The sequence below is a fragment of the Haliotis asinina genome, chromosome 10, assembly GCF_037392515.1.
Source record: "Haliotis asinina isolate JCU_RB_2024 chromosome 10, JCU_Hal_asi_v2, whole genome shotgun sequence".
Classification (NCBI taxonomy): domain Eukaryota; kingdom Metazoa; phylum Mollusca; class Gastropoda; order Lepetellida; family Haliotidae; genus Haliotis; species Haliotis asinina.
This window is the reverse complement of record NC_090289.1, coordinates 59637168-59709256: the sequence shown is the minus strand read 5'-3', so window position 1 is coordinate 59709256 and position 72089 is coordinate 59637168. Positions and strand designations below refer to the sequence as shown.

Below are 72089 nucleotides of genomic sequence, written 5' to 3'. Positions count from 1 at the left end.
TGTTTCATGAGCATATTTACAAGGAGTTAACATTCTGTGTTTCAAATGTACATTTACAATGTGTTGATATGTGTAATTGCACACGTAAATGTAGAAGGAACTGCCATGCACGCACACACACATACATGCACATGCCGTCTCTGTGGTGTGGTAGTTAGAGCGTCCAACCGTACAACGGAAGGTGGCGGGTTTGATAACCTCACACCAAACAAATATGGTACTTGTTGGTACTCGGCATTCATGGGTAAAACCAGGAGTGGTCGTCTCGGAGTTATTATAGTGTGTCTGGGTAGTGTATTCATTCTAACTGCTGCTTGGTATCTCAGTGAGCTGATAAAACCAGCTGAAGTCTGGGTTAGTGCAACCGGCCACGCATACATACGCATGCACGTCCATGACAATGCAGCACGTGTCAGTAACAGTGGAGACCGTTGCCTTCACCTAAACGTCTGCAGCAATACCACGTTGGTCACAGACCTCTTCATTAGCTGAACGTTTGTCGAGTCGATATGCGGCGCCGTCAAGCAGAAGCACTCGATTTTCAATGAATCATTATCTTCAGGTTCCTCGTCACTGGGAAGTGTCGTGAGATGTCGTGAGATGTCGTGACAATGAGACCCGTGTATCATACAGGTAGTAATCTTCAATGTGAAGTTGTTGTACTCAGCCTCTAGGGGTCACTGGGAACCCTTGTTTATTTCTATCTATATCTTATCCATGATTATCATATATAGCATGGGGATCCTTTATTGCTTGGTGTGAACGCATGATGAAATGTTGACCCTGAAGTCAGTATTTTCGTTCATGAAAAATGATTTAATATGTTGTTAGATGAAGCACTTTGCAGATGCACTTAGCTTCATATAGTGTACCTTTAATGTCTTGATGCTGATTGTAGTCGACGTGATATGATACTCTTTGATATAAAATCAATACGATTGTCCTTTCAGATGATAAGGGATTTGTGTCAGCGTGATGGCTCATGCAGTAGTCAGGCTCAGAGCAGTGTGTGTCTGTGCTTGCAGGAACAGATGTGGAGTAGTCACCTATGCTGAACGACTCGACCACTGATTCATGTGAGTTGTCATGGTGATAAGAAGTTATGAATGGCAGTGAAACAGTAATCTACATTGCCCATGTAGATAATATCGCTGATAATTCTGTCATTCATTTATTATGTGATTATGTTCGTCGTGGACAATAGTCTGACTTCACGGCACGTATTTTACAGTCGGTCTGCTTCATGTTGCCGATTTACCGGACTTTTCTGAAATAGGCAAAATTCAACTGCATGTGTCTATCTTACATTAAGTTAACAAGGCGAATGGTTTTCATTGAGACGGGAATATATAAACCTTGAAAGTCCGTGTGCAAAGGTCCGGGTTGGGCGGAAAACCACAGTTCCTGAAGTGTGGCGTATCGCTGGCTGTCAAAGTGGAGAACGGGCAATAAACGCATTTCACTACACAAATTGTCAGCTTACTGGTAAAATTAGCAAATAGATTTCTTTCAGAAAGAAATCAGTACAACACAGCGAAGATACCTTCGTGTCCTCCGTGATACACCGCTCTTGCATCAGTCATGTCAACATCACGTGCATTTTCTGTTTCTCTCATATCAGCATTCTTTGTATTATCTGTACCTAACGATTTACTTGCAACCTACCTCAATCTTTGATAATTATTACCTGTACACACAATATTATCTGAATAATTTGTGACAAACGAACATCTAAATTATCTGTATCATTTGTGAAACCACCATCTTACACCAAAAGAGTTCTCGCCGTGTTACCACTATCCAATGTTCAACCAACTCTCACCATAACCCTCTATAAACTAAAACTACTTTATGGTTCAACTTCTTTATTATACAAGGTCACAACGTTTCGAGACAGTTCCTAGTCTCTTCTTCAGGTGAAGTGATGGTGAATCTAAAGGGATGTAGTATATATACACATAACAGTAGACAGATAACAATGAGTAACAAGATATACAGGTTTCTATTGATTGATGTACAGGCTTCTACTGATGTACAGGCTTAACTGATTGGCTTAACTGATTGGCATGCGGGCTCCTGTTGATTAGGTTAACGAATTACAGGTACAAATGTTTAGATAAAGGTTAATCACTGGGAATAAATAATGTGTTGTCCCAAACAACTTCTTTATTATACAAGGTCACAACGTTGTTTGGGACAACACTAGGACATTAGTTAGGAACGCTAATGGCTTCAAAAGACGAAAGCTCCTAGAAGCCACTGCAATCAAGCGCAACAAGCCCTCAATCAACAGAGACGGCGGTGTTTACCTACCCAATGCATGGAACCACCTTATCCCCCACAACCCTCTATATTTTCTGTATCATACATATTGTCTGTACCTCCAGTATTGTCTGTACCTCCAGTATTATCTGTACTTCCAATGTCATCTGTACCTCCAGCATTATCTGTACCTCCAGTATTTCCTGTACCTCCAGTATTTTCTGTGCATCTAGTATTATCTCTACCTCCAATATTATCTGTACATCAAATATTATCTGTACATCAAATATTATCTGTACCTTCAATATTATCTGTACATCCAGTATTATCTGTACCTTCAATATTATCTGTACCTCCAATATTACCTGTACATCTAGCATTATTTGTACCTTCAATATTACCTGTACATCTAGCATTATCTGTACCTCCAATATTATCTGTACATCTAGCATTATCTGTACCTCCAATATTACCTGTACATCTAGCATTATCTGTACCTCCAATATTACCTGTACATCTAGCATTATCTGTACCTCCAATATTACCTGTACATCTAGCATTATCTGTACCTCCAATATTACCTGTACATCCAATATTATCTGTACCTCCAACATTATCTGTACATCTAGCATTATCTGTACCTCCAATATTATCTGTACATCCAATATTATGTGTACCTCCAATATTATCTGTACATCTAGCATTATCTGTACCTCCATTATTATCTGTACATCTAGCATTATCTCTACCTCCAATATTATCTGTACGTCCAATATTACCTGTACATCTAGTATTATCTGTACCTTCAATATTACCTGTACATCTAGCATTATCTGTACCTCCAATATTATCTGTACCTCCAATATTATCTGTACCTCCAATATTACCTGTACATCTAGCATTATCTGTACCTCCAATATTACCTGTACATCTAGCATTATCTGTACCTCCAATATTTTCTGTACATCCAATATTATCTGTACCTCCAATATTGCCTGTACATCTAGCATTATCTGTACCTCCAATATTTTCTGTACATCCAATATTATCTGTACCTCCAATATTACCTGTACATCTAGCATTATCTGTACCTCCAATATTTTCTGTACATCCAATATTATCTGTACCTCCAATATTGCCTGTACATCTAGCATTATCTGTACCTCCAATATTATCTGTACATCCAATGTTATCTGTACCTCCAATATTACCTGTACATCTAGCATTATCTGTACCTCCAATATTACCTGTACAGCTAGCATTATCTGTACCTCCAATATTACCTGTACATCCAATATTATCTGTACCTCCAATATTGCCTGTACATCTAGCATTATCTGTACCTCCAATATTACCTGTACATCTAGCATTATCTGTACCTCCAATATTTTCTGTGCATCCAATATTATCTGTACCTCCAATATTACCTGTACATCTAGCATTATCTGTACCTCCAATATTATCTGTACATCCAGTATTATCTGTACCTTCAATATTATCTGTACATCCAGTATTATCTGTACCTCCAATATTACCTGTACATCTAGTATTATCTGTACCTTCAATATTACCTGTACATTTAGCATTATCTGTACCTCCAATATTATCTGTACATCCAATATTATCTGTACCTCCAATATTACCTGTACATCTAGCATTATCTGTACCTCCAATATTACCTGTACATCTAGCATTATCTCTACCTCCAATATTACCTGTACATCCAATATTATCTGTACCTCCAATATTACCTGTACATCTAGCATTATCTGTACCTCGAATATTATCTGTACATCCAATATTATCTGTACATCCAATATTGTCTGTACCTCCAATATTACCTGTACATCTAGCATTATCTGTACCTCCAATATTACCTGTACATCTAGCATTATCTGTACCTCCAATATTATCTGTACATCCAATATTATCTGTACCTCCAATATTACCTGTACATCTAGCATTATCTGTACCTCCAATATTATCTGTACATCCAGTATTATCTGTACCTTCAATATTATCTGTACATCCAGCATTATCTGTACCTCCAATATTACCTGTACATCTAGCATTATCTGTACCTCCAATATTACCTGTACATCTAGCATTATCTGTACCTCCAATATTATCTGTACATCCAGTATTATCTGTACCTCCAATATTATCTGTACCTCCAATATTATCTGTACCTCCAATATTACCTGCACATCTAGCATTATCTGTACCTCCAATATTATCTGTACATCCAGTATTATCTATACCTTCAATATTTTCTGTACATCCAGTATTATCTGTACCTCCAATATTACCTGTACATCTAGCATTATCTGTACCTCCATTATTACCTGTACATCTAGCATTATCTGTACCTCCAATATTACCTGTACATCTAGCATTATCTGTACCTCCAATATTACCTGTACATCTAGCATTATCTTTACCTCCAATATTACTTGTACATCTAGCATTATCTGTACCTCCAATATTATCTGTACATCCAATATTATCTGTACCTCCAATATTATCTGTACATCCAGTATTATCTGTACCTCCAATATTACCTGTACATCTAGCATTATCTGTACCTCCAATATTACCTGTACATCTAGCATTATCTGTACCTCCAATATTACCTGTACATCTAGCATTATCTGTACCTCCAATATTACCTGTTCATCTAGCATTATCTGTACCTCCAATATTACCTGTACATCTAGCATTATCTGTACCTCCAATATTTTCTGTACATCCAATATTATCTGTACCTCCAATATTACCTGTACATCTAGCATTATCTGTACCTCCAATATTACCTGTGCATCTAGCATTATCTGTACCTCCAATATTATCTGTACATCCAGTATTATCTGTACCTCCAATATTATCTGTACATCCAGTATTATCTGTACCTTCAATATTACCTGTACATCTAGCATTATCTGTACCTCCAATATTATCTGTACATCCAGTATTATCTGTACCTCCAATATTATCTATACCTCTCGTGTTATTCATACCTCCAGTATCATCTGTGCCTACAGCATTACCTGCACGTCTGGTATTATATATACCTCCAGTATTATCTAGACTTACGGTATTACCTGGACCTCTGGTGTTATATTACCTTCGGTACTATGTTTGCTTCTATTATTGTCAGTTTTTGACAGCACGTTATGTATTGTTAGTCATCTTTAAGTTGCCTTCAATCTCTAGCTGACAATAACCCTTCACATGTCAGTACTGTCAGCATCGTCCGTGTATAGTATCGTCAGTACAGTTTGTGTTGACGTATATTCTGTGTTACCAGTGCCCTAGGAATTGCACCTATCTATGTTTTCTGTACCTCTTATGAACGCCCCACCAATTCCCTCTATTGCCATCCCACTGGACAGTAGTCCAGTACAGCGTCTGGTAATCTGTATGTCAGGTGTCCTCAGACAGTAGGACTTAATCGCCACATGGGTATGGCATTACATCAGATACCTCTGAATATATGCGAACAGATCCAGCATATCGAACAAACGATGTATCCATCGGTGATGTGTTTTGTGAAAGCAGGCGATTACAGGCACAATCCACGGTGATGCTTAAACCCCTGGTATCATATGTGTTTAGCGCTAAATGTCTATCGACCACGCCCCGGGAGAAGCTTCCTAGATAGGCATACTGAAGACTGACTAATTACACATGTCGTAATAGCCACTATCACTGTGAGGGGTAATACCCAGGAAATGTATCTGCTTACTTACCAAAGGTTAGAAGCTGATTAAGGCGTTACTTGTTTAATGTATCTTCCCTGATTGTCATTGCAGTATATTCAGGGAATGGCCTGGGCGGAGCAAGACAGACGTGTATTAAGCAAATTAACAAAGGGTTTGCCAGGATAACACACATATAAAAGAGGCGCCAGTTTGGGGGAATAAGGAAGGAATGAAAGCTGTCTAAACTCCGTCAACAGAACATTTTCAGTGACCTAGACCCTAACCCTGACTTTCAAGAAACAGTTTCATTTCAGATCCTGATGAAGAAAGGAATCTACGGAACTCCTAGACACGTAAGCAGTGTCTTCCGACGTCGTTAGCCCTTGAGTATTGACGTGAAGGTGACATGGCGACTTGCCACAACATGAAAGATCACCCGTTCCATCAACAGGGCAGTACGCTAGCCTCAAGCAGGATTCAAACCAGTGGTCATGAGCCATTTGATCGTGAAACATAAATATCTGAGGGATACATGGGAAAAAGGCATACAATCGTCTGCCTAGTGACGTATACAGATCTACAGGACACATGTTTGTTCTACAGTCATATATAGAAATCTACAAGACACATGTGCTTGTTCCGTGGGGGCGTATAAAAGTCTAAAGGACACAGGTGCTTGATCCACGCTTCCCCAGAGCACAGACGCTGTAGTGAATGAATGTCTGAATGACACAGGTGTTTGTTCCACGGGCCCATACAAGATTCCTCGTGTAATTCCAGTGACATATCGCCTCGCTCAAGTGTTCGGCACTTCTCCGCCAATGGCTGCGCATTCGTCTGATGAGGACACCATCATCATCTTATCTACTCACTATGTGCGAGACACCAGGGAGAGGCTTGTGTCCACGGAATCCACCGCTCAGGTGACTGTAGGACGAACACACCGAGAGACGTTGATAGCTCGAGCAGTCGCCGTGGTGTCGTTGTCTCTGCTCACTATCAGTGTATTGCTAGTGATGGTGTCGTTAATCATGTCTCATCATATAGATCAATTAGGTAAGTACTGTAAAGTGTCATAAAACGGAAAGAACACGAAGTATGTTGTGCAGGTGAACACTCTACGTACCGGTGTACAAGTGTGGTGCATGTGTATCTATATATACCAGGTGTACTTGTGTGATGCAGGTGCATTTGCATGGCGTTGAAGGTGCAAAATGTGCATTTGATGATAAATGTCAAAGAGAGAACAATTGCACTGTAATGACTCATGGAGAGCACAACCGCACTGTGTTGATTGATGGAGAGCACAATCTCACTGTATTGACTTATGGAGAGCACGATTGTACTGTAATGACTGAAGGAGATGACAATTACATTGTGATGATTGACAAAGAGGACAATAGCACTGTGGTGATTGGCGGAGAGGACAATCACACAGTGATGACTGACGATGATAATCGCACTGTGATGAATGATGGTGATGACAATCGCACTGTGATGACTAACGGAGAGGGCAATGACACTGTGATGGATGACGGTAATGACAATTGTACTTTGATGATTGACGGAGAGGACAATTCAACTGTGATTATTGACAAGTGTAATGTGATGACTGACAGGACAATCGCACTGTGATGATTGACGGCGAGAACAAATGCAGTGTGATGATTGATGAAGAGGACAATTGCACTGTAACGATTGACAGTGGTGACTCTTGGAGAATGGATTGTGTCTGTCATCTCACCAAAGAGCGTCGTGTTTGTCATCTCACCCTTGCGGTTGTTTTTGTTAGTTTGCTATGCATTTTTGTATTTATCAGCCCGTCCTGTGGCGTCAAGCCTTCCTGGAAGGTTCAGCTGATTGCGTGTTCTCAGATTTGTCGATCACCAGATCCATAACTCAAACCAACATTCCATCAAATGCATGATAATGGGACGAAATAGGTGATACAGTCTGGGTTGACTATAACAGCTCTTGACATACGAACTTTTCTTAACACTCAAACCCATGAATGCCCACATGGGTATTCTTTCGTTTGTAGTGGAGTATGGTTACATAAGTATAATACTGATGTACCAGGCAGTGTGCGTGACTGCCTTAATGACCTTCTCAACCATCCTTCGTCTTGTGACAGTTTAAGACGCAGGTACCTTTCTGTGGTGCCTTTACCTATTGCATCCCTTACAAATTGGAGGGTCTACTGCATGGATGCTTCAGATTCACCATCAGTGCCGGTGATATTTACAGCCTTCCGTGATCTGAGGGTATCGGTTCCCCTGGAAACGCTTGTCTTTCATGTTTCATGGAGCCGTATGTTTAACACCGCTGAATACCTAACGGGATAAGTAGGTTATGATAGCACGCAGCCCCAGTGTAATTGCATTTAAAACCTGACATCAGAGAAACACCCTGACTACACCAACTGCAGAACCTGTATCACAATACCTGACAAGTAGTTTTAGCGACAATTGCATTGTTCGAAGTACGCCACTAGTCAAATCCCAACGTGGTCCGGAAATCCTGGACAATTCCATTATTAACGTCCAACACACCTGAGTGTGATGCGTCTCGACGACCGTGCCTGGGTGTGTGATGAGCCAGCTGCCCATTCCTCTCAGCCAACATGAATGGAATGGCGTCTGAGGGGGCAGGATGAGAAACCTTTAATATTTAGTCCCAAAAGGTTCACCTAAAGAAACAGACGTTTGGATTCACAAGATATCTTTGTGACCTATTACATGAGGGGCGTGCGATCCAGTAGCCTATTATTTAACCAAACTTGGTAATCGAGTCGCGCATCTCAACCATGACCATATGAGACTGGCGGCCCAGTGTTCGAGCTATTGAATTTCACTTCACTCAGGTATTGGCCGACAAAGTCTTGAACATTGAAAACAAACGTTGGGATTGATCACTTCATGTCTTATCTCGTCTAATGGACTCAGTCGCTCGGGATAGATGCTATGAAGAGGAGGTAACTATAATGATTACTTTGCCGTTTAATCGTCAATTATGTTAATTGTTACTGGAAATGAACAGGATAATTCCCCAACACATGCACAGATCAGTCTTATGGCTCTATTTCGGAATGCTGGATAGTGATCGTGAGGACGAAAGAATATGGAACGCCTCAGATATAACCGACTCCGAGGCTGATGGGGATGACGGGGGACAGTATAAACTGAAACATTATTAACATTTGAATGTACAGAAGATCGGAGAAGCTTCTGAGCATACTGAATTTATGGACGTACAAAAACGATTTCGTAGCCAAATACGGTAGCCTCATCCCAGCGTCCACAACTGGTTGTGTGCCGTATGTTGAGTCTCAAGGCTGATCATCTTGCGTCACCTGGCTGATCACACCGCTTCACTTATTTAGTCAGATACTGCATCACCTGGCTGATCATGTCGCGTCGCCTGACTGGTCATATTGCGTCACCTGACTGATCATATTGCGTCGCCTGACTGATCACATTGCTTCATTTATCTAGTCACATACTGCGTCAGTTTCCTGGTTATATTGCGTCACCTGGCTGATCACTTTTCCCCATTTATCTAGCCACATACTGCGTCAGCTGGCTGGTCATATTGCGTCACATAGCTGATCACATTGCTTCACTTGTCTACTCACAAACTGCGTCACCTGGCTGATCATACTGCATCACATGGCTGATCACATTGCTTCATATATCTAGTCACATACTGCGTCAGCTGGCTGGTCATATTGCGTCACATAGCTGATCACATTGCTTCACTTGTCTACTCACAAACTGCGTCACCTGGCTGATCATACTGCATCACATGGCTGATCACATTGCTTCATTTATCTAGTCACATACTGCGTCAGTTTCCTGGTTATACTGCATCACATGGCTGATCATATTGCGTCATTTATCTAGTCACATACTGCGTCAGCTGGCTGGTTATATTGCGTCACATGGCTGATCACATTGCTTCACTTGTCTACTCACAAACTGCGTCAGGTGGCTGGTTATATTGCGTCACATGGCTGATCACATTGCGTCATTTATCTAGTGACATACTGCGTCAGGTGGCTGGTTATATTGCGTCACATGGCTGATCACATTGCTTCACTTGTCTACTCACAAACTGCGTCAGCTGGCTGGTCATATTGCGTCACATAGCTGATCACATTGCTTCACTTGTCTACTCACAAACTGCGTCACCTGACTGATCATACTGCATCACATGGCTGATCACATTGCTTCATTTATCTAGTCACATACTGCGTCAGTTTCCTGGTTATACTGCATCACATGGCTGATCACATTGCGTCATTTATCTAGTGACATACTGCGTCAGCTGGCTGGTTATATTGCGTCACATGGCTGATCACATTGCTTCACTTGTCTACTCACAAACTGCGTCAGGTGGCTGGTTATATTGCGTCACCTGGCTGATCACATCGCTTCACTTATTTAGTCAGATACTGCATCACCTGGCTGATCATATTGCGTCACCTGGCTGGTCATATTGCATCGCTTGGCTTATCATATTCCGTCAGCTTGCTGGTCATATTGCATCGCTTGGCTGATCATATTCCGTCAGCTGCCTGGTCATATTGCGCCACGGTACAACGAAGAAATCCACAAAGATTTCAGGTAGACTTAAACGATTCCTGCTCCAAAAGTGTTTGATTAATCAAATAGCACCTTCAGCCCGATAAAAGACTTGTAGAGTACTGTAGTGTCCCTCCAAATGATCGACCTCTAGGGTACATTTTAGCCTAAGTCAAGACGTGTAGAATACTGTAGTGTCTCTCCCAATAGGAGAGATTTTAGACTAAGTAAAAAGTTGTAGAACAGTGTAATGTCCCTCCAAATGATCGACCTGTAGGGGACATTTTGAACTACGTAAAGACTTGTAGATTACTGTAATGTCCCTAAATGATAGATGTTTAGAGGACATTTCCACATTTAATATAGAAGTGACAAAATATACTGGATAAACATAGTTAGGGATATATGTAAATTTGGAAATTATGAATAATGATCTATTTATTCACTGACACACTGATAAAGTATCGGTTTATAAAATACCAGAATCTGTAACATAATTTGTTGAGGATATGTCCGGGACAGCCTTTTAGTTTAATGATTTCCAAATCTATTCATGCATAATCATGAAATATATGACACACGGTGAGCTTGTGAAGTAGTTTGTTTCTGACGGATGTCACTGTTGGGGAGGGATTTATAATTGTTGTCACAGTCACGTGCTATCACTAATGTTTGATTAAAATACGCACGCACCTGATGAATTCGGGATCACCCAAGGACTGTGCATGACGCAATATGGCGTTTCTAAAGGTTATTGTCGCTTACATGCTAGTAGTCAAACTAAAATGTCCACAAGCATATATTAAACAAAATATGCCAAGAATGGAATAGGTTCGAGGGCTAGCACCAGGTCGCGGTAAACTGAAGCATTAAGATTCCCATTGAAAATCAGAAGATGGGAACGGGCAATCCCACTGAAAGCACCACAAACAATGACACTTTAGCCCCCAGACCTGTCAACTTCCTGGACACTAAACTGAGCTAAACGGCGTTCCCTCAACATTCTCATCCTGCCAACTGCCAGTCTGACGGTAAATCTTGATTCAGCACTGAAGACAACCCTATTCCAGTCTCTCTGAGTCCATGAGGTATCGCCGGGCACACAGCAAACGCTGACATTGATGTAATGGGGTCAAAATGGTTCCGCGATATGGTCGTCGAATACCATATGGTAAACGACTGGCAGCTAGTTTCACAAGGTCCGTGCCGACAGGCAACCCCTAAGAAAAAAAATAACAAACAAACAAACAAAACCAGACGTGGCAGACTTCACCCATGGTGTACCAGGTCTAGGGCGATCAACAGTGGTGCCAGTTTGTTGAGCTTGTAAATCATAAACAGTCCGACGCCTGCACCCTGCTGTTCTGACGTTCCCACATCCCGCTTCCACGTTCATGCTGCCCATTTCAGAGACGGGCATAAGAAATGGCTGTTCTTGTTAGTGCTTTAAAGTTTCTTTTTCACTTCGTATAGTTGATTGGAACATGTGCGATCGAATGCACGGGCAACGATGACTGTTTGACCAATGGCACTTGAAAAACATGTTTTAGCACGATTGTGAGGTGCACGAAGGTTGGTTTGACTATAACATGCTATAAGTATATATATATATATATATATATACTATAACAATTCATATTACGTTTTTATTTTCAGTCAGTATATTTCAACGGCTTGTTTGTTTCACTCGTCGCTGACTCTCGTTGTATATTTCAATATTTCTGAGCGGAGCATTAGCCATGATGGATCGCCCTACATCCAACTGGTAATACTGTCTGCTATATTTATTACTTTTTTTGCAGTACGAGATGCCAACAAGGATAGGTGGTATCTTCCTAAACACTACATCTCTGCCACACCCTTCGTCAACAACTCCGTCAACTTGACCATGCCAGGCAGCTGACACTGTCATTCGCGGCAGTCAGCAAGTAACTTCATGTGTGACTGAAGACACTATTACCGACCGACAACTGACACCAGAGGACAGTCCAAGACAGATCCATTTAGATCAGGCATCATACCATCCACGCATCAGAAATCCGAAAATGCTGAGACAGCTTGGATACTCTATCAAAATACGACGAGAACCGGTCGGGGTACTTCCAATTCAATGTTGCTTGTTCAAGCTGACGACATTAAAAAACTGTGCTGTTTGTCATAACTAAGTGTAATCCAAAGCCATGGGAGCGGTAAGTGACACAAAGTACAGTATCGAACAGAACAAATGAGACTTTTCACGGTGCTGTCTGTTTTTTTTATTATTTTATATTAAAATTTCATAAAATTTGTCTCAGATGTGTCTGATGCCTCGTCCTTGAAGGAAATATATCATAGTAGTCGGTCAGTCCTCCGTTTCTCTGTATGCACTGCTGAATTCGGGGCGGCATGGAGTCTATTAAATTGTCTAGGTAAGTTTGGGGTAGGTCCATCCATGTCTGGTCAATAATATGACGCCACTCGTGGATGCTTTTGTGTTCCAACTTCTCAGCTTTGTCCTTTATGATCTGCCACACATTTTCTATTGGACTTAAAGGTCACATGCAACGTAAAATACAACTTTGCAGATTCTGGTACCTTTCGGTGTGCACTTACCGAAACAAATCATAAAAAATGCCAATTCAACCTATAAAGTTGAAAAAAACGCGATGAAAAAAAAGCCCGCGAAATCGGAGTTCAAACGTTTCACTAAATTCCCCCCAGCGCTGGGGGGAAAACTGGTTTCAACAACTGTGCTGCGCTGCGTCCATAACGCATGCGCGGTGAATAGGTTCGCGGAGCTTGAAACAGTATTCATGCCCAGAGTCTGAGGTCGTGAGCAGTAGTCTAGTCTTGGTTGTGTACACAAACAAGTAAATAATCTACTCGTTACGTCACAAAAAAACTTGTTGATTGTGGTAAGCAGTCTTTGTCTCAGAAAAAGCTCAGTGTCTGGTTTATTCACACCTATGTGTCTGTCTGCCTGTCTGCTAAAGACAACATGCAATACACAGCTTCAATCATTGCCCACGTGCAATTTGAACTTAACACCTATTTTGATTTATGACTCGTGCACCGGAGTCCCGTGTCTGCCACATTATGTAATTAGGCAAGTGTGATACACATGACATGTTTTTATGTCTGTGGGTTGCAAACAAACTACATACATTTTTTTCGGATGACTGGATCTGACGGAAACTTGTGCAAACTCTTGTCAGATTCAAGTCCTGCTTTGTACTTGGACGAATGACAGATTCCAGCCACGCAGTAGTTTACCATCTCTACTGACATGATTTTTATTGGATCGAGCGCAAATTCAGAGAACATGTATTTTCTAAACCCAAAATCTCTATATACATTCTTCATGGATAACGACTTCTTTTCGTGTATATGATTTTGCTTGACAACAGTATATGAATCCATACTGAAACGACTGAAACGACGCATCAAGTACACAAAAAGAAGTTATTATCCATAAAGAATCTTACTTTCTTGTGACTGGCTATACTTCGAAAATGCCCATCAAACAGATCATCTTTCTGTACACACAATGAACCCTCAGCATGTCAGCAAATGGAACAGCCAATCGGAAGCCGTCGTTACACTTGAGTGCATATCCACCCGCTATGACTGGGTTCGGTCTCCCGAGGGCTTCGTTTCGAGGGACGTAAGCCCAAGTACAAAATATTGCACTTTTGAATCGCGATTGTACGCTTATAATTTTGTTTATTTGTTTTTTTAAAAGCAGCAATGTATATTATGTGTCATGAATAAGTGATAAATGTGTTTTAATTATGTTTGATGTTTTGGTTGCATGTGACCTTTAAGTCTGGCGACGCAGCGGGAAAATTTAATAAGGTCACGTGATTGGCTTCAAGCCAGCTCAAGGTGTGAATTGATTTGTGGATCGTTGCATTATCTTCATGAAGTCGGAATGGGAATCCACTTTAACCTATGAGGGAATCTAATACGCCTTGCTGTAAAATATCACAGTATTTGCGAGAATCAAATCTGCCCTCCATCTTCAGCAGAGGCGTCACACAGAGTTTACTGATGCCACCTCCTACCATGACACTTAGAGGAAACTTCGGTACCATTTTCAAGCACTTTCCTCCCTTGGACCACCTCTTCCTAGTTATTCTGTAAAACTGAATTTACTCTCGTCTGTAAAAATCACATTGGAAAAATCCTGGCAGCCATACTTTCTACACCATTCAAGTCGTTTAGCCTTATCTGTCATCAAGGGAACTTTCTTCGGTACCTTTTTAGCATATCCAGAGTGTTTTAATGAGCGTCGAATTGTCCATTCTGATACGTGAGGGCCACCTTGACTTGATGCTTTGACAGCAATCTGTTTGGCAGACGAGTTCGGATGCAGCACTGCGAGGCGCGCGACCCTCCTGTCATTAGGCCCCAGGTTCGAGCGACGTCCTACGCCAACTCCTGCTTCGATTCTTTTCAACATTCTGTAAACTGATGCCCTACTAAGGCCTGAAACTTCACAAGTTTCTTAACTGATCGCACGCCGGATTCATACAATGTCTGAAGTCTACTTCTTTGAGAGATATTTACCATTTCGTTCACACTGCCGTCTGCTAACAAGGTCACGTGACCAAGCCGAACGTGCATGTAAGGGAGATAAGTGGTTGACAACATGGGAAGACAACTCCAGTAGCCTATATTAGTGTCCGGCGATCTATTCGTGTATATTATCAATTTTCATATATGTAACATGTGTCTCATTTTTCTGCTCGATGCTGTAGCTGATCTTAACTGCTAGTTGTCCGACTTCCATTTTGTTTGGAGGCAGCGATAGATGACGTGATTCGAGTGCCTCAGATATTGTCACAATGGGGTACAGTCAACAACATGGGGACAGTGAGATGTCCCCAAACATGTGAAGCAGTTACAAAAACAAGTCAGTGGTGTTCATAGACCTTCACTGCCTCAAACCCAGTTCAGATATGTTCTGTGTAACACATACTCACAGGCCTGACTGACGTCTACAGTCATAGGTCATGGATCATTTGGGAAGAGTCTATTTGCTATGCATCACATAATGACCATATCCCATATGTACATTAAGCTGCCACGAAAGGAACATGATTTGTTCATATTCAAAATACATTACAGTAGAAGGTATAAACAGTGACCGTTGAGTCCCAATAACTGAACAGTAAGTATTGTATGCAGTGAGCTCTCGCAACTTTACTATTGACAATACACTGGTTTCAAAACCGGGTTCCTGACAAGGTCCAGAACGGGTACTCAGAACTATGTATTATGTAATATGACATTCGTTAATTAGTATGAGTTGTCAGTGAACAGTAGTGTCAGGAGACACCCACGGTGTGTTATGGTCGAGACTATATCAGTCTTTTCACTCCTTGTGACGGCAAACATGGAGATACTTGAGCCTATTCTTCCCCAGTGGGTGGGATGGAACATTTCTTCTGGCAAGACGTTAATGTTGGAAACGAAGTCTGACGTTTCCCCCTAGTCAAGTTGAGAATGGTTGAAAAATTGCTAAAATGTGCGCGGAACGCGAGTACACTTTGTAGTTACTGGGCATTATGTCAATCAGTGTGTGTGCGTCTTTCACCATAGATTTAGACAGTCTTTGAAGTTTCTGTCAGTCACATCACGCGTCAAGAGTTTGTGTTAAAATGTTTGTCCTAAAAAGCTCTGCTGCCTTCCGCGAAACGCTTGTTGAAATACTTCCCTTTGAAGAGATTGAACTGTCACATTAGTGTATTCTTAGTTCCAAAGTGTGATTGAAACATAATGCCTGTGTTGCAAGTGTGCAGGTAGAAGGTCCACTAACATAGGTCTACTGATGTTACACCAACGTGTGATTGAAACATAGTGTCTCTATTGCAAGGGTGCAGGTAGAAGGTCCATTAACATAGGTCTATAGGTGATATTGTTGTTACACCAACGTGTGATTGAAACATAGTGTCTCTATTGCAAGGGTGCAGGTAGAAGGTCCATTAACATAGGTCTACAGGTGATACTGTTGTTACACCAACGTGTGATTGAAACATAGTGTCTCTATTGCAAGGTTGCAGGTAGAAGGTCCATTAACATAGGTCTATAGGTGATACTGTTGTTACACCAACGTGTGATTGAAACATTATGTCTATATTGCAAGGGTGCAGGTAGAAGGCCAATTAACATAGGTCTACAGGTGATACTGTTGTTACACCAACGTGTGATTGAAACATAGTGTCTCTATTGCAAGGGTGCAGGTAGAAGGTCCATTAACATAGGTCTATAGGTGATATTGTTGTTACACCAACGTGTGATTGAAACATAGTGTCTCTATTGCAAGGGTGCAGGTAGAAGGTCCATTAACATAGGTCTATAGGTGATATTGTTGTTACACCACCGTGTGATTGAAACATAGTGTCTCTATTGCAAGGGTGCAGGTAGAAGGTCCATTAACATAGGTCTATAGGTGATATTGTTGTTACACCAACGTGTGATTGAAACATTATGTCTATATTGCAAGGGTGCAGGTAGAAGGCCAAATAACATAGGTCTACAGGTGATACTGTTGTTACACCAACGTGTGATTGAAACATAGTGTCTCTATTGCAAGGGTGCAGGTAGAAGGTCCATTAACATAGGTCTATAGGTGATATTGTTGTTACACCAACGTGTGATTGAAACATAGTGTCTCTATTGCAAGGGTGCAGGTAGAAGGTCCATTAACATAGGTCTATAGGTGATATTGTTGTTACACCAACGTGTGATTGAAACATTATGTCTATACTGCAACAGTGCAGGTAGAAGGCCAATTAACATAGGTCTACAGGTGATACTGTTGTTACACCAATGATCGGCATCAAAACGCCCTGTGTAGAGGAAGGGGGGGCGTTATATAGTTGATAAACACGCTGGGCATGTGATGATGAAATAATGTCTTTGCTTGTACCGTAGTGTGATGTGCATCATATCCACAGTATGACCACCCTCTCTCTGTTCTCTCTTAATCATGGTGAGTTAGATATACCACCCATGTTTGATAAGTGTTCAATTGAAGTGGAAAGTGGTGTGATAGAACACCTCTCCAGTGTTCAACTGAAGTGAAGAGTAGTGAGATAAAAGACATCTCCCGTGTTCAACTGAAGTGGAGAGTAGTGAGATAGAACACCTCTCCATTGTTTAACTAAAGTGCAGAGTGGTGAGATGGAACAACTCTCCAGTGTTTAACTAAAATGGAGAGTGGTGAGATCGAACACCTGTCCAGTGTTCAACTGAAGTGGAGAGTGGTGAGATGGAAGAACTCTCCAGTGTTCTACTGAAGTGGAAAAAGGTGAAGTGGAACAACTCCCCAGTGTTCAACTGAAGTGGAGAGCGGTGAGATGGAACAACTCTCCAGTGTTTAACTGAAGTGGAGAGTGGTGAGATGGAACAACTCTCCAGTGTTCAACTGAAGTGGAGAGTGGTGAGATGGAACAACTGTCCAGTGTTTAACTAAAGTGGGGAGTAGTGAGATAGAACAACTGTCCAGTGTTCAACTGAATTGGAAAGTGGTGAGATAGAACAACTCTCCAGTGTTCTACTGAAGTGGAGGGTGGTGAGATGGAACAACTGTCCAGTGTTCAACTGAAGCGGAGAGTGGTGAGATGGAACAACTGTCCAGTGTTCAACTGAAGCGGAGAGGGGTGAGATGGAACATGTAGACCTGAAAAGTATGTTTCTGAACACTGGACATGTACACCTGAAGCAGCAGTACACCACAACTGTATGCCTCTATTTACCTTCTTACTGTAATTCCCAACGTTGTTTTTCCTCACTACTGAAGACAATCTTCTACCTACAAGGTGATGCCATGTGCTTGACAACAGTGTTAGCATCTGCACTGAAACCTCGCATATATTGCAATAATAAAATTGTACATCCATAGAACTATCTTCCTTTTATATAACACTAACTTCTGGATGCCAAATAAGAAGTTCACAATCTACCTATCTCTACACAAAGAAATCAGTAATTAATATTTAATGGTTGTATGGACAGTTGGAATGTGTTCCCAGCAGTCATGCTTGTATTGCTACCCACTGTACCATGAGCTACCTGAAATATTGTCAAATTAAGCTGCCCGGCTCAGTTAATTTGGTATCAGAAACATCGACAAGAGTCTATGCAGTGGTTGCAATATTATGTGTACATTGACTTGTTACTGTTGTGTTTTCATGCAATAAACCGTTTGTATTTCCATGTAATGTACTTTGTGTTATTCATTGCACCTACAAGATCTGAATATATATCTGCAGTGCTCTGCTTTTGGACATATGTTGCTATTTTCATGCACTGTGTGGCACATACAGAAATCAGTTTTTCCAGACAAGCAGTGTCAGAGGCATCTACACATCCAGCAAATACCACAATGACCTAGGCATGATTCTGAAATCCTGAAAACAGATTACATCCATGATCAGTATGGAAATCTGCAGGCTGGAGTTTGTGCAAGTTGTTTAACTTTGATATCAGACTGATATCCATTATAAATTCAATATTCAGTGCCTTGAATACTGATTTCATTATTTCAAAGGTCTTCTTGGTCAAGTGGATCTCCAGTTCCACAGAGGTGGAATGACATCTACTTATTCCACTATCACACAGGTATACAGACACTAACTCCAGTACCACACAAGTAGATAGACACTGACTTCAGAACCACAGAGGTGGAAAGACACTAACTCCAGTACCACAGAGGTGGACAAACACCAACACCAGTACCACACAAGTGGGCAGACACTGACTCAGGTACCACAGAGGCTGACAGACACTAACTCCAGTAGCACAGACATGGACAGACACTCACACCAGTACCACAGAGGTGGAAAGACACTTACCACACAAGTGGACAGACACTGACTCCAGTACCACAGAGGTGGAAAGATACTTACCACACAAGTTTACAGACACTGACTCCAGTACTACAGAGTAGGAAAAACACAGACTGCAGTACCACAGAGGTGGACAGACACAGACTCCAGTACCACGGAGGTGGAATCACACCTACTACGCAAGTGGACAGACACTGACTCCAGTACCACAGAGTAGGAAAGACACAGACTCCAGTACCACACAGGAGGACAGACACTGACTCCAGTACAACAGAGGTGGACAGACACTGACTCCAGTACCAGAGCGGTGGACAGATACAGACTCCAGTACCACAGAGGTGGAAAGACACTTACCACACAAGTGGACAGACACTGACTCCAGTACCACATTGGTAGACACACACCTACTCCAGTACCACAGAGGTGGAAAGGCACTTACTGACACCAGTATCATAGAGGTGGACTGACACTGACGTCAGTGCCGAAGAGGTGGAGAGACACTGAGTCCAGTACCACAGACATGCACAGACCCTTACCAACTCCAGTACCACTGTGGTGGACTGTATCCAGTATCACTAAAGTGGAAAGACATCTACCGACTCTCGTATGATTGACGTGGACAGACACTTACTAAACTGAAATGTATGATGGTTGATGAGATCTGTAGTATGGTACCTCCGTTTTCGCATATACATTAAACATGAAGAGAAAGGAAAGAAATCTAATATGTTATCATGTGTTATTGAGTCAAAAATGAGTGCAACTATTTGCCCTAATAATCAGTCAGGAGGGGGTAGCTACAAATAGTTGTTCCTATCACAATGTTATCTGCCTCTCACAAGTGATACATGAGGTACATGAATTTCTGTGTTCCCACATCACATAAGAAACATCAACTAAGTTTAAGTTACATAGAAAGACAATAATATGAATTATGGCACTTTAATGAGGCCCCATAACACACACAATTGACCATACTACAGGAGGTGCCCATTAGGCAACTGTTCCTGTGTATATACCTCACAGTCTGTAGCCATCAAGCTGTACAAGAAGAGTCAGCATCATCAGCGCTGCCACTAGTGGAAGCAATAATATAACCATTAAATACAGTACAATACCAGACCGGCTGACAAAGGGGTTAACTACCTCTTTGAAAGATTTCTCAGCCACATTTGAATATTTTGAGAAAACCAAAATACTTCAGACAATTAATAGTTGGGTGTCTCCCAATAAGGCAAACACAGCTTCAGTGTATTAAAGTCGACTCTCTTTACAACAAACAGAAACATGTGACATTATAACACACAAAACGAAGAGGCACTGACTCAATGTCATCAGTCAGATAGAAATATAACATTCCTCTCTATAACTACGTCTATCGACTTAAGAACAAATTTCCCAAACAGAATTATTTGGTGCACGTGCTTACAAAAAAGCCTTATCTGGTCCCTGTTCATCAAAATGATGGACAAGGTACAACTATGAAAGCGTTAAGGCCATGGATGTGCTACTGCTATGGAAGCATTAGGACCATGAATAAGCTTTTGCTAATGGTCCTCCTACTAATCATAAATGAACCCAAGAGCACTGCTTCTGAGAAGAATTCTGACACAGGTCAAGTTGGAGTGCAGTTCATAGCATACATAGGATACAACTGCAAGCAATTGGTGGCCCCTTCAGCCATCAGCTAGTAACAGCTGAACAAATTACCACCGTTGTCAGGTCCTCCTTTACTATATAAACTGAGGTCCACTCTAAGGCTATGGCTGTGTACTGCAACTCACTGTGTCGGAGTAGTAACAGCTGAACAAATTACCACCGTTGTCAGGTCCTCCTTTACTATATAAACTGAGGTCCACTCTAAGGCTATGGCTGTGTACTGCAACTCACTGTGTCGGAGTAGTAACAGCTGAACAAATTACCACCGTTGTCAGGTCCTCCTTTACTATATAAACTGAGGTCCACTCTAAGGCTATGGCTGTGTACTGCAACTCACTGTGTCGGAGTAGTAACAGCTGAACAAATTACCACCGTTGTCAGGTCCTCCTTTACTATATAAACTGAGGTCCACTCTAAGGCTATGGCTGTGTACTGCAACTCACTGTGTCGGAGTAGTAACAGCTGAACAAATTACCACCGTTGTCAGGTCCTCCTTTACTACATAAACTGAGGTCCACTCTAAGGCTATGGCTGTGTACTGCAACTCACTGTGTCGGAGTAGTAACAGCTGAACAAATTACAACAGTTGTCAGGTCCTCCTTTACTATATAAACTGAGGTCCACTCTAACGCTATGGCTGTGTACTGCAACCCACTGTGTCAGAGTAGTATCAGTTAAACAAATTACAACAGCTTGGTAGTTTACCTAATTTGATCAACAAGCATCAAGTAAAAGGTCATTGAATCCTGAAACAAATAACTTACACAAAGACTACATTGCTACAAATAGCTACAACTGAATACAAATGAGAAAAACAAGGAAGTCTGTTGGAAGCTTTGTCCTGGCAGACATTTGAGGTAGGGATTGATGCTGCATTTGCCGTCTCTTCAAATCAGCAACAGGTTTTCCTCATTTAAACTCATCAGGAGGATGTACATGTTTCTCAGTTTCATCATGTATGATAATTTATTTGCAGTGAACTGAATCATAAACATATTTTCAAATAAAAAACAGCTGTTAGATGATAGTTGCAATATCAAATGAGGAAAGAAAATAAAGCAGAGATCAAGGACAAAAAACATGGTGCTGTTTGACGTTTAACATCGTGGTAAAATATTGGCTTATACCACTGACATTAAATATTCCCTCGTAACACAAAGTGAACATCATGTGAAGATGTGACTTATACCATGTCCTGAATGAACAACTACAGAGTTCATCGTTCTAGAGATGCTTTCTGGAGCACTTCATCCACAATGTGTCGCATGTAGCTGATTGTCTCCCTTGGATTGTCACTTTTGATGATGCCACTTCCTGATACAATGACATTTGCCCCTGCCTGAAATTCAACATAGTGAACTTGAATTGACATTCAATACAATGTAGTAATCTTCCCTTTACATTCTACATAATATAGCAAACTTGAATTGACATTCAACACTACTTACATTCAACACAAATACAGTAATCTTGAACTGACATTCAACACTACTTACATTCAACACAAATACAGTAATCTTGAACTGACATTCAACACGAATACAGTAATCTTGAATTGACATTCAACACTACTTACATTCAACACAAATGCAATAATCTTGAATTGACATTCAACACTACTTACATTCAACACAAATGCAATAATCTTGAATTGACACTCAACACTACTTACATTCAACACAAATACAGTAATCTTGAATTGACATTCAACGCAAATACAGTAATCTTGAACTGACATTCAACACTACTTACATTCAACACAAATACAGTAATCTTGAACTGACATTCAACACAAATACAGTAATCTTGAACTGACATTCAACACAAATACAGTAATCTTGAACTGACATTCAACACTACTTACATTCAACACAAATGCAATAATCTTGAATTGACATTCAACACTACTTACATTCAACACAAATGCAATAATCTTGAATTGACATTCAACACTACTTACATTCAACACAAATGCAATAATCTTGAATTGACACTCAACACTACTTACATTCAACACAAATACAGTAATCTTGAATTGACATTCAACGCAAATACAGTAATCTTGAACTGACATTCAACACTACTTACATTCAACACAAATACAGTAATCTTGAACTGACATTCAACACAAATACAGTAATCTTGAACTGACATTCAACACAAATACAGTAATCTTGAACTGACATTCAACACTACTTACATTCAACACAAATGCAATAATCTTGAATTGACATTCAACACTACTTACATTCAACACAAATGCAATAATCTTGAATTGACATTCAACACTACTTACATTCAACACAAATGCAATAATCTTGAATTGACACTCAACACTACTTACATTCAACACAAATACAGTAATCTTGAATTGACATTCAACACAAATACAGTAATCTTGAACTGACATTCAACACAAATACAGTAATCTTGAACTGACATTCAACACTACTTACATTCAACACAAATGCAATAATCTTGAACTGACATTCAACACTACTTACATTCAACACAAATGCAATAATCTTGAATTGACATTCAACACTACTTACATTCAACACAAATGCAATAATCTTGAATTGACATTCAACACTACTTACATTCAACACAAATATAGTAATCTTGAATTGACATTCAACACTACTTACATTCAACACAATTACAGTAATCTTGAACTGACATTCAACACTACTTACATTCAACACAAATACAGTAATCTTGAACTGATATTCAACACTACTTACATTCAACCCTACAGTAATTTTCCACTGACATTCAACACTACTTACATTCAACACAAATACAGTAATCTTGAACTGATATTCAACACTACTTACATTCAACACTACAGTTATTTTCCACTGACATTCAACACAACCTACATTCAACACAAATGCAATAATCTTGAATTGACATTCAACACTACTTACATTCAACACAAATACAGTAATCTTGAATTGACACTCAACACTACTTACATTCAACACAAATACAGTAATCTTGAACTGACATTCAACACTACTTACATTCAACACAAATATAGTAATCTTGAACTGACACTCAACACTACTTACATTCAACACAAATACAGTTTTCTTGAACTGACATTCAACACTACTTATATTCAACACAAATATAGTAATCTTGAATTGACATTCAACACTACTTACATTCAACACAAATATAGTAATCTTGAACTGATATTCAACACCACTTACATTCAACACAAATATAGTAATCTTGAACTGACATTCAACACAGGTAGGAAGATTAGATGTGGAAATGCGTAAGCGTTCATTCCTTCAAAAAAGATGCTTGGAGCGAATGTTGCCAACGCAATCGGATCAGGTAGTGGAGAAACAAATAATTAATTATTAGTAGGTATCTGTTGAACTTGTTACGAGTGTGTATTTTCTGTATATTTTTGTTATTGATTCAGTAATAATTATTATTGGGTCACAACATTTAGTGTTTTGAATATTAAATATGATGGGTCACATTTCATTTTAATAGCTGGTCAACATTTTTAGCATTCTGGTTTTCCGGAATTTATCTGTTCCTAGTTTTCGATGTTTACTTCTGGGAGACTTATTCTAGGGCATTCTACAGTGTTGACGATGTTCGTTTGTGCCCGGACTTTCAGGGAATCACTTAGAATATACAGTGGAAACCTGATAAGTAAACTTTCAAGGGACTCGTCAAAATTGTTCATCAGGTTTTTCACTTGTCTATACTTATCAATATCTGTAAATGACAGAGTAACGGACAAGATTTGTAAGTAATATAACATGTTTTATTGCACACCTCTACTCACTGATACTCCCAAGCTACATATAACAGTGAACAACTCATCAGGGCTGGTCTCCAGTTATCAGTGTATTGTAAACTGCTTACGCCAGTGCAAGCTGTAAGTGGGATGTTTATTTGCCTGGTGACTGACACATGTCCCTCATGTCGGATTATGTGGTGATTGCTAATTAAGTTATCAGGTCTCGTTTGGTCAGTAATTTACTTCCAGGGACCATGTAAAAACGTTTACTTAAGCAGTATTGTTTACTTATCCAATTTTAGTTAACAGGACTCAAATAGTGACGATTAATGCAGAAGTTTGCCGGGACCAAAGAATAGTGTTTACTTATCCGATATGTTTAGTTAAGCGGTTTTTACTTAGGCGGTTTCCACTGTATATATAAAGGCTGGTTGCCATGTTGACACACACTCATTCATTCATATTTGCTGGAGTTACATTTCTGCCACGCTTGATCATCAAAACCCGTCAACGCCTGACCTACATTATCTGCTCTCGCACTGATCGCTGTGTTGACATTCTGCCATAGTTGATTCTCTCTCACACCAAGACTTTGGTGAGTTTGCCATATTGTATTTTGTGACCCACTGATTTTGTCTCTCTTGAATTGTATTTGTAATCAGCACTGTTACATTGACTTGTGACTTTGTATACCTTGCTCTCGTTGCATAACAATACATAATTTGAACATAAACGAACTGTCTATGTTCTGTTTTGCTGGTTCACAGGGGATTTCTTAAATTGTTGTCACGATGAACTCTTAACCATAACAAATCTGAGAGCAAAAAGGTCTATTCGCCATGATCTGAATGTCTGACTGATTAGATGAAAAGCCTCACTAATGTAATCACTCTGTTGGAGATGATTGTGAAGGACTCGAGACAACGTCTGCCAAGATCTTGCATGCACCTGAGAGAGGCATGCATTATGTAGAAAATCAAGTCGTACACAAGTCACAGACTTGAAAGTCTAGCAGTAGCAGCATGTGAGATCATGTTGATCCAAGACTGTTTATGTAGGTGGTGAGGTGTAGACCATCAATAGTCTGTTCCTCAAAGCAGTTGACTAATGCTGTACTATGTTGATTACAACTTCCATCTCCTGGTAGTTGACATGATGTGTGTTGCCTACCCAAATCCTCCTTGCAACCTCATTGTCCGGGTGGGCACCCCAACCTTGTAGCAATGTATCTACATAGAGATGTACTGTCATATCTGTCAAATAAGTCTCAGTAACGCAACAATGGGCGTGGATAAAACCTTATCTGACGGGTCAAAAGCTGAGGTTAGTAGGCCGAATTATGATGGCGCCTCCCACCTGTGAGGGACGTAGAACGCCTCTCTTTATCTGTAGGAAGTCAAATAGAACAGGATTTGAATCTCGAACAGCAGCAATGGCCATGACGAGGACTCCAAGACCAACAGCGCCTGTGAGGAGCTGAATCACGATCTCCTGGTTCGACTTCTACCCACCAAGCATGCTCTTCCGCAAGCTGACACTGTTTAGGATTTCCTCCCGAGAGAGGGTAGGAGCTGAAGACACATGGTATGCGGTAGCCCAAGCTCTGATAGGCAGACGGCGCAGGTCACTGGATGGCGTTGGTAGAAGAGGCATCAACACTGGTACCAGTGCTGGATCCAGCAAGTTCACTCGCCCAGAGGTGTACATGCGCTAGCGCTTAAGACACAAAAAACTGAAGCAAGGGTCAGTGTTGCCGTCGGCGTTGTCAGCAGGGTCGGTGCAGACATCGGTGTACATAGTGGAGACATCGGCACTGATCTACAGACGCTAGCAGTAAAGACACGATGGCTGAAGCCAGGTCAGTGCTGGCATCGGTGTTGTCTCCAGGGTCGGTGCAGATATCAGCGTAGATAGTGGAGACATCGATGCTGGCCATGAAGATCACCACCGTAGTAGGGGGAAGTTCCAGCGCCGGCAATGAAGACACGATGACTGAAGCAACATAGTCTGCGCTGGAACAGTAGCGGGAGGCACTGGCAAGGCAGAGTCGGAGACCAAAGTAGGCGTCGGCACTGGTGTCGGCATTGGACCGACATTAGGAGTGTAGTAGTTTCTGCACCTCAGGATGGGAGAGCGCATCAGGTCTTGAAAAGTCTACGATGGCATCGCAAGGTTGATGATCTGGGGCCCGTGTCACATGCGCTGTTGACTCTTGCGAGACTTCCAAGGCTGACGCTGAAGGAGGGCATTGATCTGGAGTATCCATTAACGAAGAACGTGAACCCGGTGAAGAAGCTGGGGAGGACATCTTACGCTGACGCTGCATGAAGCGTATCCTCTTAACCGCCAGGAAGGTCTTCAACTCGGTGCTAGACAACGGTGCACAATGAAGGCAACAGTGATCCAAAATGCAAGCAAACAATGCACAATCAGGACACCAGAGGTGCAGGTCCTTGCCCGACTCCAGGACTAACAAATGGTGCAAAACTGGCGAGTCATGCACAAACACTGTAACATGCAAAAAGGGGAAAACGTAAACATATTTCGTTAACCAAAAAAAAAACCCTACACAAAGGTGTAGCATAAAACACCCCTGTACAAACAATAGGCACGACCCAATATGCAAAAGAGCTGAGAGAGACAATCAAATATGGCTGCCCCCACATTGCAAGTGACACATGCCAAAACAACAAAATATACCAGCCATAATGAAAAACAAACACAACTGAAATACAGAATATGTAAGAGAAGAAGTCCAAAGCACTAGCAACTTCCCAAATACTCGTATAATCAAGAAAGAACAACATGGGAAACACCCACGTCGAAAGAACAACACGACGTAGCCAGGAAAGTGAATGAACTTCATCTTTACACTTGAAAATAGGAAATAAGAACCATACCTTTGACCATGACTTTAATTCACTAAAGATAGGTGGTCTGAAAACAAACCAACGATACATCCTCACTCGAGGACGCTTGAAGTAAAAGTGAATTTTGGATGGCCAGCGCTTGCGCGGGTACGGAGATCATGTCACTTCCATGCCTGTACATTCGTCGATACATGGGGTAGCCATTCACGGGAATGGCGAATCAATGACTCTCTGATCTCGTTTAGCGAAGCTTGAGGTAATATGCATAAGACCTATGGTGAGGTAAGTTATGCTTCTTAACAAAAAATGTAATTTTCTGAATAGAACTTGTCACGGTAAATTTCAAGCATGTTGGCAGTATATCCAGCAAATATGAATGAATGTGAGTGTCAGCCTCTGCACAGCAACCAGCCCTTATATATATTTACAAAGTCATTCCCAAAAGTTCGGCACAAACGGACATCGTCAACACTGTAGAATGGTCTCGAAACACTATCCCAGAAGTGAACATCTAAAACTTGGAACAGATAAATTCCGGAAAACCAGAATGTTAAAAGTGTTGACCAGATATTAAAACGAAATGTGACCCATCATATTTAACATTCAAAACACTAAATGTTGTGACCCAATAATAATTATTACTTAATTAATAACAAACATATACAGAAAATACACACTCGTAACAAACTGATATTCTATACTTATCCTGACTCATGCTTAATTGCTTATCTCTTCTTCCAGGCGAAGGTAGTGGAACACCTGAAATCCCTTGAAGTTCCCTTCTAAAAGAAGCGGACGTAAAATTCACACTCACCCATGTATTACCTCTCTTGCTCAAGCACATGGTCAGCTGACTGTCATGATACTTCACTCTTTCCTATATTCGCCCGATACAAGAATACGTGAATTCAGTGTGTCTGTGGAGGGCTTTCGCCATGAGTTAGGATAAGTATAAAATATCAATTTTATTCAGAAAATTACATATTTTTCCTTATCCTGACTTATGCTTAATTGCTTACAGAATCCGACGGAAACAGTGGTGGGTCAGACCATGCTTTATTCCACAGCCTGCTCGAAATTACGTTCAATAATTTCCCCCCCTAACGGAAACATGTAACAGCGATAATTCAGTCTTATTCTTCTCATATTCGTTGTAGATTTTGGGGGAAATCACATCCAGTCGAAAAAAGGCTTTGTTGACTGGTATGTGATGACACTAATATAGCTAGTGTCCTATTAGTTTCTGATGCAACTAAATATCACAATATAACAATCGAAACTAGTTGCGACCTTCTTTCATGTTCAAGTATCTTAATAATGAATACAAGGTCATAATCACTTATGTAAAGACTTTCCACCAAAATACTCCACAGAGCGTCTGCCTTCCACAAGTCATGATAAATCGGGTGAGTTACGTCAGTGCCATCAGGGAACTGTTAGTTGCTGGGCAAAGACAAGTGGTCCAAACTGGTGAATGCCAGTGACGTCCTCCATGGCCATGTCTCGAATGTAATGATTGGCGAAAACCGTATTTGACTTCCAAAAACAGCCTTCCATAATAGTAGATAGCGAGCAATTACCATGTAGCGCTAGTGTAGAGGCTAGAGTTCTCACTTCATGTGGGTTAGAGGCTCATGGAAGGTTTAATCCTGCTGCCTTACACACTCTCAGTATAACAGCTGTGATCCAGACTGAGATAGTGTTGCGGGATACTTCCATGGGTGTCTAAGTAGATATAGGGATAAATAGGCACTTGAACCGTTGTTTTCTAGACTTAGAACGTGCAATGTATATTTTCAATGCTCTCATTGGACATAATGATAAATCTTGTATATCGTGAGGTCCTAAGATTGAAGACAAAGCCAGTATACGGAACTGTCTATCCGGTTGACCTGGCAGTTGATTCTATGCTATGAAATCCCATGTCAGACCTAAATGAGCCTTTTCTTGGTGACTTGTATCGAACTTCGTTTGATTAAACTCTAGAGCATGAATTACTGACATTATTGCCGCTGTAGCCATGGCAAGTAAAAATAGTGTCTTTTGAGTCAACATTTCAGTTGAAGTGGTTCATATGCATCACATGTGAGATGTTCAAGTGCAATATTTAGGTCCCATGCTTGAGTTCTAAATCTGTGTTGTTGATCTTCCAACTTGAACGAACGGAATAAGGCAATAAGCTCTGGTACTTTAATCAGTTTGGTCCCTGTTCCCATGGTGATGACGGAGCTGAGAGCTGCTAAGTACGTAGATAATGTAGAACCTTTCAGACCCCTAGAATGACTTAAATAGCATAAATAATCTGCTATTTGAGGATGAGTCGCCTTGTTCACCGAAAATTCATTTTTCCTGGCGTATGTCTCAAACCATTTCCAATTGTCGTTATAAAAAGTGCAAGTGGATTTCCGTAAGGCTAAGGTAACTGTTTTCGCTGCTCTCACCAAATATCCTCTTCATTTCAAACAAGACTTAATATGGTCCATACGTGAAAATAAAATACCAATGGTTGGCCGTGCATTTGCTTTGTGTTGGGATGGATTAGAAGATTCTTCCATTCTGGTAATTGTAGGGTTGGTTGTATGAACTCTTCTATAAGTGTTAGGAACCAATCTCTCATTGGCCAGTAGGGTGCAACCAAAATCAGTTGTAACCTCTTTGTTTGTCTGATTTTCTCGATGACTTTTAGTAACAGTACTGGAGGGGAAAACATGTACGCGTTCAGTTCTTCCCATGGAATGCTGAGAGCATCTGTTGCCCAGGGCTAATGCTGTCGACCGGTGGTGGATGGCATGAAATGACCGCTTTCATTTCCATTTAGTTGATGTGAAGAGCCTGTTCCTCTTCGTTCCAGATTCCTGCTGCAACCTCGTTTCCTAGATGAGCTCCCCATCCTTGTAGAGATGCATATATGTAAAGGTGGTTGTTGAATACCAGCTCTACTCTATTGGTTCATGCGCAGACATTCTATCATCAAGTCCACCACATTAGACTAGGCTGTCTGGGAGCGGAATCTGTCCTCTGTTGTTGAGATGAAGATTCAAGAATTGTAAGGGACGCAACTGCAGTCTTCCTCTTCTGGTCATATCTTGCGCTGACGTGGCCTAGTAGACACTGCCACTGTCGAGGTGTTAACGGAGAGAGTAGAGCTTGCATTTTCTTTTCTTCAATCTTGACCCACCGGTCCTCCAGAACTACAATCTGATTCAGCGTAGTGATGAAACGAATCCTGAGGAATTTGATATCTTGCTGAGGTTCCAGTTCCGACTATAAGTGATTTACTAACTAACCCAGTTGTGTTAGTAGCCTGATTGTGAAGTCTAATTGTAGTCTGAGTTAACTTTTCCGTTGATGCGCTTGTATGTCATCGTCCTGATAAAGCGCACTACGTAGCCCACTGGGGTGTAGATAACTGACGATGGGTTTGGTTATCCGTGTAAATAGCCATGGGGCCGAAGATATTCCAAACGGAAGGAGTGTCCATTGGTAATGCTGGTCTTTGAAAAGGAAACATAGATATTTCCTGAGTAGTATAGGGAATAGGGGTTCTGGACCACTTTCAAGAAATGTCTCTACAAAGCCTTATTTAGTAAATAAGGCTTTGGTTGGGTCATTAGCTCTTGCTACTATTACCCCTACTACAAAAAAGTTGGCGGTAATTACTATGCCTACTTTGTGTTGGTAGGAGGTAACACTGTGCCGTACGGTACGATCAATAATTCTTCTCTTACAAACCCCCTACCCGGCCCATCCCTCAAGTAGTACAAGTTAGGTTCGTCGGCTTTCATATCCACTTTATCTATGTTGTAAGTTTTGACTGACCATATAGGATCGGTGGCTCGCTTACGGCTATCGCCCTCGTGTTCCCCTATGTCATGTTTATATCGATGAAACAGTTTAACGTGAACCGCCTACGATCTCTTTGGTGTTCATAATAAAGGCTTGCTGGGCTTTTTGTATCCCCTGTTCTATGTACTTTTTTTTCTCGTCCTCGCTGATAGCAGACTTACGAGACTTGGATCGAATATCTTGTTTCATTCCGTTATATTTTTTGAGTTCAGATAGGATTGAACGAAACTCCTCTTCTGAGATCTTACTATCAGAGAGTGCCGTGGAAATACGCTCACTCACTGTGTTCAGCTTTGCTTCGGCCAGAACCCTGATCTCGTCGTGTTTCAATGCCTTACGATTAAGTCTGCGTGATACTAACTTAAGCGCCAATCCTGCTAACCCTGCCACCCCAGCTGTTATTTCAATACCTAGCACTATAGGTGCAGCCACGATGGTAGCTAACAACCCAACGCCTGCCGCCCCTAGTCCCATGCTGGTTGCCATAAGGGTAGTGTCAGCCCCGTCCACGATATTGAAAGCTCTATTGTACTTTTTACATAGTGCTTTACGCGTGTCACGGTCTTGTTCTAGTTGACGTTTCACATCACATAACTGCCTCAAGCGGAACCCATCTACGGTTTCCAGCGTCTTCGCTACTTCCTCTACGACTGGGTACAGACCCATCCTATAATGTGTATTTTGAAAGATATTTTAATTGGGTTTCAGTTAAAAATCTATCAATGAATTTGAAGTCTACAAGTTCTAGACCATCAGTTATGGTAATAGGTAAGAGGCTAATAGACTTTTCTGTTGTAATATAAACTCCCTTACGGAGGCTTATTAAGTGGTTTATAGGACCCGTGGGGGTATCCCGTTGTATAACAATACGACAATATTCGTTTGTGTGTACGGCATGCCAGCGTATTGACACCCCGGGTAAAATTTGGTGTACTATTGCGATGTTTTCCTGGTTAAAGAAGACTTCTATGATGAGTGTGAAAGAGGAGTATATTCTATCAACAAGATCTTTACCATAAGGATTATTGCTAAATGTTAATTTATTTTTTAATACAGACCTTAACCTATTTTTCCCGTTACTTCTTATGGATATGGATACCTCCGGAATGAAATCCCCGACCCAGATACCGTTGTTCCTAATCTTAGAGACAAACCTATTTTCGTTTAATATGATATAAGGTGAGGTGAGTGTTAAGTTGATCAGCCATTTGGGCTCTTTAAAATCTGATAACGACACCCGTCTGTACACGTTGTCTTTGAAGTGCAGGATATATAATTCATCTTCCTCACCAGGCTGATCGAATCCCTCCGTATCTCCCAGGTCGTTAAGCGTAGTGTTGGGACGATGACTGGTCATTATTATACTATTACGATATAATTTCCAACTGGTTTTCTGATAATAATTCAGGGGTGAACTTCATACCCATGAAGTGTATGTTGTCAGGCAGGAAGATATTGGTTAGTGATATCTTGTTTTCCACGATCACGTTGACCCCCTGCAGACTGGTGTCGGCTCCAACACCCACCCGCACGTAAACGTTGCAAACTTGATACTGGTGTCGTTTCACCCACCCGAGTTTGATCCCCTTCACGATCTCGATATCATTCCCTGATGGTTCCCCTAGGTAGACTTTGATGACCAGTGTTGAGTTTGCCGGTAGACTCTCTAGTATAGTGACCACGCCTTCGAATTCAGACACCAACTGCAATTTCACGTTTTGTATGGCCGGTTTACTTGATAGCATGTGGGCTGCCATAGTGTTGACTGGGCTGACGACTACGCTACGTCTCTGAGTTGGGACGTAAGCCACGAGCAGGGTTCCATTGTTCACGACTTTGTTTAGGTGGTTGTCTTTGTTATCCGTGAACACGTAGGGAGAGACGAGTCTAATATTGAGAAACCAGTCGTCGTTATCGGGTAACAACACCCACTTGTCATCTTCGGTGAAGACGAGCATATATGGCTTGTTTCAGGCGACGGTAGTGCTCTCAACATCATCTAAGTCGAACAGTTTACCCCCGAACGATGGGTATATTATCCAATTATTATCACCGGTGTTGACAAGGGCGTACTTAGTGTTGACTGTTGCTCTTGTGGTATCTATCATATCACTTAGGGTTCCACCGGAGGGGATTTCAACGCGTTTGTAAATGTTGTTTTTCAGTTGCAAGGCGTACGATTTACCATCTACTCCGGGAGCGTCGAAACCGCGCGTGTCTCCGAGGTCGGAGATCCCGATATTGACGCATTTTTTCACTCCGGGCCCTTGTGCGCTGGTCATTTTACATGAAGCGTTAAGCTGAGGTATCCTATATTTACAGGATTATGATTTATATCTAACACCGATATTGTCAGCTCAGGTATGTTGCCCTGAGTTAATCTCTTATACTGCCGTGGTGAAAATGACTCGGTTCTACCGTCGTTGTATTTCTCAGTTTTCACCGGCACTGCTCTCAGTATAGTGGAAGGGTGACCTCCTTGAATGTTGTACGTTGTGCTCACCTGATCGAGATGAATGTACAGCTCTCGGTACGGTACTAGGTCGGGTAACTTCGTACCTGTGACGGTTGTTGTTGGTTTTATCTCGTCAGGAGACATACCGAGTATCCTCGCTAATGGTCGGCCGAGCCTCAAGGGGTTTCTTCCGTTGTTGATTAACACCACTGTGCCGTTTGAGTCGTTCATCTTGAGTTCGGCTCCCAGGGGTTTGAAGACCTCGTCGTTTAGAGAGCACACGCTGTAGTAGCCGTCAGTTATCTGGCTGCGAGTTCCACTGACGAACAGCTTATTGTTGCTGATATTAATGTTAGTCCATTGCGGTAGGTAGGTGATATCGCAGAGTGCGACTTCGAGTTGACCTGACGTGTTATCGATCGCGTGCGTCAGCTGAACGGCCTCACCGCTCGTTATCCCTGGAAGTGTTATGTACATATTATAATATATAATTTATATATTATAATATGGATTTAGCACACTTGAAAATCGTGGTGAATGCAGATGGTACGGGGTTTAAAACAACCTTTATTGATATCTTTGAAAACTATATCGTGTCTGTTAATAACGCGCAGGCGGTGGTAAACTGGAATCAAAACCCAATGCAGTTTTGGCAGAACCAACTCAACTTTGCTGTGTGGTGTGCGACGACAGGGTCGGGTGTGACACCAGACTACGGTATAGACGAACTGAGTAAGGCGGTTATTTTGTTTCATATTTATTATCAAACGAGACGAATATTGAAGGAAATAAGTGCTCCTCTTCCCCAAGATAAAGCGTGGAGTATGACGAATAACCCCTATGATAGACGCGCTTATGAACGTATTTGTGGGGAGTTTGAGATTCCAACGAATAAAGACTTTCGCCTTCCTGGTGTGAACCATGGTCTCGGTATAGTTCTCGTGTACTTCTACAGGTCCGGAACATATTATGCCGGTTCTAAAGATGGTTCATACAACCCAAACCGTCATACATTTACAGGCCCCACAACGAATGAAAAGATCCATGTCAGCTGTATAAAGCAAACCAATCCTGATGCAGCCACAGCCTGGACTAAAATGATCTCAAAAACATCGAAAGAAGTCACTCGTGCTGGTACAATACGCTTGAACGACTCGATTCGAACGTACGTGTGGGCGCTGTTGGGTGCGCAGTCGATGACGCGTTCCAACATCCTCGGTAAGGGAACTGCTTACGACGCTCAGACACAATTCGTTTCCAACGTTGATGATGCTATCAATTCTCCAGTTGATCTCCCGAGGGCCATCGACCGTTACCAAAACGTGTTAGAATACGCCAGATCGAAAGTCAATTACGTGTTCGGCGTGGTGTTGTACATGGCTCCGAGTGATATGCAACTGAGAATAAAAAAAGTGGTGGGTTATAACAACAAAATAGTCATAGCCACGGCGGACCAAAAGTTGGGTATCAACCCCGATATTAACACCCCCTATATCCCACACATCCCACCACGTGAAAAGGGTATAGTGGCGCCACCCCCGGAGTCTAAAGTTCATGTGCCCCCCACACACCCCCATATGCATGTGGGGGTACCCCTCTATCAGCAGCATATTGATAGTAAAACGGCCCTGGTGGTTGGTGGGGTAACTTTGGGGCTTATTTGGTTAAAGATTTCTTAGCCGCTACATACACCAGACCCGCCACGGCGACGATGGCTGCCCACATGTTTTGACTGAGCCACATGGCAGTTTTAGCCAGAGCGCCCAACAACCACGAGACGATGCTACCCAGGATGCCGGGAAGGGCTTCGGCGGCTGTTGGCTAAAGTTGTATCCTCATTCAGTATTCTATCGATTGTTTCCCGAATACGACTGATCTGGGATCGAAGCTGTTCACGATTCGAGGAAGCGGCTTCCAATCGTGTACGTCTCTCGTCTTCTAAATCACGTATTCGTTCATTGATACGACGCTTCATATCATCGTTTTCAGTTTTGTTGAGTTTGGTTTTTTCCCTAGCGATGTGCTCGTCGATTTCGTTCAGTTTCCCCATGTTGTTCACGAGTTCTCCACGCACGCGTTTCACGGCTTCGTCTAAGCCGCGCAGTTCCCTTACCGGAGAGTCAAACCCCGGTAACGGTTTGTCCCAGTAGGTGCTCAACAGTTTTTCTATGCTGTCCGAGGCTTCTGTAGCACGCTGTGGTGTCATTTCATCTCTAGTGGTGAGGTGGGATCTGGTAGCTTGCAGATCTTCTTTAACGGCCTTAGGTATTGCACCACCGTAATCATGCATGTTTAGATGTTCACGGATAAATTCGACACCATGGCGGCTGGCTAGAGTTGACAAGGCCAGTGGTTTTTTATTGCTCTTGTTAAAGAGGTCAACCCCTGGGTCAGACTTAAGGCGTAGAACACCCTTTGTATCAATAAAAAAATTCTTATGGTATCGACCCTGTGGTTCAACGTAGTTTTTATCTCTTCTTAAACTTTCGTAATAATCATTTACCGTTGTTTCCAAGAGTTCTTGGTTCAATGGTGAACTAGTAAATGAGGTCTCCTGCTCATCATCGAATGCCTGGGCACTAGCGCCCGGCATCTCCGTCATATCTATGTCTTCATCCATTAGTATTAAAAATATATTTCTTTTATATAACAATGTACGGCAGAAAATTAGATCCTTTCAGAAGATTGAGAGAGCCATTAGGAGCCAGAGCCGTGCGCCAGTCGGTGACCATCACCAACAATCCCAGCAAGATAGACCAGAATCAAACTCTGCTGGTTAGATTTCCAAACCTTGGTGAGAATGACCTCATTGTACCAGGCACTGTTCGACTGGCGTTCAATATCACGTTGACCTCCGACAACGACAAACGCGAGCTAGTGCGGAACGTGGGTCGAGCTATCATCAAGAAAACGACCGTCAAGATCAGCGGTAACGAGGTGCTGAGCATCGACGACAGCGACGTGTTTCACTGCTACAAGGATCTCTGGAAAAGCGAGAGAGAACGAGTCAATGATGTGTACCAGGGCATCAGCAAATCAACCCGGGCGCGCATAGGGTATGTCTTCACGCAAGACCAGGAAGACAAGCTATCGGACGGTGAAAAGGCCATCGCTCTAGCATACGGGAATCGATTCTGCGTGCCGCTCGACTTCGAGTTGCTCACGGGACACGCGCCGTTTTACCAGGCCGCGCTGGGTGATAGGCTCGAATACGAGCTCACGTTTAACGACTATAGCAAAGTAGTGCGTACGCCGAACGGTGATGAGGCTAGTTATGCCATAGACAACATCTCTCTTGAGTTCGACATGGTCACTAGCCCGGAGCTGGCCAGGCAGGTTCGAAACCAGTACTCTGGGAAGATGGCCATTCTGTACGATCGCGTACTGAGGCATAGATCAGTCGTGCGAGATAAGAGCGACACTGTGTGGAATATCAACCTGAACGTGCCGGCGCGATCGATGAAAGGTATCCTGGTCGTCCCCGTGGAGGATTACGATCCATTCCGGAGGGACAGCGAGAAGTTTTTCAACCCCGAGATTGAAAAGGTGGAAGTTACCATCGAGGGCGTGCCCAACCAGCTGTTCAGTCATGGTATGAGACCACACCAGCAGTGGGATGAGATAAAAAAGCTACCAGTGGGGGATTATATAACAAAGGACCTGGACCTCGGCTCCGTGCAGATCGGTGAATACCTGACCACCAAGTACGCCCTATGGTTGGACATGCGATCCACGGATGATGATAAACTGCACGGTAGCGGGCGCCGTATAGATAACGGCAGCGAAGGGATAACCATCCAGATTACTAAGAAGGCTCAAACCGCTGGTAAGTTGAAATTATATCTGTACGTTATTATGGACGCGCAACTTAATATAGACAATGGGAGATTCGTGCAAGCCATCTACTGATGGGGGGTACCCCCCCCACACACCCCAACAATAAACAGTCCCCACTACCCCACACCCCCCGGGGGTACCCACAACTACCCACTGACCCACACTGCGCCATAGTGTGCGGGCAGACTGGCTGTGGGAAGACCGTTTTCGTGTTGGATATGTTGGAGGGTTACTACAAGGATGTGTTCGATAACATCGTTATCATGTGCCCTACTCTGAGTATGAATAAAACGTACGCGCGACCTTGGGTGATGACGGACCCGGACGTACACAAAATCGACCCTGGAACACGCCTGCAGGACTGGTTGAAAGCTCTTCACGAGAAATTTAAAGGGGAACCGACGCTGTTTATACTGGACGACTGCAGCGCTAATCGCGAGATAACAAAAAAGAGAGACATGCTATCGTACCTGGCCTTCTCCGGCCGGCATGCAAATCACAGCGTCTGGGTGCTAACGCAGAAGTTCAACTCGGTGTTGAAAGACCTCAGGGAGCAGACGCGATGGGTGGCCTTATTTCACTGCAAGGACAGGGATTCGTTCGAGGAGTGTTTGAGAAAGAACGATGTGATGAGCAAATTAGAACGGGAACGGGTGAAGAAACAGCTCGCTGAAACTAAACACGCTAAGCTCGTTCTAAAAACCGACCAACCAGTAGCATATATAGTATGCTAAGCAAAGCTAAGCAAAGCTAAGCTAAAGCTAAGCAAAGCTAAGCAAAGCTAAGCATATAGCTATGATATTTGAAGTATTTGTCGTGTGCAACTTAACCTTCATTTCTCTGTGTTTTGTCTGTATCGGGTATTATATAGTTAAAACTAAATCTTACTTGTTATATTATAAGATGGAGTGTGAGGAATTGCTCGAACAGTTGGGGGTCTCCCCCACGCCGCCGGCAGGCCCCACTGTGGGGGATTCCCCCAAGCGAGAGAAACTGGTGGCGTTGGCTGTTGGCGGCAAAGCCAAACATTACTTTGGAGACTACACCCCGGATAAAATTCACAAAATGTCAGCCGAAGAAATCGATAAGCTGTACGCTAGATACGAGTCCCGGCTCGGAGCAGAAATGACAAAGACAATAGGATCGGCTATGACCCAGATATACACCGGTATTGTATCACACTTCCTTCCCATTCCACCAGAGCGCCGACTTTACCTGTGGGAGGACCTCGAGAAAGACCCTTTTATCGAACACGCCGTGAGCTCTATCAGCTGCGGGCTGTACCACAAATATGGTATGTTGTTGGCTCCAGTGACGGCGGCGATTATCACGGCAAAACATTGTCAATTTGAGAGAAAGAATAATAATAATAGTATAGATGGATACTGCACAGGAACCAGTGGAGGTACCCCCAACAGTGGAGGAGACCCCTTCACAGGAACCAGTGAGGGAAGTGACCAGGCAGAAGAATCCTAAGAGAGTAGCTGCCGGTAAAAAACGGTGGTGTAACCAACATAAAGTGACCAACCCAACCCGACTGTTGTTGGCTGTAGGCGTAACTGCTGCCGTGGTTATAACATGGTTATACGTGGGGGTACCCTCCCACAGTGAGCCACCACCCAACAGTGAGGTAACCCCCAACAGTGGGGGTGTGGGGGTATTCCCCACTATTGACCCGCATATCATGTTATAATTTTAATATTTTATATCATATACATAATGTCTGAGGGGAAAACGTTCGTCAACGACGCATACCACGCCACAGTGGTCGCCAGTCTAGCCGTAGGGTACGCTCGGTTGACTAAAATGGTGCTTAAACAACCAACTATCAAGCTAGATTTCAACCTGCAGGATATGGGTATGCTCATAATGAACCTTGGTATGGCGATGGCCACAAAAGACATCCTAGTAAAACAAGGAATAATACCTGATAATATAATGAAATAAATATAGGGATGGCCACGATAGCTATGATGGTCGGTGGGGCGTTAGTGAATGCCCTGGCATTTTCCGGGAGTAATTTCCTCTTCTCTAAACTATGAGATGATCACGCGGCTGAAATACAGGAAGAAAGGAAGCGACACGATCTCGCTACTGAGAAATTACAAAGAGCACAGGACGAGTACGTTAAAAAACGCCTCCAGAGGATCGATTTTATTAACGAACAACTCAAGCGTGAAAACCATGCCATTAAAACATTCTACGATGTCGATGAAGCAATGAAAGAATACTACCTACTAACTGGTAAACAATTGGAACCGCTCAATAAACCCACACTCGCTCAGTACTACACACCATCCAAGGGACAAATGAATCGTGAACTGGGCTTCATAGTGTTGGGTATAGCAGCTACTGCGTTGGTTGCGAAGCAATTAAATTAAAATACCTATATAAGTAAACATGAGACCCGCTCCATACCGATGCGAATATATACTTATGGGGAAGACCGAGGCCTGTGGTAGGAAATGCAGGAATCAGGGGTTCTGTTGTTTCCATATGGGAAGTCCTAACTACACGTGTTCTGTGTGTGGTATCGGGGTTAAAGGACACTACTGTCTATGTAAAGCTCACGGAGCGAACGTAGTCAGACATCAACTCATCTACGAGAATAAAAAAGGCTACATAAAAGAACGTAGGCGACTGCTCAAGATAGCCACTTAAGGGTTACCTCCCCTTACTGTGAACCAATTAGACATTGGTTCTCTTAGGTGTAAACACGATGTCTACTGTAAGCGAGCTCAAGCGGGTCGCAAAACAGAGAGGTGTGATCGGGTATTCTCGAATGCGGAAGTCAGCATTGTTGAGATTACTAGGTTTAGAAGCCCCTCCTACAGTAAAACAATTAAAAGCTCAAGCAAAACAGCTTGGATACACGGGTTATTCAAACCTGGGGAGAGCCGGGTTAACCGCATTGTTATCACATGCCCCCGTAGCAAAACCTCTCACTGTAAAACAACTGAAAGTCGAGGCACACGATTTGGGTTTAGGCGGGTATTCCCGTATGAGAAAACCACAGCTTGTAGAATTATTACGACAGAATAGAGCTATTGACCTACAGTTCGTGCGCACTGAGCGCGCTGTAGGCAACTATTTGAGAGGTTGGCGCATGCACGTTGATAGAAACATAGACATTACAGATATCAAGCCTCTGATAGCTGATAATGTCAACCAGGAACTAAATAATCTAGGAAGTATCAAGTTTCAGATCACAGTGAAAATGTCGCTCGATAAGCAGGTTGGGAGTACCACTGAGTATGTTCAGCCTTACTTCCGAGGTCAACAAGAGGTCGCCACACATACAGAGACCATTGATACATCAATCGATACCAGTTTTCAGCAGATACGAGAATACCTAGAACGCTACACACACTTGGGGTCCGGGTGGGTTGTAGATAAAATCGATAATGTCTATCTAGACATAGCTAACTACGTGTCGTTCAGAGGCGGGTCATACCTAGCCTTGCCTCCCTACTATAGAAACAAACATGCCATAGTAAACGTTAAGAATAGAGGAAACGATTGCCTGAGGTTAGCTATCAGGTCAGCCTTATTTCCAGCTGGCACTCATTCAGATAGGCTTTCTAGCTATCCCCAAGACGATGGGCTCAACTGGGATGGTATAGATGAACCCACCCCCATATCCCAGATCACTAAAATAGAAAAACAGAATAATCTGGCTATAAATGTCTTTGGGCACGAAGGTAACACAACAATAGTACACAGGGTCAGCCCGGTGAAGGATCGCCAAGTTATCAATATATTCATGATCCAGCGAGGTGACAAGTATCACTACACATGGATAAAACACTTTAGCAAGCTGTTGCATGACCAATCAGCATACAAAGGAAAGACCCACTTCTGTGAACGATGTCTACATGGCTTCACCCGAGCTGATTTATTAGAATCCCACCGGGATGATTGTCAAGGTGTGGGGCAGACGGCCATACGAGTCGACATGCCTAAGGAAGGTGACAATATCCTAAAATTCAGTAACCACAAGAACCAAATGTCTGTGCCTTATATTATATATGCCGACTTCGAAGCCTTAGTTGTGGGGGATACCCCCAGTGGTGCCGCCGGCGAGGCTCCCTTCACCCACAAGACACAAGAGCATAAAGCCTGTTCGTTTGGATACATTGTCGTCCGTTGTGACGGGGAAACGAAAGCTCCGGTAGTGTATAGGGGGCCTGACGCGGCTGAAAGGTTTCTAAAGTGTTTGCAGGAGGAAGAAAAAATTATTAGGAATGCATTGTATAAAATCGCTCCCATGCGTCTGACCCGAGTCGACAGGCTAGCCCACGGTAGTAGCACTAACTGTCACGTGTGTGAATCACCACTTAACGGTGATTCGGTGAGAGATCACTGTCACATAACTGGTAAGTATAGAGGCGCCGCTCACAACGCGTGCAACCTCAAGCTTAAAATCAACCCTAAGACAATAAACATCCCCGTTGTCTTTCACAACTTGAGAGGGTACGACTCACACTTGATCATGCAGGCCATCGCGAAAATCGATGGTAATATAACGTGCATCCCCAACAACATGGAGAGATACATCTCCTTCAGCTTAAACGGACTTAGGTTCATTGACTCGTTTCAGTTCCTCCTGTCGTCACTCGACAGTCTGGTCAAGGCCAACAATACCTTCCCTATCACCGATCGATACACAGACGCCGAGACTAGACCCCTTCTTATGAGGAAGGGTGTGTACCCCTATGAGTACATGGATAGTTGGGTCAAGTTCACCGAGACCAGACTACCCCCTATTGACTGCTTTTATAGCAAGCTGAATGAGGCGTCCGTCTCACGAGATGATTACTCGCACGCGACTAACGTATGGAATAAACTGGGTTGTAAGAACCTGGGTGATTATCACGACCTGTACTTGAGGACAGATGTACTGCTGTTAGCCGACGTGTTTGAAACGTTTAGGCGGACATGTTTCAAGCAGTATAAACTCGACCCCGCATGGTATTACACCAGCCCAGGTCTGTCGTGGGATGCCTTGCTTAAAAAGACCGGAGTTAATTTGGAATTGCTCACAGATTACGACATGCACCTATTCATTGAGAAAGGTTTGCGAGGTGGGATTTCCATGGCATCCAAACGATACGCGAAAGCAAATAATCAATACGTGAAAGGTTACGATCCTAACAAACCAACCAATCACATTCTCTACCTCGACGCAAACAACCTGTACGGCTGGGCCATGAGTCAGCATCTACCTACAGGGGGATTCGAATGGGTACCCCACGTTGATGTTATGGGGGTTGCACCAGATTCGAACAAAGGTTATATCCTCGAGGTTGACTTAGAGTATCCCAAGGAATTACACACATCGCACAACAGCTACCCCCTGGCCCCCGAACGTATGAGGGTTAACCCAGACTGGATGTCTGAGTACCAACATAACTTGTCAGGTGGGCGTGTGACAGACGTTGAAAAACTCGTGCCTAACTTAATGAATAAGACCAAGTACATCGTTCACTATCGCAACCTACAGCTGTACCTGTCGTTGGGTATGAGGCTGACCAAAATACACAGGGTGCTCATGTTCGACCAGAGTCCATGGATGGAGCCCTACATCAGAATGAACACAGACCTACGAAAAAAAGCCACCAGTGATTTTGAGAAAAATCTCTACAAGCTCATGAACAACTCGGTGTTTGGTAAGACTATGGAGAACCTGAGGAAACACGTGACCGTGAAGCTGGTTCGGTCGAGTGAGGAAGACAAGCTCAGGAGATTGATAGCCAGTCCGGCATTCAACCGTAGTAAGATATTCACAGACAACCTGGTTGCCCTACACATGAAGAAAAGTCACATAAAATTCAACCGGCCTGTTTACGTGGGGATGAGCATCCTCGATTTATCCAAACACCTGATGTACGACTTTTACTACAACGAGCTCAAGAAACAGTACGGCGACAGGTGTGAAGTGCTGTACACTGACACGGATTCCCTGCTGATGGAGATTCGAACCGAGGACGTGTACGAGGACATGAAAAAACACCTCGATTTATACGACACCAGCGACTACCCTAAGACCCATGCCATACACAGTACGGTAAATAAAAAGGTCCTAGGTAAGATGAAGGACGAGTGTGCTGGCACGCCCATAGCCGAGTACATAGGTTTGAGACCTAAGATGTACTCCATACTGAAAGCCGACAATAGTGAGATCCGGAAGGCTAAGGGGGTTAAGAAGTATGTGGTGAAACAACACATCAAACACGCCAGATTCAAGGAAGCCCTGTTCAAGACCCGTACCTTTAGGCATAAAATGAACACACTTAGAAGTGATGGACATAAGATATACGGACTGACTATAAACAAGACGTCCCTGTCGCCTATGGACACGAAATGTTGGATAGCTATTGATGGGATAAACACATACGCGTATGGACATGAAAAAAATTGAGGCTATTTACTACTGCCCGCGTGGGTACTGGAAAGGAGCTAGCGCAGTAGATAAGCTAGCTAAAATAGCGCGAGTACCCCCGGAGGAAGCCAAAGCGTGGCTTGAAAAACAAGCCCTGTGGCAGATCTATTTGCCGGCACCACGCTACGTGCCTAGAAGGAGGTTCGGTATTAACATACCTAATAGCGTTCACCAGGCAGACCTACTGTTCCTACCCCACGACAAGAGGTACAAGTATGCCTTAACCGTAGTGGACGTAGCCAGTCGTTACAAGGAAGCCGAACCCTTGACCACGAAAGATTCGGCCCAGGTAGCCAGAGGATTCGAACGCATATACAAACGCAGCCCGCTGACGTGGCCAACAGAGCTGCAAGTTGACCCCGGACGGGAGTTCATGGGTGCCGTGTCACAACTGCTAGCCAAACACGATACAAAGGTCAGGCGTGGCACGGCCGGAGCCCATCGCAGCCAAGCCATAGTTGAGAGATTTAATAGGACTTTGGCTGAGCGCTTGTTCGGATATCAGTATGCTAGGGAGATGGCCACCCCTGGAAAACGATCGACTGAATGGGTCACTAGGTTACCCAAGGTGGTGTCGGCAATCAACCATGAAGTCACCCGTCTCACCGGTAAGAAACCGGCAGACGCTATCAAACTAAAATCAATAGTTGCAGAGTCGGCCGCTCCATTGCGTGGGAAGGAGAAACAGATACCAGATAGGGCCCTAGTGAGGTATCTATACCAGCCGGGGGAACACGAGGGCGATAGCCGTAAGCGAGCCACCGATCCTATATGGTCAGTCAAAACTTACAACATAGATAAAGTGGATATGAAAGCCGACGAACCTAACTTGTACTACTTGAGGGATGGGCCGGGTAGGGGGTTTGTAAGAGAAGAATTATTGATCGTACCGTACGGCACAGTGTTACCTCCTACCAACACAAAGTAGGCATAGTAATTACCGCCAACTTTTTTGTAGTAGGGGTAATAGTAGCAAGAGCTAATGACCCAACCAAAGCCTTATTTACTAAATAAGGCTTTGTAGAGACATTTCTTGAAAGTGGTCCAGAACCCCTATTCCCTATACTACTTCCTGGATTCTCGATTTATAGGGATATGCAGGTATGCATCCTTCATGTTGTAAATGAGACCGAATTTCTCTCTGGAATTCTTCTTCAGTACTAAGAAAACTGGGGAGTTGGGCGTTAGACTCTGTGGCTGTATTACTTCTACTGCTCCCTTCTGCAATAGTGTTGATATAGCATCAGTCAGCTTGTCTAGTTGATTGTCTGCGTAGATGATGGGAGTAGGTAGTTTTGAGAGCAGTGGTGTATCCTCCAGCAGAATCTTGTAGCCATCTCGTAGAATATTCATGACATAGTTGTCATTGAGGATTCCCCAATTTTCCCAATAGCATTGAAGACGTCCATCCACTTGAGACGGTTGTACAGGAACGGCTGGGGGTGGAAGATTCCAGTCATTCCGAAACTGATCTTCAGCGTTTATTCCCTGTACTGCCCCTAGACGATCTTCCTGATGTCTGAGATCGTTTATTTCCTCCATAGGGGCAACAAAGGGAAGAAGACGATTTCTCCCATTGATCGTGGAATTTCTTGTCACTCACTCTTTGAGCCCTGGAAAACTTGGACTTGCTAGTGTAACACTGACTTGTCTGCTTAAGGACAGAAGTCTCGATGGATTTCATCATCATAACTTCCCTTGAATCTTGAGTAACCGATCTTGCTACCTCTTCAATCCTTCTGTCGAATACCGTAGGTGCAGACCATGGGACTTGATACAAAGGCTTTGTGAAGTTTTCACTCCATGAAGCAGCGGACAGAAGCCCCTGTCTCTGAAGTATATTAATCCCTGCAGTGGTAGAAGCTAGATGTTCGGACATCTGCTGATCCTTCCTCTGTGTAACAAGAGCCGACAGGATCATCCTTTCTTCCTCATTTACCGGGTTGCTAAACTTTGCGATGAGAGTCTCGTTGATGGCTCTAGATCGAGGTAATCCGAAGAAGGTTCGCCTCTTGGCAGTGTCAAATTGCGTCTTCCACCTTAAAATCTGCTGCGAGCCGATTTGATGACTTTATAACCTTCGTCGACATCAGGCACTCTGATGAATGGCTCCATGCGATGAAGAGGGAAACGACATGCATTAAAAGGCGGCACATGTTTCTGTTGAAACTTGGTTGCAGTCTTGAATGCTGTAGGAATCTCAAGAATCGTAGATACAGGAGCTATTGGTGGGAATGTTAACGTATCAATGTCGTCATTCTTCATCTTGTACGTGTTGAACTCCTTGGTATCCTTAGATGGGGAAACCAGGTTTAAACCATCTGTGATCTATGATGTGACTTCTGAGTCCGAAAATAAGGCTTCCTCCGGTGACAAATCATGATGATGTATAGCTTCATTCTTCCTAGAGTAGGACGAATTTATAGATCGCTGACGACCCCAACTGTGTGAGTCTAAGTCCGCAGGGGAGGATGACTGCATACAACGTCTTCTATGAACAGGGAAGACTGAAGGAGACCTTCTCTGCTGATGAGTCCATCCACGAGTGCACTCACCCCAAGTATAACAACTTGTGCAAGTGCACTCACTCGGCGTGGGTTTGTCCTTCTCTGTCTTGCCATCTGATGACCGGGACCTGGATCTTCTCTAGTGCGTGCCTGCATGCACCTCCTCTTCATCCTCAGACATGTGTGCAGATCTAGATGAATGCTTTTGTTGTTTTGCAGTCGACATCGTTGATGAGTGCAGTCGTCTTTCCTCTTCCAATCTTCGTTCTATAAGGTTCATCATCTGCATGAAGACGCCTGTGTTGAATGCATTTGGAGCGTGCATTGACGACTGTGTTGAAAAGTTGTCTACAAAGCCTGAGGTTGAAGTCGACATCTGCGATGTCTGTTGTAGATGAGATGTGTTCTGAGGCATTGGAGCTGTCGTCGATGTCGATCTAGTTGCCAATGTCCGTTGGCTGGTGTCTTCACCAGCTCAGTTGAGCTCAGTCTCAGTTGATGAAATATGTGTTAGAAATAGCCACAATATTCACAAATTTGTACAATAATAACAAATATATATAAGCCAAAAAAACGCATACAGCACAAATTTAGTTAGAAAAACCAAAAGAATGAACGATTTACCGCCGTGTACGGGACCCAAGGTCCCTCCAGCCACCCTAATCGGGTGTCATGTCAGTCAGCTGAACATATGCATGAGCAAGGGAGGTAATACATGGGTGAGTGTGAATTTCTTTTAGAAGTGAACTTTAAGGGATTTCAGGTGTTCCATTACCTTCGTCAGGAAGAGGAGATAAGCAATTAAGCATGAGTCAGGATAAGTAGAAATATGATAAGTTTAAAATATGCTAAATGTGTCAGTCATCAGGAAACATCAGAAACACAGGAGATGTTTCGTACTTGACTTGTCGAACATCTCTTGCACTAACTGTAGCCTCTTGACTAGCACAGCCAATAGTCTTCCCAGAAGCTTCATTAAGCTAAGATATCCAGCAAAGTCACTGATTAATGGTCAACAGGATACTGACCTCGGCACACTGCTGGACAGTGCTGGGACCCACTCCGCCATCTACCTCGATGTCCAAACTCCGTGACTTTTCACGCAAGAACTGCACCTGGTAACAACAAACATGTAAATCCCTGTCGCTTCAACTTACACTCTCAATACAGTGTGTAAGTTTTAGTGTTATGCTGCACTCAGCAATATTCCAGTTAAATGACTGTATAACATAACATACAAGCTGGGACTGAATGAATCTTGTTTTATGCCACACAGATATTTTCCACCATAATAATGGAAGGACACACAGAAAATTGTCTCAGACATCACATATGTAACATAATCCTGGGCAGGTCTTCCAGGACCTACAAAACAGTGACCATGGTGATTTTAACTCTTAATCCATGTTCAGTGGTGAGACATATATCATTGAATCATTTGCAAATTATTCAATGAATGACACTTGGGAAGCACTGACTTATGCAGATCTGTAACCATCAGTTCTCAAACATACTTCATTTGATATAAAATTAGCAAATTCAAAGTGAATGTTTACCTTTGATAAACATTCACCCATAAACTTCTGTCCCCCAAAGCCAGGGTTAACTGTCATGACGAGCACAAGATCTACCATGTCCAGATATGGCAGCACACCGTCTACACTGGTTGGGGGGTTAATGGCAAGACCCACCTGTTTAACACACACAGATACCACTGCAGAAGACAGTTATTACCAACAGTTGTAGGGTTAACAAATGTCTGACCTCACCACTATCTATCTACAGTCACCATAGACTCCTAATATTGACAAATGCAGAAAACATAGGCCTAGAGTCATGCAAAAAGCAATGACTTCCTGTTTGATTTTCAAAAATACATTGATAGATCAAATTTTCATGCTCTAAGTTGAAGTCTTGGTACATTCAAAGTGTGAGGAGAACACAACTAGGGCTGTAACGAGAACAGTAAGAGGTAAATATACATATTATGGATATTGGATAACAGATACAGGGTGATGATCCCCTGTGCAGGTCAGCAGTAGACAAATTTTCCTTATCATAATCTAAAGTAAAACTGTATCAAAATAATTCTTAATACCCACTGATCACAAAGTGTCAGAGAAGATATACACGAAACATAAAAACAATGAAGGAATGCATTTCCAAGCACTATAATAAGTAAGTAAAGTTATATTTTGGCCAACTTATTTACGAGACATGACACATGACCTTCATTCCTGCCTCCTTAATCATCCTGATACATCGTCCAGGATCCTCAGCTGCTTCCAAGTGAAAGGTGTACATGTCTGCTCCAGCATCAGCCATAGACTTCACCCACTGCAACACACAACACTACAGTATAGAAGAAGAGCATCTTATCACCAGCATTGGCCAACAGACACCACCTACTGCAACACACAACACACTGTGGAAGAAGAGTGTCTCATCACGACACTGGCTCACAGACACCACCTACTGAGACCCACAACAACACAATATGGAAGAAGAGTGTCTCACCACCAGCACTGGCCAACAGACACCACTCACTGCAACACACATCACACTGTGGAAGAAGAGTGTCTCATCACCAGCAATGGCCCACAGACACCACCCATTGCAACATACAACACATTGTATAAGAAGAGTGTCTCACCACCAGCACTGGCCCACAGACACCACCCACTGCTACACACAACAACACAATATAGACGAAGAGTATCTCACCACCAGCATTGGCCAACAGACACCACCCACTGCTACACACAACAACACAATATACACGAAGAGTATCTCACCACCAGCATTGGCCAACAGACACCACTTACTGCAACACACAACAACACAATATGGAAGAAAAGCATTTCATCACCAGCACTGGCCCACACACATGACCCACTACGACACACAATGCATAATAGAAGAACAGTAACTTACCACCAGCATTGGACCACACTCACCACCCACTGCAACTCACAACACATTGTATAAGAAGAACATCTCACCACCAGCACTGGCTAACAGACACCACCCACTGCAACACACAACACATTGTGGAAGAAGAGCATCTTGCCACCAGCACTGGCCCACAGACACCACCCACTGCAGCACACAACACACTGTGGAAGAAGAGTGTCTCACCACCAACATTGTCCAACAGCAACCACCCACTGCAACACACAACACATTGTGAAAGAAGAGCATCTCCCTCTCAGTTTCATTCTCCTAAAAAATAATGCCTCAGTAATATAGACATGTGTACCAAAGCCCTGACCTGCACAATTATTGGGTGTAGACAGATCTCAACACTCAACACTGTAGTGATATCATCATGTTCCGGAGTCTGTCAACACACTTGACATGCTTCCTGCTCAGCAAACCATACATCTGCCTGCATCAGAAATTGCCTGTCTCATCCAGAGTTAAATACAACCAGCAAAACATGATCCTTCCAGCTATAATGAGCAAGACTGACTTGGACCTTAATTGTACAATATTATTCTCTTTCTTCCACTTAAGTCTGAAGAATAATTGGGATTTTCTTGTTTTGTTTTTATTTGGGTTTGTGCATGTAAGGAGGCAACAGTCATATGCATGTGTAAATGACATATGTAACTCAGATTACAAAGCATGACTAGTCATCATGTGACCTCCACAAATACGTTTTGCTATGTGTTAAGCACAATGTGATCAGACACAACACTTTAGACACAACACTTTAACCCACAATGTGACCAGATACAACCCTTTAACCCGCAATGTGATCATATACAACCCTTTAACCCACAATGTGATCAGAAACAATACTTTAACTCACAATGTGATCAGATAAAACCCTTTAACTCACAATGTGATCAGACAACTCTTAAACCCTGATCAGCTACCATGTGACTAGCCAGAACATCCTCTAACACATCATCAGCCACATAGCTCAAACACTATATGATCAGTCCCAGCATGCTCTGCCACATGATCAGCCACGTATTCAGCTATGTGTTAAGCACAAAATGCTCCGCCACAACATGCTCTGCCAAATGAGCAGTCACAAGATGCTCCGTCACATGATCAGCCACATGTTCCGCCAGATGATCAGCAATGTATTTAGCTATGTGTTAAGCACAACATGCTCCGCCAAATGATTAGCCACTACATGCTCTGCCAGATGATTAGCCACTACATGCTCTGCCAGATGATTAGCCACTACATGCTCTGCCAGATGATCAGTCACAACATGCTCTGTCAGATGATCAGCCACTTGGTAAGCAAGAAGATCAGCCACGTATTTAGCTATGTGTTAACCACAACATGCTCCGCCAGATGATAAGCTACAACATGCTCGGCCAGATGATCAGCCAGAACATGTTCGGCCAGATGAATAGCCAGAACATGCTCAGCCAGATGATCCGCCAGAACATGCTCCGTCACATGATAAGCCACAACATGCTCCATCAGATGATCAGCCACTACATGCTCTGCCACATGATCAGCCACGTATTCAGCTATGTGTCAAGCACAACATGCTCGGCCAGATGATCAGCCACTACATGCTCTGCCACAAGATAAGCAACATATTTAGCTATATGTTAAGCACAACATGCTCCTCCAGATGATCAGCCACACCATGCTCCACCAGATGATCAGCCACATGTTCAGATATGTTTAAGCCACAACATGCACCACCACATATCAGCCACAACATGCACCGCCACATATCAGCCACAACATGCACCACCACAACATGCACCACCACATATCAGCCACATGTTTTGCCATGGAAAAACCTTTGTGATAAGCCATGTACATAAGTCATCACATTATCAACTTCTACATGATCAGCCACAATGTGTTTAGCAAGGTGTTGTAACAATGTGATCTGCCACATATTTGTTACGCCACAACACGCTCCATCACACACTAGCCATGTGCTCAGCCTTGTATTTAGCTGTGTGTTATATGCTAGCATCTGATCAGCCACAACATGATGAACTACCACGTGACCAACCACAATGTGATCAACCACAGTGTGATCATCCACAGTGTGATCAACCACCGTGTGATCAACCACAATGTGATCATCCACAGTGTGATCATCCACAGTGTGATCATCCACAGTGTGATGAACCACCATGTGATGAACCACCATGTGATCATCCACAGTGTGATCATCCACAGTGCGATCAACCACAGTGCGATCAACCACAGTGTGATCATCCACAGTGCGATCAACCACAGTGCGATCAACCACAGTGCGATCAACCACAGTGTGATCATCCACAGTGTGATCAACCACAATGTGGTCATCCACAATGTGGTCATCCACAACATGATTCCACTATATAGTTATCCGTCACATATATGACAGCATGAGATTTTTCCATAATTGGTATTATGTTTGTTCTTTTCTGGCTTCATCACAAAGCAAACTAACAACAAGGCAACATACAATAAAGTCATGTAGCCACCTTTGGTTTGACATTTTAGGTTTGTGAGAAGTTTGTTAATGTCAGTTTGTCATGTATACAACCTACTCAAGGTTTCAGTCAAATATGGATGCACAGCCTGTCTCAGTGTCTGTTGACACTTGCCGACCTGGCAGTATATTAGCTTGCATATAATTTGGGTACTGTCTACAGCATTCGCCGTGGCTTTGGTTATGGAAACGACTGTCTGATCTAAATCCATAGAATGATGAATTACCAATCTACTCGCTGCTAGTAAGCTGTACTTACTGAACAAAAGCTTTAAAGTAATGTGTAAACGTAAATGTGATTAGCAATTTTAAGTGCGAGAGGCTTCCGTGGTCTAAGGGAGGCAACTCCTACAATACGAGGCGTAAATTACTGTTCAAGCCGAAGATAAGCTTTGTCATGCCGTGTATCAATAAGTGAATACTTTATCTACACATTCCGATTACAACTGCTAGTTGTCCGCGTTAAATAAGTTGTGAAATAATAGAAGTAAACCTTTTCAGGTTCCGAGACCATCATATGCATCTCAAAGAAAACTCCAGGCAGCTTCGGTCTCAAACATTCAACCACAGGATGGCCGAATGTCAGATTGGGCACAAAATGTCCGTCCATCACATCAAGATGCATATAGTCAGATCCACAGTTCATAAACCGCTGACATTCAGTGGCTAGGTCCGAGAGATCGGCATTCAATATAGAGGGCCCGATCCTACACGCACATCCATTGGAGAGCGCCATCTTGGTTCAACTGAGGTCAAGGTTGAGTTAAATCAACTAGACCTTATTGCTTTTCATTTGATTAGCGGACAAAACAATTTGATGAGTGCTGTTCCACGCTGTGGCGCAGTGATGTCCCAGCAAAACATAACTGTCACAAGCCTTTGCATACCCCGTGGGCGAACTTTCATTCTTTTCTAAACAAACGCGCCCATTCAGAATGTTAAACACAAGTTTTTTTCAGTTCGATTTCCATACCGTTTTGCAAGATATTCTACAACTGCGACAATGAGGTGCACGCTTCTCATAATGACTTAGCATATCACAGCTAGCAGTGTCTCAGGCATTCCTCGTGCCCGAACTTTTGTCTTTCGGCCCCGGAGTGTGCGTAGAGGTTATAAGTCTGCTGTCTGAAAGTCTGAGTTTCCATGCTCCACTGTAATGGTGACACAGCACTTCAGCACTGGGTGACGCATAAGTAGCACATAGACGCATGCTCCTGCTTGCCAATAAAAGTATTTGTTGTGAAATCACAGACGAACGGGCTTATGATTATGCAAGCTTTAAAAGCAAAATTTACCCATTGTTTTGCTTGAACGTTTATTTGCCACTCAAAGAAGTTGATTCAGTTGTGTTTGCACAAAACAGATATATGTATACTGTCATAACACTTCAAACGTTTATAAAGTGCAAATCATTATGTATAGTATCATAATAATCTAAACCTATATCCAGAGTATATCGTTACGGTATACCATTTCAGCAACAATAAGTGAGTGAGTGAGTGAGTTTAGCTTTTCGCAGCTCTCCGCAATATTCCAGCTATATGGCGGCGGCCTGTAAATAATCGAGTCTGGACCAGACAATCCAGTGATCAACAACATGAGCATCGATCCGCTCAATTGGGAACCGATGACGTGTCAACCAAGAACAGCGAGCCTGACCATCCGATCCCGTTAGTCGCCTCTTACGACAAGCACAGTCGCCTTTTATGGCAATTAGCAATAATAAAAATAATAATATCTTTCAAACCTTTGTTAGAAATTTCTGCGACGCGAACTTGGTATGAGGTAGATCTATTTCGTAATTAGATAGGGCGCCATTTTTTTTTTCAAAAATGTCTTAGATTTATTACTTGGATAGGTACGCATGTTAACAATCCCTGTTTTGGCGAAGTTGATAACTTTCCACTTTTATAACCACAGTTTAGGGAATTAAGAAGACTATCTCTTAAATCTTTCCACAGACCGAGAAAAATTATGTAGTGAAACCATCGAGTCCTGGATTTATTTCATTGTTTCATGTTTTCAAGAGGGCACGACAGGTCCTTTATGTTAAATCCCCTTTAAGGTTAATTTGTCAGATCTTTTAAAACAGGGACCTTTTCGTTTCAAACAAATTTGGTGATATGCAAGGACGTGTAGATCAGTGGAAAACAAAGATACTTGAATGAAAATTTGTCTACCAATGCATTGCTGTCTTGTCCATATTTCATGAGAATAGCAATCATCACAGTGATCACTGCTGTCCACCAGGTGGTGTTGAAGTCAGTACCTCGTATGACCACCTCCAGCAGCTACCACTGCCAGACACCTCCTGGGTACAGATCGAATCAGTCGTTGGATATTTTGATGTGGAATCCTTCTCTATTCCTCCTGCAGCATGTGGAACAACTGTTGAAAATTCTGTGACTGATTACGACGCCGACATAACCGTCTATCGATCCGACCCCAAAGGTGTTCAAATGGGTTTAGATCCGGGGATCTGGGGGGCCAGGGGAGGGTACTGATGTTGTTATTAGCAAGGTAGTCCACGGTGGCACGTGCTACGTGGGGCCTGGCGTTGTCCTGTTGGAAAAGCTGCCGTTGACGGTCAACAAGGTGAAGGACGTGCGGACGGAGAATCTGGTCGATGTATCTATTGGCCGTCAGATTGCCTTGGACAAGAACAAGTTCCGATCTGCGGGTGTATGAGAATATCTCCCCACATCATAACACTCTCACTGCCCAATCTGTCCACCTGTCTGATGCAGTCAGGAGCAAAACGTTCATGACGTCGTCTGTAGACACGGTCTCTACCATCATGTCGCCTGAGGAGATAATGGGATTCATCGTAAAACCATATGCGCCTCCAGTTTGCCAGGTTCCATGGCAGCAAAGTGTTACACCATCTCACTCGTCGACGTCGATGTAGTCGTGTCAAGGAGGGGGCAACTTTTGGATGTTTGACACACATTCCTACTTCTCGGAGACAGTTCCTGATTGTTTGAACGGACACTCTTCGTCCTCCAAACTCTTCTTGTGCCGTGTCCCTGGTGGTACGATAGCGGTCACGTAGGTGGGTTTCCCGCTTGTACCGATCTTGGGCAGGTATGGTGACTCTAGGTCTTCCAGATCTTGGACGGCTATTTGTCTAATTTGTTTGACGAAATCGACCCCACAGTCGGGTTATTGTGCTGGGATGAACGCTGAAGATCCTTGCCACCTCACTCTTTGACTCGCCAGCTCGTCCAATTGCCTGATTTCGATCGGCAGCGTTGAGACGTCCAATTTTCATGCACAGTACTTACAAAGATCGTGGATGAAATTGTGAGATTCATTTGGGTCGTTTATAGTCACATGATGTACTGATGCTTTACACGTGAAAAACAATCACTGTGCCTGATATTTGTGAAACCGGAACTGTCTCAATATGTGAACAGACACGGTGGTGTTCACAATATGGCCTTTATTTATAATCATGTAGAAAAAACCCTGAAACAATTAAAACATCCTTTAGATACAACGTAAGTATATGAGGATAGATAATATCAGTCATTAATATAATCTGTGTTTATGTATAACCATTTACAGAATATAATCGTTGCTGAGCCATTTCATACACAACACTTAATTAATAGCAGATTCCATATACTAGTATACTTTAATTCATACTTAGAACACAAATACCTATGTACACATCATATCACATGGAGAAACAAACTAATATCAAACATTGATTATCAAGTAATCATTACATAATGCATAAAATACACTGAACCCACCAAGTATGTGGACCTGGGTCTGCTGACTTAAAGACACTACAGCTGCACGAGCAATACAGCTACATCTGCACAAATAAATGAAACATATATACACACTGTGCAGACTAATCGAATGGCAGCAACAACAATGCAAATAATTACGTTTTGGAATTGTTGATCAATGGGAAACACTTAAAATATATTTATTGGTAAAACCCTGCTTCATTCTTACATCCACATATTATACATTCGTTCATTTACACATTATACATTTATACATTTACATTACGTACAGATTAAGTTTAACACTGATATATATATATATATATATAGTCTGGTTCATAATTATTGAGAATTTTTCTTCTTACTTTGAGCTATCCTAACACCTCAACTGATTCACTGATACTTAAAACTAAGTAATGGTATAAGGGAGGTAACTCATCTTGGCCTACTGAGTATAGTACAATTAGAGTTACCTCCCCTGAATTTGGAGCAGACGTCATTTTCCTCAGCACTGTCAACAATGTCTGCTGAAGATAGAAGAAGGTTGATTTTTGAGTTGTGTAATCAAGGAATTGATGATGTAAATACATTGGCAGAGAGAACAGGAACTCCTCTTTCTACTGTGTATAGGATTAGGAAGAATTTTAAAGAGGGAAAGGATTTTGGGCACCAGAAAGGAGCAGGGAGACCCAGAAAATTGGACTTCTCAGATCGCGTCCGGCTGGGAATTTTAGCGTCTAAAAAGCAAAGGGCAAGTATCTCCAACATCAGGTATGAAATGATAGAAAGGGGATCAACAGTTGTATCAAAATCTACAGTTAGAAGAAATTTGAGTGATCTTGGATGGGAGAAAAAGACTGGAATTCCTTCTCCTCTCATGAAACAAGAACATAAAAACAGGCGTGTTGAGTGGTGTTTGGCACATGAAAACTTTGACTGGGAAAATGTGATTTTTACTGATGAAAGCTCAATATGGGTATATCCCAATAATGTGAAAATATGGACAAAGTCTGCGTCAGCACCGTTGTATCGACGACCTAAATACAGCCCAAAGTTTCATGTATGGGGAGGGATATCCTTATTAGGAACGACCCCGCTGTGTGTGTTTGAGGGAAATCTGACAAGTCAACGCTACACTAACATATTAGATAATTTTCTCCTTCCAAGTGCACATGTGTTTTATGGAAATGAGTGGATTTTGCAGCAAGATAATGATCCTAAACACACCGCAAAACATGCCAAGCAGTGGATTCAGGAGAAAAATGTGACTGAATTACCATTTCCTGCATATAGTCCTGACTTAAATCCCATTGAGAACATTTGGGGGATGATGAAGGAATGTGTGAATCAAAAGGGGTTCACAAAAATTGAAGACATGAAGAGAGAAGTGGTCCGATACTGGGACAGCATAACCCACGAGACACTAACCTCTCTGATAGGAAGTATGCCTACCCGCCTTAGACTGTGCCGTGAAGCTCAAGGAGACTTGATAAAATATTAAATTGTTACCTACACAACATGAAAAGGTCAGTTCACTTTCACAATACATTCAATTTTATCTGATTTGTTCTCGTTTAATAATATGAAATGCTTTTGCTATTCTCAATAATTTTGAACCATACTGTATATATGCATAGCCACCACACATCTGGCAGGTAAGTGTGGTCTGTTTTACCTGTGCAGCCCATGCACTGCCTGTCTCTAATCCTATAAAAGGAGTAGCCTCATAGCAGTCCTTGTCTTTAGTCCACTGGTCCGCCAGAGGTGAGGACATTTAGTTTAGTTGTTTGAGTCCTGGTAATCCAGACCAAGTAGATAAGTTTATTTTCTTAGTTTACCACAGGAAATGAATATGTTTATTTGTTTTTGGCATATGCTTTGAAATCAGAGCCATGTCTTGGTAGGATTTGGGGTCAGCTTAGGTTGTTAGATGTAGCTTAGGTTAGGTGGTTAGGTAAGGTATAGATTAGGTTAGGTTGCTGGGTAAGGATAGGTTTAGGAATTTTGTTGTAAATAAATCATCGATTTTCCTTTGTCTATTTGTTATGTTTTACCAACAATAAGGCCTGATTTATAGAGCCTACTTGAAGTTGGCTAAGTTATCATCACTGCGTAAAATAATACGCAACGCAAGGTCAAAAACCAGAGAATAGCCAACTTCAGCTGTCACTGGGCAGAAAAGCCTATTACAGATTTGGTGCCGGGACCAGGATCAGGTGTCTTGTTGCTGGCAGGAATTCAATTGTTGTGTCTGATATCTGTTTTATATGGATGTTTTACATCCAGAAGAGTTACTGGCCTTGTCTTAGTCTGGTGTTGGTTCAAGAGGTCAGTGGCACCCGTGAACGGCCACCTCCTCGTGTTGGGTGCTGGGTAACGCAAAGAGCCGTTCGAAACCCCGTGTGGACCCGGGTCAAATAGGTCCATAGCACCCCATTGCTGGTCGCAAGGAGCGACCAAATTGGGCAACCTGTTTGCCGTGGATTGCGTCCCGTGTCGGTGGAGGACGGTAGTCTGGTGGTGGAGGGCAGAAGGAGCCTGAACCGTGTTCCTGTTGCCCAACACACCACTTCGGCCCTTACTTCACCTAGACGGGTGGTAGAATCGGCCCGATTCTATCAATCGGCTGGTCACGCCGTGCCCTGTGCATGGATATTATTTAAGATGACTGGAAAAGGGTTAGAACAATTTTGACCATTTTGACTTTGTATGTTCTATCGTGTCATAGAATTACATTGACTAGAGTCCTATGCCAGAAGGCGGTGGCTCATGGGCCAATCTAGTAGGATATATCTTTTTTAGATATGTTTCTACTTGAGTATATCCACCTGGTATCCTTGGTGCCATCTGTTGGAGATCCACAGATGTAAGGCATCGTCCTTGTTGACACTCCGTGGTGGGTGGGGAGTCAGATGGATGAAACATAACTACTATTAACATGGCACCCCCTTACAAAAAACGTACTCATGAACCAGAAGATTCACTCTCTTCCGAAGATGACGATCCTTCAACACACAAAATGAACTCTGATCACTGGTCTAGATTTCTAGTCATGTCTTCCACTGATGGCAATCCTCTAAAGCTGAATCCATTTGCCATTGCAAAGGGTATCGAAGGTTTAGCTGGGGAAGTTAAAGAAGTTAAAATGTTACGTTCTGGCTGTCTTTTGATTGAGTGCAGGAAACACATTCAGTCACAGATTCTCCTTTCCACCAAATCTTTAGCGAATGTTCCCGTCCAAGTTTCTCCTCACAGGACTTTGAACAGCAGCAAGGGGATTGTTCGGGATGCAATACAGTGTCTCTCGGACATGACTGAAGCTGAAATTGTCTCAGAACTAAAATCACAAAATGTCATTGACGTGAAACGTTTTACAATGAAGAAAGAAAATGAAACGGTCAAGACAAACACATATTTGTTTACATTTGGTCTTCCGGCTCGTCCTGAATCACTTAAGGCTGGATACTGTAACTTAAGGGTAGATGCTTTCATTCCGAATCCTCTGAGATGTTACAGCTGTCAGAAGTTTGGCCACGGATCTAAGTCATGTCGTAATCCAGCCGCTTGTCATCGATGTGGTGGAACATGCCAGGATGGCAAGTCATGTACAAATCCTCCTTCGTGTGTCAACTGCTCCGGTAGCCATCCGTCCTCGTCAAAGGAATATCCTACATGGAAATTTCAATCACGAATCTCTCGAATAAAGCATGACCGTAATGTAAGTTTTCTGGAAGCACGGAAGATTGTTCTAGCTCAAGAACAGCCAGGATCTACGTATGCCACCACTGTGTCTACACGACTTTCAGACCCAAAGACAAACCATACATCTCTTCAAACAATTGCTTGCCAGACTGATTACACATGGACAAAGACGTCTGCACCTACTTTGATATCTACAGCAGTTCAAGCGAGGCCTTCTCAACAAAGCTCTTGTTCACAAACCATTCCTTCAAGTCAAACAATCATTCAGTCCCAGGCGTCTTGTGATAAGGATTCATCTTTAACTCAGGTACAGTCATTATCACACTCAACTCAATTGTCCAAATCTGCCACAAATGTGAAACAAATTACAAAAACTAAATCGAAATCTAAAGCTGAATCTGCAAAACAGAACCCTAGTGGAAGATCCCCAAAAGGGTCAAATAATCAGGTCCAACTGTTCAATAAGTTTGGATCACTCGAGGACATGGATGTGTCTGAAAGCAGCCATTTGCGGACACATAGCTTGTCACCCTCGAGAAGAGCGAGGGGTCGTTCTCCTGTTAATCCCCCGAAGAGATAACTTCGTCACCCGTAGTACAGTGGAACTGCAGAGGACTCAGGACAAATTTGAATGATTTACATCTTTTAGTTCAAGATTTTACACCATCAGCATTCTGCTTACAAGAGACATATCTCAAGCAGACAGATCACTTTGAAGTACGTCAATATAGTGCATATCATTGTTTTTCTCCTCCGGGTGATAAAGCCATTGGAGGATCTTCAATCCTCGTTCGGAATGATGTAATTCACAGCCCTGTTCTACTTAAAACAAATCTCCAGGTTGTTGCAGTAAGGCTTACTTTGCATGTTGCAGTCACCCTTTGCTCTTTGTACATTTCCCCTTCATCATCTGTTCAGCAAGCTGATCTTCAGGCTCTGTATGATGGACTCCCTAAACCCTGTATAATCATGGGTGATTTAAATGGGCACAATCCTCTCTGGGGCAGTAGTAATACCAACACGAAAGGTAAATTACTGGAGGATTTCATTACAAATAATGATCTATGCATTTATAATGATGGTTCAAATACGTATTTACACCCTGGCACAGGAACATATTCATCTCTTGATTTATCTATTACTGATTCTAACCTATTGAGTGAATTTGAATGGTCAGTCCATGTTGACCTCTGTGGAAGTGACCATTTCCCGACAATACTAAAGCCTGTGACGCCATCCGATGTTCCTCCATCATCAAGATGGAATTTTAAAAAGGCCAACTGGCCATTATATGAAGTTCTCTGCACTGACAAACTCAAACCTGAACTTTTTAATGATATTCCTGATGCCATAAAATGCTTTTCAGATAAATTAAATAAAATTGCTGATGAATGTATCCCAAAGTCCTCTCCAGTTCGAAAACCATGGTTTACAGATGATTGCAAACAGGCTAGGAAGGCACGGAAGAAAGCTGAACATTATTTCCGTCACCATCCTATGGTCCACAACTTAGATAAATTTAAAATTATCAAAGCTAAAGCACGGCGTACTTTCCAGCAAAGTAAACGACAATCTTGGCGAAACTATGTATCAAAAATCAATGCGCGTACGCCGATATCAAAGGTGTGGAACATGATCCAGAAAATCAAAGGTAGGGGCTCTAAATCTAGCATTCACCATCTAAAAGATGGGAAACAGTTATTAACCACTAATTCAGATATTGCAAATAAGCTTGGAGAGACGTTAGCCAAACATTCTTCCTCATCTAATTATCTACCGGAATTCCAAAAATATCAAACACAGCAAGAAAAGAAAGCTATTAATTTCAATTCAGATAATGGGGAAGACTACAATGAAACATTTTCGATACATGAGCTTCATACTGCTCTTGATCAGGCCCACGACTCTGCTTCTGGAGCTGATAACATCCATTATCAACTCCTGAAACACTTACCTGAATCATGTTTGGAGACACTCTTACATATTTTTGATGACATTTGGACAACTGGAACCTTCCCTTCGTCATGGCACGATGCTATAGTTGTTCCGATCCCCAAGCCTGGACGTGATCATTCTGATCCTTCGAATTATAGGCCCATTTCACTAACTAGCTGCGTTTGCAAGACCATGGAACGCATGATAAATAATCGACTTGTTTGGTACTTGGAAACCAATAACCTCATAACAGATATACAATGTGGTTTCCGTAAAAACAGAAGTACCATCGATCATCTAGTGCGTTTGGAATCTTTTGCTAAGAATGCCATAATTAATAGGCAACATGCAGTGTCTATCTTTTTTGATTTAGAAAAAGCGTATGACACGACATGGAAACATGGGATTTTGAAAGATTTACATAACTTTGGATTACGTGGCCGTTTGCCGCAATTTATTTCCAACTTTTTAAATGACAGGCAATTTCAAGTTAGAGTGGGTTCAACCCTGTCTGATCATTACAATCAGGATCAGGGTGTCCCGCAAGGTAGTATTTTGTCTGTCACATTATTTAGCATTAAAATAAACAGTTTATCCAAGGTTTTAAATGATTCAATTGATGGATCACTTTTTGTGGATGATTTTAATATTTCTTGTCGTGGGAAAAATATGCATACCATTGAACGCCAACTGCAGTTATGTTTGAACAAAATAGATAAATGGTGTTTTGAAAACGGCTTTAAATTTTCAAAATCAAAAACTAGTTGCATACATTTTTGTCGTAAATACAAACCACATAAAGACCCAGAACTGTTCTTAAATGGCACTCCCATCAAAGTAGTCAAGGAGGCCAGGTTCTTAGGTCTGATTTTCGACTCACATTTAACTTTTCTTCCGCATATCAAATCCCTAAAAACTGAATGCCTGAAGGCACTTGATTTATTGAAAGTTGTGTCTAATTCAAAGTGGGGAGGTGATCAGACTACCCTCCTACACCTATACAGATCACTTGTCCGTACGAAGCTTGATTATGGCTCCATAGTATATGGTGGAGCCTGCAAAAGTAACCTAAAACTTTTAGATTCTGTCCACCACCAAGGTCTAAGACTTTGTCTTGGGTCTTTCAGAACTACACCTGTTGACAGTCTATATGTCGAGGCTGATGAGCCATCTCTTGAACAACGCCGTATAAAATTATCTTTACAGCACATAACAAAATTATATTCCAACGAGTCAAACCCTGCATTTAACTGTGTCTTTAGACCTCTGTATGAGGATTTGTATAACGTGAAGTCTTCCCTTGCTCCGCCTCTTGGACTAAGAGTGAAACCTTTCCTTTCTGCTGCTGGCATAGTGCTAGACAACATAGCTCCCTCCCGTTTGATTTCCTCTCCTCCTTGGCAGTTGGTGAGGCCAAAAGTGGACCTTACACTGACTAAATTTTAAAAAATCGGAAACTAATGAATTACAATATAAACAGGAATATAATCAAATCAAAAATAAATATTGCAATTACAAATCCTTATTTACAGATGGGTCCAAGGATGGTGGTGCAGTAGCTTGTGTCACTGTCATTGGATCCAAAACAATATCTTCTAGATTACCCGATAGCAGTTCAATTTTCACAGCTGAAACAAACGCCATATTAACGGCTCTTCAGTATATTCAGAGACACTCTAACCATCAACAGTATATAATCTACTCAGACTCTCTTTCATGCCTTCAGGCTATTAAAAACGTATCATGTAAACATCCACTTTTGATAGAAATTGTTGAACAATATAATGATCTTGCTACTGGCCAGTACGACATCGTCTTTTGTTGGTTACCCAGCCATGTTGGTATTAGTGGGAACACAATGGCTGATCTTGCTGCGAAGGAAGCACTCAATGAATCTGTGACACCACTTCTTATTCCCTACTCTGATTACAAAGCTGTTATCAGATCATATATTCGTGATATAATGCAGAAGAAGTGGGACACTCAAGTAGGTATCAATAAATTACATGAAATAAAAGCCTATATTGGTTATACCTACTTGGGTTGTCAGTCCAGATTTGAGGAGGTCATCATACCACGATGCCGTATTGGCCACACCAGGTATACACATCGGCATCTATTGAAAGGTGAGGATCCTCCATTTTGTCTCCCTTGTGATGAACGAATCACAGTCAGGCATGTCTTGCTTGACTGTGTAGAATATTCCATCACAAGGGATAAATATTTTTCATCACAAACTTTGAAGGATCTTTTTATTGATAATAGTTCTCATTTAATTATTGCTTTTTTAAAAGAGTTAGATTTGTTATCTGAGTTGTAAATAGATAAATATTTTACGAATGGAAGTTTCAATTAGTATCTGAGATCGTTAGTGGCAGTATCCTCAAGGGGGGTTAAAGTACTGTAAAATTATTGTCCTCCTGAGAGGGTACTTAAGTCCCATAACATCTGAAGTAAATTAAAGCTTTCCACTGTTTTACTTGTAGCATACGTGTAATTTTAATGTGTGGCTAGATATGACGAAATTGCTAACGGCTGAAGGGACGGTGTAAATCCAGCTGGGGATCATGCAGGAAACAACTGTACTGTAAGTCCCCATGGTACCCAGTATGGTGATCTACCTTCAGTTGTTGGCAATCTATAGCCCGTTTTTATTTTGTATTGTTCTCAGTAATTAAACTGTTTTAGATATCATTACTAGTTTTTAAATGAATGTCTGTGATATACTAGTGGTTTTGCTGTTCTTCGTTAACAGATTTTAGATTGTTTCAAACATTCTTCATATGTATCATGTATTTTTCATTGCTCTCGTCACGATATGGCTGCGATATTGCCGATGTGACGATAACTATTAACTCACTCACTCAAGAGGTCAGTCCATCTTCTTGACATTTACCCCTTTTCTCTCTTCACTCAAAATCCTGGACATCTGCAGATGATTTGCGAACTGACCACTCAGTTCCATTTCACCCCATGCGTGCCCATAGAGCTGTAGATAGGGTGTTGACAGATAGGGAATTTGCGAGTTGAACTTGAATCATACAGGAACCGAAAACCCATCAGTTCAATTTTCGAGACATGTTAATGATGGTTCTTGTGTAGGGAACAGGTTTCTGTTAAGAACTGCTCATTTTCCTGAAGACTTAACAGAGGATGATACCTTAAATCGTACCTATGTTAGTGATCCTAGTGACACCAAACTCAAACAGATTGTTTTGTGCGTCCAGATTGTTTTGACGGTACATCCTGTGATTGGCAGGACTTCATAGTTCATTTTGACCAGACCAAAGGGGTACTGCTCAAACGTTGTTAAGCAATCTTACAATTGGACAGCTGAATGATTACAATGCAGTCAAGAATGCTTTAGGTCAAAGGTTTAATCCTAGGGTTAGAAATTTAGCCTTCAGATCAGAATTTAGAAACATGAAGCAAGGAAAGGATGAATCCATAACTGAATTTGGGTACGAGCTCCGACGTTTAGGTTTGCTTGCTTATCCTGAGGCTTCTTATACATCCTTAGAACCACATCTGAAAGATCAGTTTTCGAATGTTTTCACCAGTTTCAATATGAGGAAACGTGTCCTTCTCACATCCTATCATGCTTGATGACGCAATGTCCTATGCTGGTGAGTATGAAGCCATAGGAGGTAGTCGGGCAAGAAAACCTGAGAATTATGAATGAGTAGGGGTTGTTGGTCACACGTCTGAACCCAGGACAGAAACTCAGAGTAACATCAAGGAACCTTTAACCCTAGAAGCGATAGGAAAGTTGATAGACAAAAAGTTAGATCTTTTTAAGAAAAAAGGTCAGAGAAGAGAACCCCCTCATTGTTATTTTTGTCATGACAAACGTCATCTGAGAAATACTAGTGCTCATAAGTCCGGAAATAGGTCGGAAAAATAGGAGATGCCGAAATTGAGGCCGCTATTTCAGCTCAATTAGATAGGCCAATTCTGACTGATGGAGAAAGCATTCAGAATGATACCTTGTTCATACAGACAGAGCTATCCGCTTCCAGGGAGAAAATAGTTTTGCGCACATTAACACCTGAAAAGTGTCTCTATGCGCATACAAAAGTTGAAGGAGGACGTTTTAGAGTTCTTATTGATACAGGGTCCCCAGTTTCCATTATGTCACATGACGATTTCTCTAAGCTTGGTTTGGAGGGAACACCTTTAGAGGTAGTTAATAAGGATTTGTCAGACAGATGTTATTACACACAGCATTGACACAGGAGAGACAAAGCCTATCAGATTACCGGCTAGGAGAGTACCATTAGCTAAAAAGGAAGTTGTAGAGGAGGAAGTAGAGAAAATGCTGAAACAGAATATCATAGAACCCAGTGATAGTCCCTGGTCAGCTCCAATTTGTTTAGTTACTAAACCAGATGGGTCAGTAAGGTTCAGTGTGGATTTTAGAAAAATCAATCAGGTAACACGTAAAGATGCATATTCTCTAACTAGAATTGATGAAACCCTAGAAACTTTGGGAGGGTCCAGATACCCTTGATTTAGCTTCAGGTTATTGGCAGGTCAAAATGGACGCAAAGCACAAACATAAAACTACACACATGGGTCTCCATCATTTTTACGTCATGCCCTTTGGACTTACCAATGCTCCAGAAACATTCAAGAGGCTAATGGATAATGTCTCAGGCAAACTTACATGGAAAAAGTGCCTGTGCTATTTAGATGATGTCATTGTCTTTGAATCAACCTTTGACACTGACCTAAGCAATCTTAGATCTGTATTTGTTAAAGTTTGCCAATCAAACTTAAAGTTGAAGCGAAAGAAGTGTACCTTATTTCAAACAAAAGTTAAGTTCTTAGAACATATAGATTCTGCCAAGGGAATAAGATGGGAATAAGTAAGTGCTGTAGAATCATAGCCTCAGCTCAAAAGTAGGTCAGAGATTCGAAGCTTTTTGGGTCTTGTTGGCTATTATAGGCACTTCATTCCTAACTTCTCTGAAAACAACTTTTCCTCTGGTAAGACTCACTTGAAAAGATGTTCCATGTAAGTGGTGTGAAAACTGTGAGTCTGCTTTTCGCCATTTGAAGCAGTATCTTATTCAAGCACCAATACTTTCATTTCCTGAGAATGATGGATAGTTCATTTTAGACACAGAAGCCAGTGCGTTTGGTATGGTTCAGTCTTATCACAAGTTCAAAATGGGGAAGAATTTGTTTTGTCATACGCAAGTAAAACTCTTGATCCGGCCCACAGAAACTATTGTACAATCAAGAGAGAACTCTTGGCTGTTATGAATTCCTTGAGGCACCATGGGCACTACCTTTATGGTAGGAGCTTCCTGTTACACACTGATAATGCTCCCTTAGTTTGGCTAAAGAATTTCAAGGATCCAGCAGGCATTCTTGCTAGGTGGTTGAGCATTATTGAAACATATCAGTTCAGAATTCAGTACAGGTCAGGTTCCAAACACAGTAATGCAGATGCCATGTCTCGCAAGCCAAACTGGTTACCAGTTTGGAAAAGAGATGAACTGCTCAAACCTCAGAACGAGGATGTAGGGATAGGTCCCATACTGAAGTGTCTTTCTGAAATCTAGAGAGCACATTGCCAATTTTAGCTCTGATGCTAGAACTTTATGGGGTCAATGGAATGTTTAACAGGTTGAGAATGGCCTACTTTACAGAAAGATATAATTTGATTTCTTTGGTCCATGTTTACAACTAGTGGCTCCACGCCATGTATGAGAGGACATATTTCAGCATTTGCACACAAGTCGTACTGGTGGTCATTTTGGTAGAGATGTCCTTAAAAATGAGGTTTTACGGACCCAGTGTGTGTGGTGATGTCAAACGCTGACGCAGGAGCTGTGATCGGCGTGTTCATTGTAAACCAGGCCCTGGGCATGGTAAAGCATCATTGAAACAATTTGTTGTTCTTGCTCCAATGGAATGTTTAGCTACTGATATCATTGGCCCATTGCCGGTCAGTGGGAATGGGAACGAAATACATCATGGTCGTAGGTGATTATTACACAAAGTGGAAGGAGGCATTCACTCTCAGTGATCATACTGCTCAGTAGCTGAAACGTTGGTGACAGAGGTTATTAGTTGTTTTGGATGTCCACAGCGAATCCATACCGATCAGGGAAGGGAATTTAAATCCAGTCTGTTTGCTAGTTTATGTGGTTTGCTTGGAATAGAGCTAGAACGACTCCATACTGCCCACAATCAGATGGTCTTGTAGAGCAATTCAATAGAACTCTGAAGCAAATGTTGTCCATTTACTCACACAATGCGCCATTAGATTCGGATGATCACCTTCCACACATTGTAATGGCCTATCGTGCTACAGAACATAAAAGCACAGGCTGCTCACCTAACCTTATGATGTTGGGTAGAGAAATTAGGTTACTAATAGATGTTATGGTTGGCGATCCTCCTCACATCATACGGAATAGATGCCCAGTAGAATATGTGGAGTTGGTGAGAGCAACAATGCAGGAAATTTACAGTATGCAAATGAGCAACTAGGTAAAGCTTCAATTGCACAAAAGAAGAATTATGACAATGGGGTTGAAAAACAGGTCTTTTATCATAGGTACATTTGTCTGGAGGTGGTATCCACCAAAGGCAAATAAAAAGTCAGGATTAGGTTGGGAGGGTCCCAATTTAGTTGTTGATAAGCTCTCACATTTCGTTTTCCGGGTACAGAAATCTCAAGCCAGTCTTGTGGTCAGTGTCCACATCAATCACTTAAAAGGCTATGAAGGAGTCTCAGCTACTCCCAGTTGGTTACAGGAAGTAGAAAACTCCTCACATCATGAACGTGATATGCCATGAACTGATCCTGATTCAGACGAAAATATCTTTGTAGATACTGTAACTGTGGATGCTGATATTTACAATGATGATATAAGCCAAACACCAGCACTTAGAACTCGTTTAGGGAGGCTCGTAAAACCCAGAATGAGGTATTCACCTTAGCCTTGTGTGATGTCTTCTTGGTTCAGATACAACACGTGTTATTCTGCGGGAAGAGGATCTTAGTAGTGTGATGTTCAACTTGTAGCACATTGACCCACTTGGTGTCCATATGTTTGTCTCAGCCGAAGGGAATCAATGGTTTGGGGCAGTAGTTGGGTGCTGCATGGTTTGATTACTTGGATGCGAGGCAACAATACAGGGGCCTGTTGTTCATTTCAGTTTTGAGGTTTTCTTCTCATGAACAGGACTGGTTAAATTCTTTACCTATACACTGTCTCTGAAAAACTGATTTACCAAATAAAAGAAAAAAAATAAGTGTGTTATATTTTAAGATCTTCAGTATGCCTGTCAGGTTTGAAAGCTGATAACGTTTATATTCAGATGGCGATATTGGCCTTTCAGACTTTTAGGCAGCGAGCTCCCTATTAATGAAGTTAACTTGACCAGTCGTTTGTGCCATTTGACTTCCTGGGTATTCCATATATATGTACAGTAGCTAATGTCAAGTTAAACAACCTGAAGCATCAGCCTTCAACTTTTCGCCTATTGTCTGTAGTTCGGTGTTAGTATGTGTGGTCTTTTGTCCAGACTAAATAGTAGTTCACCATCTCTTTTGAAATTGGATCTGCATATCTTTCCTTCTCTGTTCGTTTCTGTAACAATCCGCGTTCCGCGTTTAACCTTTCCTTTTGATTTTGCATTTTCCATCATCTGTAAATACACACACGATACTAAAATGTGAGGTAAAAGAATATAATGTACAATGTGTGCTATTATTATTATGTTTTACGGATTAATATATAAATGGCACAGTCAGGCCGTTAGGGCTCATCATCAGCTCAAGGCCCTCACACTGTCTATACGCAGCCCAGCCAGTGAATGTTACTTCTCCCAGGACACACTGCCTAACTGAACCCACCAAGAATCTTCCAGAGAATATGACGGCTCCCCAACACTGCAGCCTTAATTCTGCATTACCCAAATTGTCAGAAGGGTTGTGCTCCCGGTGGAGAACATAAAGGAAGCCCTCAGTTTCACATTTGAGACCATCCGACTTCCATCCAGGTGAAGGAGTCAGCTTCTCAGACAGCTTCTCCACAAAGACAGACCCTGAGCAGACTTGGTGAAGGACTTCGCCTGGTTTACTCCTATCACTGTACCACCCAGCAGAACACCACCATCAACAAAATCAACCTCAAATTTCAGATTGTGTCCAACAAACTTAGCACGCTTAAAATAGCTGTGGAATTGTTTGCTTTCACCGTGAGTCTTGGCGTGCATCACCAGGGGATCATCCGATAAATAGAAAAATGTGCAAAAGTACACAATAACATTATATCATGAAGAGTCTCCACATTAATCAAACCCCGGCCTCCAAAACTTATTGGCATATATGACGATTAAGAGAAGAACGAGGGTGGTGTGCTCTGTTATCAGACATGATCCTTCTGGATGTCTTGTTTTGTCCAATCAACTACTCCAAAGAAATAGGACAGGACTGTCACAGCAAAGGTATTGGTGGCTTTGACCTCGTTTCGAGCATTTAGCTCTGAACTCCAGATTTTATTAAAACGAGATTTATACTCGGGCCGAGGTATATGTTGAATCTGGGCATTCTGGAGCTTGTCTCGAATGTGCATCCCAAGATAGGAGTAGGCCTGAACTTCCACAAGCTGCTCAATAACTCATCCCCTTGTAATCTGACCGATCCATCATTAGTTACCTTGCCACGTTTTAAGTGGAGAGTATTACATGTGTCGAGTCCAAATGCCATGCCAATATCACTAGAAAAGGACTCGACAAGGAGAACCTGTTCTTTCAAACTGATATCACCTTTGGCAAGGAGCTCGATGTAATCCATGTAGAGGAGATGAGTAAGAGGTGTTGGAAACCTGTGCAAAAGAGGTCGGGGATGGTAACCCTCCTGTTAAGCAAAAACCTCAACGGATTTAAAGACAGACAGAAATGCAAAGGACTGAAATATCCCCCACTCCCTGATTGAAATAGATTCCGAAGCTGCACCTGCTTTTGCGAGAACATCTCAAGTTGAGTCGACCAGGAACACATTAAAGACTTGAGTAAATCGCTCAGGGAGGTCAATACACTGAAGAGACTTCAGAATCCATTCGTGAGGTACAGAGTCGTATGATTTCCTTAGTCAATCCAGCACATTGAGAGGATGCAGTGACATGTTTTAACCTCTTCCAAAATTTTCTGTACAAGAATCCTTGCACCCCGAACATCCCTTATTCACCGCTTCTGTGCTCTGTAAATTATGTTATTGGAGGAGCAGTAAGATGACACGAGATTGCAAAACATTTGTAGTAATTGTGTGAATGATTTGTACTGTGTATTCAAACATGTGATAGGGTGGAAGTTTTCGGGATCAGTCAAGTCTCCTTTTCAGAGAAGGAGTATTGTGGACCTTTGCACAACCATGCAGAAACATCACCTGTGTTACAACCCTGGAGATATGGCACACCCTTCCACCTCAGTAACTGTAGAGGTTGCAGTGCCTGGTCATGAGATGTGGTGTACCTTTCCACCTCGGTAACTGCTGATGTTACAAACCCTGAGGTGTGGCACACCCTTCCACCTCGGTAACTGTAGGGGTTGCAATCCCTGATCATGAGATGTGGTACACCCATCCACTTCGGTAACTGTTTAGGTTACACACCCTGAGATGTGGCTTTGCTACATTATTCGTCGCCATGTGAATATTAATGGCTGATGTAGGACTGTTGGAGGTGAATACCAGAAATGTTTATTAGCGACACTTGTCCAAGTCTGCCAAATATCAGCACACATACACAAATGGTATTAAAAACAACGATTGTGAAAGGGGGAATTAAGCAAGATATACATACATGTATTTAAGCTTCACTCGCAGTTCATCAGAGGAAATAGATCGATCGATTTTCGCTGTAGTCCGGCAATTTCCGTACTGTATCGATAATTTGAATCATCTGCGCACGTGTAACTAGATGCTCAGTACACCTAACATCGTTCAGTACGGTTAAGTGCGCACATCGTGTTTGTAATCGATTGTTAATAAGTGACTCTTGCGTCTCTTCTAGTCAAACAATCACTCAACTTCAATCGCTCAAATTGACACAAATTCCTGATTCGGCACAATCCCCCTCCAACTTTTTCCAACAACCTCCACCAAATTTCCGCCCGACTGCCACTATTAATAAATAAGTATTAAAAAGCGGCGACGACTCCGACTCTGTTTAATGGTGATCGTTAAAGCTTTTATTCACAGGAAATTGGCCTCCTTGTCTCGGGGAAGTTATTCTCATTAAACTGGAATTAATTATTCACCGCCTCCATCTTGACGTTTCAAATCGGACATTGCAGCTGTATCTCCACACTCCTAGCTCTATGACGTCACGACAGGAGATGAATAAAGACATGATTTCATAACACTGTAAATAAAGGTGCATCACATGACAAATGTTAACTTCATGATCCAGTATATAACAGCACATGACTTGTGTTGACTGCATGATTCAGCACATAA

The 72089-nt window shown here is 42.3% G+C and overlaps 2 protein-coding genes across 2 annotated transcripts; one reads left to right on the top strand and one right to left on the bottom strand.

Annotated features, from left to right (window-relative positions):
* Positions 1–589: 589 nt before the first annotated feature.
* LOC137298922 (uncharacterized) lies at positions 590–13157 on the top strand. Its single transcript, XM_067831298.1, has 4 exons — positions 590–633; positions 951–1076; positions 6278–7019; positions 12349–13157. Exons 3-4 carry the CDS (start codon positions 6785–6787, stop codon positions 12447–12449), a joined length of 336 nt encoding a protein of 111 aa, XP_067687399.1. The 5' UTR covers positions 590–633; positions 951–1076; positions 6278–6784; the 3' UTR covers positions 12450–13157.
* A 7151-nt stretch (positions 13158–20308) lies between these two features.
* LOC137298358 (ribulose-phosphate 3-epimerase-like) lies at positions 20309–53319 on the bottom strand. Its single transcript, XM_067830578.1, has 5 exons — positions 52726–53319; positions 48995–49102; positions 48322–48456; positions 47794–47880; positions 20309–22378 (listed from the first exon to the last, which is right to left on the bottom strand). The coding sequence occupies exons 1-5, from the start codon at positions 52966–52968 to the stop codon at positions 22256–22258; spliced, it is 696 nt and encodes a 231-aa protein (XP_067686679.1). The 5' UTR covers positions 52969–53319; the 3' UTR covers positions 20309–22255.
* Between the last annotated feature and the right edge of the window lie 18770 nt (positions 53320–72089).

Coding starts and splice junctions, on each gene's coding strand:
- LOC137298922 (XM_067831298.1), top strand. CDS start 6,785: ATGGCTGCGCATTCGTCTGATGAGGACACCATCATCATCTTATCTACT. Junction 7,020..12,348: donor TCATCATATAGATCAATTAG/GTAAGTACTGTA, acceptor CTTTTTTTGCAG/TACGAGATGCCAACAAGGAT.
- LOC137298358 (XM_067830578.1), bottom strand. CDS start 52,968: ATGGCGCTCTCCAATGGATGTGCGTGTAGGATCGGGCCCTCTATATTG. Junction 48,457..48,994: donor TTAAGGAGGCAGGAATGAAG/GTCATGTGTCAT, acceptor TGTGTTAAACAG/GTGGGTCTTGCCATTAACCC. Junction 47,881..48,321: donor TGGGTGAATGTTTATCAAAG/GTAAACATTCAC, acceptor TGTTGTTACCAG/GTGCAGTTCTTGCGTGAAAA.